We start from the raw sequence: 71,423 nt of genomic DNA, 5'->3' as shown, positions 1-71,423 counted from the left end.
CTGGTTGTTGACCCCTCTGCAAAGGGAAACAGGTCCTTCCTATCCACTCTATCCAGGCCCCTCATAATTTTACACACCTCAAAAAGGTCTCCCCTCAGCCTCCTCTGTTCCAAAGAAAACAAACCCAGCCTCTTTCCTCATAGCGAAAATTCTCCAGTCCAGGCAACATCCTCGTAAATCTACGCTGTACCACCTCTAGTGCAATCACATCTTTCCTGTCATCTGCAAACTTGGATATACGACTCTCCATTTGCTTCATCCGAGTCACTGATGTATGTGGTGCAAAGCTGAGGTCCCAGTGCAGATCCCTGGGGAGCACCACTAGCCACAGCCCTCGCCCCAAGATTTGCTCCATCTGCCGTCCTCCCAAAAACAGCGGACAGCTGTTCCTTGGAAACATAACAGCTCTCGGTCCGTAGCCCTGTAGGTTATGGCACTTCAAGTGCACAGCCAAGTATTTTTTTAAATGAGCTGAGGGGTTCTGCCTCTTCCACCCTTTCAGGCAGTGGGTTCCAGACCATCACCAACCTCTGGGTGAAGACATTTCCCCTCCACACAGGCAATGATCTCTCTCTCTCTCTCTCTCTCTCTCTCTTTCTTTTCCCCCCCACCCTTCCCCTCTCTCTATTTTCAATGATTTTTCTCTCTCATCCCAGAAGACAATCCTTGCCAGAGGTCCGGGGGGCAGGGGTGGGGGAGGGAGAACATTGGTTCTCAACTTTTGCTGTGCAGGAAACCACCTGAAAATACTGACACCTGCCATCGGGTGTCACATTCCTGGCGCTATTAAACAGTTCAGTCCCGACACCTCTCATGTCCCATCAGATTCACTCTCTGCCCCACTGTGCTCTACCTCCCAGCTATTCAGCCCATTTTCTGGACAGTAATACTTAGAATCAACGGCTGATGGCTAAAAAAAATGCCGACGTGTGGGTAACTTATCAATTAAGGCACAGAGGCACAGTTCTGGTCTCTTTATCTAAAGAAGGATATTCTTGCCTTGGAGGTAATACAACAGAGGTTCACTAGATTGATTCCTGGGATGAGAGGGCTGTCTTATGATGAGATTGTGTAGAATGGGCCTGTACTCTCTGGAGTTTGGAAAAATGAGAGAAGATCTCATTGAAACATACAAGATTCTGAGGGGGAATGACAGGGTAGATGCTGAGAGGTTGCTGCCCCCCCCCCCCGCCTGGCTGGAGAGTCTAGAGCCAGGGGGCAGTCTCAGGATAAGGGGTTGGTCATTTAAGACAGAGATGAGGGGGAATTTCTTCACTCAGAGGGTTGTTAATCTTTGGAATTCTTTACCCGAGGACTGTGGAAGCTGAGTCTCTGAATATATTCAAGGCTGACATAAATAGACTTTTGGAGTCTAGGGGAAATCAAGGGATACGGGGATCGGGCGACAAAGTGGAGTTATGGTCGATGATTAGCCATGATCTTTTTTTATAAACCCTCTTCTCCCTCAGGCCCAACTAATGCCGAACCACAGATGTTTCCGGACCAGAGAGTGCCAGACCAGAGAGGTCCAACCTGTATATCCTTGCGAAGGTGCGGTGCCCAGTTCCGAGAGAAGATTTGCTTGAAGCAACGCACGCTGGCCTTAGTCAAAAGGAAGAAAAGACAAGCTCTTTATGTTAGCGTGCCATGTTGGGGATTAAAGTGCATCGTAGCATTGACCACGCTCGATCAGCTCCAATGGACGGGCCACATCGCCCGCATGTCCGATACTTTCCTCCCAAAACAAGCGCTCTACTCAGAACTCCGACACAGCAAGCGAGCACCAGGTGGGCAGAGGAGATGCTTCAAGGACACCCTCAAGGCCTCCTTGGAAATAGTGTAACATCCCCACTATTACCTGGGAATCCCTGGCGCGAGATCGCTCAAAGTGGAGGAGAAGCATCCGGGAAGGCGCTGAACACCTCGTGCCTCTTCGCCGGGAGCACGTGGAAGTCAAGCGCAAACAGCGGAAGGAGCGCATGATAACCCAAGCACCCCACCCACCCGTCCCTCCAACCACCGTCTGCCCCACCTGTGACAGAGACTGTAGGTCCCGCCTTGGACTCATCAGTCACCCGAGAACTCATATCAATTATCTCGGGCCTTGGTGAGACGGCATCTGGAATATTGTGTGCAGTACCCAAGAAAGGATATACTTGCCATAGAGGGAGTACAGCAAAGGTTCACCAGACTGATTCCTGGGATGGCAGGATTGTCACATGAGGAGAGATTGGATCGACGAGGCCTGTATTCACGAGAGTTTAGAAGAATGAGAGGGGATCTCATTGAAATGTATAAAATTCTGACTGGGTTGGACAGACTGGATGCGGGGAGGATGTTTCCCCGGGGCTGGGAAGTCTAGAACAAGGGGTCACATTCTCAGGATACGGGGTAGGAAATTTAGGTCCGAGATGAGGAGAAATATTTTCACTCGGAGGGTGGTGAACCTGTGGAATTCTCTACCACAGAAGGCTGTGTGGAGGCCAAGTCACTGAATATATTTAAGAGGGAGATAGATAGATTTCTAGAAACAAAAGACATCAAGGGGTATGAGGAAAAAGCGGAAATATGGTGTTGAGGTAGAGGATCAGCCATGATCATATTGAATGGTGGTGCAGGTTCGAAGGGACGAATGGCCTAATCCTGCTCCTATTTTCTATGTCGCAAGTCATCCTCGATTCCGGGGGACTGACTAAGAAGAGAATACTGAGTATACTCACTGATTTTATTTATGCCCCCCTCTTCCCCGTCAGCCAGAATGATGTACTTGGTATTGAGAATCTTCAGGCCAGTCTTGCCTCCCAGAAAGGTGAGTCCGTAAATATTGGACATGGCCAGAAGATTGACCCTATCCTTGGGCAACTCGTCCGGGGAGTCAAAGACACGGATTCTCTTCATCTGTCGGAACTGGAAGTTCTGCGGAGGGAGGTTACACAGAGCAGGTTTCAAAAAATGACAGACAACAACGACTATTAAACTGCAGTTCTGGAATACAGCAACAGGGAACCATCGACACTTAATGGTGGCGTCAATACAACAACAGAACAACTCACGCAAGAAGGGAATTGGATCAATACTTAGCAGGGAGAAGGTTTGCAGGGCCTTGTTAGGGAAAGAGCAGGGGGAGTGGGATTAACTGGATCGCGCTATCAAAGAGCCGGCACAGGTACGATGGGCCAAATGGCCTCCTGCTGCGCCGTAAGATTCGATTACTCCAAGCTCTCCGTACTATAACAGACCTGTCGGAGAACCTGCTCTTCCCAATCCCTTTACTGAAACATCTTTGCAAAGCGAAAAACGATAAAATGGACACCAATCTCCAGCAGGATGATGATTAGGGGAGATCACCAACGGCAATGGTTAAAGACTTTGAGAGGGAATTAGAAAAAAATAAACTTGCATTTCTATAGCGCCTTTCACAACCTCGGGACGTCCCAAAGCGCTTTACAGCCAAAGAAGTATTTTTTTAAATGTAGTCACTGTTGTAATGTGGGAAACGCGGCAGCCAATTTATATACAGCAAGCTCCCACACACAGCAATGAGATAATGATTAGATAATCTGTTTTTTCAGTGATGTTAATTGAGAGATAAACATTGGCCCAGGACACCGGGGAGAATTCCCCCGCTCTTCTTCGAAATAGTGCGACAGGATCTTTTACATCCGTCTGAGGGGGCAGACGGGGCCTCAGTTTAATGTCTCATCTGAAAGACGACACCTCTGACAGTGCAGCAGTCCCTCAGTACTGCCTCTCTGACAGTCTGGCGCTCCCTCAGTACTGCTCCTCCGACAGTGCAGCGCTCCCTCAGTACTGCTCCTCCGACAGTGCAGCGCTCCCTCAGTACTGCCCCTCCGACAGTGCAGCACTCCCTCAGTACTGCCCCTCCGACAGTGCAGCACTCCCTCAGTACTGCCCCTCCGACAGTGCAGCACTGCCTCAGTACTGCCCCTCCGACAGTGCAGCACTCCCTCAGTACTGCCCCTCCGACAGTGCAGCGCTCCCTCAGTACTGCTCCTCCGACAGTCTGGCGCTCCCTCAGTACTGCCCCTCTGACAGTGCAGCGCTCCCTCAGTACTGCTCCTCTGACAGTGTAGCTCCTCCGACAGTGCAGCACTCCCTCAGTACTGTGCCTCCGACAGTGCAGCACTCCCTCAGTCCTGCAACTCTGACAGAGCAAGTTCCCTCAGTACTGCCCGTGTCCTAATTCGCACCAAGTCTCGCTCACCCATCACCCCTGTGCGCGTTGACCGACATTGGCGGTTAAGCAAAGCCTCAATTTCAAAATTTTCATCCTTATTTTCAAATCCCTCCACAGCCTCGCCCCTCCCTATCTCTGTAATCTCCTCCAGCCCCACAACCCCCCTAGATGTCTGCGCTCCACTAATTCTGCCCTCCTGAGCATCCCTGATTATAATCGCTCAACCATTGGCGGCCATGCCTTCTGTTGCCTGGGCCCCAAGCTCTGGAACTCCCTGCCGAAACCTCTCTCCCTCTCTTTCCTGCTTCAGGACGCTCTTTAAAACCGACCTCTTTGACCAAGCTTTTGGTCACCTGCGCCAATTTCTACTTATGCGGCTCGGTGCCAATTTTTTAAATCTCACAATACTCCTGTGAAGCACCTTGGGACATTTCACTACGTTAAAGGCGCTATATAAATACAAGTTGTTGTTGATATTGACCAGGTAATTTTAGTGGTGTTGGTTGAACTATTGGCCAGGACACTGGGGAGAACTCCCCTGCTCTTCGAATAGTGCCGCGGGATCTTTTGCGTCCACCTGAGAGGTCGGATAGGGCCTCGGTTAACCGGGGGTTATAGCCGGGGCCCTTTCCCGGTGTGTCCAGCTCAGGACGCGCAACCTGAGCCTGCGGTATTGCAGGTACACACGAGGACTGCCCCAGACACACGTGTGAGGGCACGGTTAAAATGAATGCGTGTTTGAGCACAATGAAGCTGAAAGACACACCCAAAGAAAATGAAACTAAAACCAGGTTAAAATGAGCAGAAAGCAAATATTCAGAACCAGGCCACAAAACACTGCATCACTGAAAACTCATCCCCTGCAAATCAGTGGCTGGGGTTTTACACACCGTCTATTTTTAAATTCGGAGTTCTTTTCCTTTTGCATTGTGTTCAATTCTGGGCACCTTGCTTTAGGAAAAATGACAAGGCCTTGGAGAGGGTGCAGAGGAAATTTACTTTAATGGTACCAGGGACTTCAGTTACATCAGAAATAGGAGATTAGGAAAAGGGGAAGTGCAACCAGACCTGGGTGTCATGGTACATCAGTCATTGAAGGTTGGCATGCAGGTACAGCAGGCGGTTAAGAAAGCAAATGGCATGTTGGCCTTCATAGCGAGGGGATTTGAGTATAGGGGCAGGGAGGTCTTACTGCAGTTGTACAGGGCCTTGGTGAGGCCTCACCTGGAATATTGTGTTCAGTTTTGGTCTCCTAATCTTTGGAAGGACGTTCTTGCTATTGAGGGAGTGCAGCGAAGGTTCACCAGACTGATTCCTGGGATGGAGGGACTGACCTATGGGGAGAGACTGGATCGACTGGGCCTGTATTTACTGGAGTTTAGAAGGATGAGAGGGGATCTCATAGAAACATATAAAATTCTGACTGGATTGGACAGGTTAGATGCGGGAAGAATGTTCCCGATGTTGGGGAAGTCCAGAACCAGGGGACACAGTCTCAGGATAAGGGGCAGACCATTTAGGACTGAGATGAGGAGAAACTTCTTCACCCAGAGAGTTGTTAACCTGTGGAATTCCCTACCGCAGAGAGTTGTTGATGCCAGTTCATTGGATATATTCAAGAGGGAGTTAGATATGGCCCTTACGGCTAAAGGGATCAAGGGGTATGGAGAGAAAGCAGGAAAGGGGTAGTGATGATCAGCCATGATCTTATTGAATGGTGGTGCAGGCTCGAAGGGCCGAATGGCCTACTCCTTCACCTATTTTCTATGTTTCTATGATTCGCAAATTACCCAAGAACTATTTACTATTGCAAACTAGCTTGGTCCCGAGGATCTACAGGAGCTGTGGACACACAAAACCTTCAGTTCCAGTGCAGCGATTCCACAATCAGTGTTTATAAAATGCCTCTTGTCCCTCCTCCCCCAACACAACTCCCAGCTCACAGCCTCCGCTCCAATCCTGGCCCGCTCTCCACACCCACACACACCCCCACCCCACACACACCCCCACCCCACACACACCCCCCCACCCCACACACACCCCCCCACCCCACACACACCCCCCCCCACACACACACACACACCCCCACACACACACACACACACCCCACACACACACACACACCCCCCACACACACCCCCTCCACACACACCCCCCCCACACACACCCCCCCCACACACACACACACACACCCCCCCCCACACACACACACACACACCCCCCCCCCACACACACACACCCCACACACACACACACACCCCACACACACACACACACCCCTCCCACACACACACACCCCTCCCACACACACACCCCCACACACACACCCCCCCACACACACACCCCCCCACACACACACCCCCCCACACACACACCCCCCCACACACACACACACCCCCCCCCACCCCACACACCCCCCCCCACCCCACACACCCCCCCCACCCCCACACACACCCCCCCCACCCCCACACACACCCCCCCCACCCCCACACACACCCCCCCCACCCCCACACACACCCCCCCCACCCCCACACACACCCCCCCACACACACACACCACACACACACACCACACACACACACACCCCCCCCACACACACACACACTCCCCCACACACACACCCCCCCACACACACACACACACACCCCCCCACACACACACACACACACACCCCCACACACACACACACCCCCCCACACACACACCCCCCCACACACACACACACACACCCCCCACACACACACACACACCCCCCCACACACACACCCACACCCCCCCACACACACACCCCCCCCCCACACACACACCCCCCCACACACACACACCCCCCCACACACACACCCCCCACACACACACACACACACCCCCCCACACCCCCACACACACACACCCCCACACACACACACACACACCCCCACCCCCACACACACACCCCCCCACACACACACCCCCACACACACACCCCCCCACACCCCCCCCACACACACACCCCCCCCCACACACACACCCCCCCCCCACACACACCACACCCACCCCCCCCCACACCCACCACACCCACACACCCCCCCCCACACCCACCACACCCCCCCCCCACACCCACCACACCCACACCCCCCCCACACACACACCCCCACCCCCACACACACCCCCCCACACACACACCCCCCCACACACACACCCCCCACACACACACCCCCCCCCCCACACCCACCACACCCACACCCCCCCCACACACACACCCCCACCCCCACACACACCACACACACACCCACCACACACACACACACCCCCACACACACACACATCCACACACCCACACACACCCCCCCACACACACACCCCCCACACACACACCCCCCCCACACACACCTCCCCCCACACACACACCCCCCCCCACACACACACCCCTCACACCCACACACACACCCCCCACACACACACCTCCCCCCACACACACCCCCCCCCCCACACACACCCCCCCCCACACACACACCCCCCACACACACACACCCCCAGACCCATCACCCGCCATTATCCCCCAACTCCTGCCCCGTGACCCACACCCTCCCCCTCCCTCACCTTCTCTTCCCGCTCAGGGACGCCATTCTGATCGTCCGCCATCGCCGTTCAAACCGTCGTACTTCCGGCGCCGACTTTGCGCGTCACAAACGGCGCCGCGGGGGCGCTGTCGGGGGCGGGACCTCTGATTTGGGCGGGGCCTATGTCAGGGGGCGGGGTCTCGGGGAAGTGCGTGGCCTCTGTCGGGGCGGGGTCTCGGGGAAAGGCAGGTCTCTGTTGGGGGCGGAACCTCGGCGGGCTCTGGTCCTGCAGCGCTCCCTGTGGCGGATCCTGGCCCTGCAGCGCTCCCTGTGGCGGGCCCTGGTCCTGCAGCGCTCCCTGTGGCGGGCTCTGGTCCTGCAGCGCCCCCTGTGGCGGGCCCTGGCCCTGCAGCGCTCCCTGTGGCGGGCTCTGGTCCTGCAGCGCCCCCTGTGGCGGATCCTGGCCCTGCAGCGCCCCCTGTGGCGGGCCCTGGCTCTGCAGCGCTCCCTGTGGCGGATCCTGGCCCTGCAGCGCCCCCTGTGGCGGATCCTGGCCCTACAGCGCCCCCTGTGGCGGGCCCTGGCGCTGCAGCGCCTCCTGTGGCGGATCCTGGCACTGCAGCGCCCCCTGTGGCGGATCCTGGCCCTGCAGCGCCCCCTGTGGCGGGCCCTGGCGCTGCAGCGCCTCCTGTGGCGGATCCTGGCACTGCAGCGCCCCCTGAGGCAGATCCTGACCCTACAGCGCCCCCTGTGGCGGGCCCTGGCCCTGCAGCGCCCCCTGTGGCGGGCCCTGGCCCTGCAGCGCCTCCTGTGGCGGATCCTGGCCCTGCAGCGCTCCCTGTGGCGGGCCCTGGCTCTGCAGGGTTGCTGATCCTAACCAATGATGAGCCCAGCAAAGGGCCCACAGCACACACCCGGCACCTCAATCTTTTACACTGAGGAGCAATGGAAGAGCTTGCATTCAGAATCATTGCAATTTACAGCACGGAAAGAGGCGATTCAGCACATTGTGTCCACACTGGCCGACGAAGATCTATCCAGCCCAATCCCACTCTCCAGCTCTTGGTCCACAGCAAGTGCACATCCAAGTACTTTTTAAATGCTGTGAGAGTTTCTGCTTCTACCACCCTTTCAGGCAGGGAGGTCCAGACACTCTCTGGGTGAAGACATTTCCCCTCTAAACCTCCCCCAATTACTTTAAATCTATGCCCCCTGGTTGTTGATCCCTCTGCCAAGGGAAAGGTACTCCAGGGAGATGGAACTGGAGCAAAACTACAAAGCGTTTTCATACAACCTCAGGTCACCCTACAATGCTTTATAGCCCTGCTGAGGCACTGAAGTATGACGGAGAGGCACTGCTGGCGCGAATACTCAACCTCATCTCTCTCGTCTGGAGGGAGGAGAGCATGCGGGGGGATAGAAACATAGAAACATAGAAAATAGGTGCAGGAGTAGGCCATTCAGCCCTTCGAGCCTGCACCGCCATTCAATGAGTTCATGGCTGAACATTCAACTTCAGTACCCCATTCCTGCTTTCTCGCCATACCCCTTGATCCCCCTAGCAGTAAGGACCTCATCTAACTCCTTTTTGAATATATTCAGAGATGCAGTAATTGTGACCATCTTTAAAACAGGGGAAAGTCCGACTGCAGCAACGACAGAGGAATCTCCCTGCTATCAACCACTGGGAAAGTCATCGCTCGAGCTGGCGTCACAGCCAAGGGGGCAAGTGATTGGCTGGTGATTGGTGAGTAGCTTTTCTTTTTATTTTTTATATCAGTAAACTGTAACATTGTTGTTACCAATTTAAGGGTATCTAAGGGTTAAGGCATGGCAGGAGAGCTCGGTCACGTGATATGCTCCTCCTGTACCATGTGGGAACTCGGGGACACTTCCGGTGTCCCTGACGACTACGTGTGCGGGAAGTGTATCCGCCTCCAGCTCCTGACGGTCCGCGTTGCGGAATTGGAGCTGAGGGTGGATTCACTCTGGAGCATCCACGATGCTGAGAATGACATAAGTGGCACGTTTAGTGAGTTGGTCTTACCGCATGAGAAGGATCCACAGCCAACTAGGGAATGGAAGACCAGCAGGAAGAGTAGTACAAAGAAGGTAGTGCAGGGGTCCCATCTGGTCATCCCCCTGCAAAACAGATACACTGTTTTGAGTGCTGTTGAGGGAGGTAACTCATCAGGGGAGAGCAGCAGCAGCCAAGTTCATGGCACCGTGGCTGGCTCTGTTGTACAGGAGGGCATGAAAAAGAGTGGGAGAGTGATAATGATCGGGATTCAATCATAAGGGGAATAGATAGGCATTTCTGCGGCCGCAACCGAGACTCCAGGATGGTATGTTGCCTCCCTGGTGCAAGGGTCAAGGATGTCTCGGTGCGGGTGCAGGACATTCTAAAAAGGGAGGGTGAAGAGCCAGTTGTCGTGGTGCACATTGGTACCAACGACATAGGTAAAAAAAGAGATGAGGTCCTACGAGACGAATTTAAGGAGCTAGGAGCTAAATTAAAAAGTAGGACCTCAAAAGTAGTAATCTCGGGATTGCTACCAGTGCCACGTGCTAGTCAGAGTAGGAATCACAGGATAGCACAGATGAATACGTGGCTTGAGCAGTGGTGCAACAGGGAGGGATTCAAATTCGTGGGGCATTGGAACAGGTTCTGGGGGAGGTGGGGCCAGTACAAACTGGACGGTCTGCACTTGGGCAGGACCGGAACCAATGTCCTAGGAGGAGTGTTTGCTAGTGCTGTTGGGGAGGAGTTAAACTAATATGGCAGGGGGATGGGAACCAATACAGGGAGACAGAGGGAAACAAAAAGGAGACAAAAACAAAAGACAGAAAAGAGATGAGTAAAAGTGGAGGGCAGAGAAACCAAAGGCAAGAAACAAAAAGGGCCACTGAATATATAAGGGCTGCAGGAGGGGTCAAAACTAAAAATCATGGTTTAAAAACTAGGATGAAAACACTCTACCTAAATGGACGCAGCATTCGAAATAAAGTAAATGAGTTGACGGCACAAATCATTACCAATGGGTATGATTTGGTGGCCATTACAGAAACATGGTTGCAAGGTGGCCAAGACTGGGAATTAAACATACAGGGGTATCTGACGATTCAGAAAGATAGGCAAGAAGGGAAAGGAGGTGGGGTAGCTCTGTTAATAAAAGATGATATCAGGGCAGTTGTGAGAGATGATATTGGCTCCAATGAACAAAATGTTGAATCATTGTGGGTGGAGATTAGAGATAGTAAGGGGAAAAAGTCACTGGTCGGCATAGTTTATAGGCCCCCAAATAATAACTTCACGGTGGGGCGGGCAATAATCAAGGGAATAATAGAGGCATGTGAAAAAGGAACGGCAGTAGTCATGGGGGATTTTAACCTACATATCGATTGGTCAAATCAAATCGCACGGGGTAGCCTGGAGGAGGAATTCATAGAATGCATACGGGATTGTTTCTTAGAACAGTATGTTACAGAACCTACAAGGGAGCAAGCTATCTTAGCTCTGGTCCTGTATAATGAGACAGGAAAAATAAACGATCTCCTAGTAAAAGATCCTCTCGGAATGAGTGATCACAATATGGTTGAATTTGTAATACAGATTGAGGATCAGGAAGTTGTGTCAGAAACGAGCGTACTATGCTTAAACAAAGGGGACTACAGTGGGATGAGGGCAGAGTTGGCTAAAGTAGACTGGAAACAAGGACTAAACGGTGGCACAATTGAGGAACAGTGGAGGATTTTTAAGGAGCTCTTTCATAGTGCTCAACAAAAATATATTCCAGTGAAAAAGAAGGGTGGCAAGAGAAGGGATAACCAGCCGTGGATAACCAAGGAAATAAAGGAAAGTATCAAATCAAAGACCAATGCGTATAAGGTGGCCAAGGTTAGTGGGAAACTAGAGGATTGGGAAAATTTTAAGCAACAGCAAAGAATGACTAAAAAAGCAATAAAGAAAGGGAGGGAAGATAGATTACGAAGGTAAACTTGCACAAAACATAAAAACAGATAGTAAAAGCTTTTACAGATATATAAAACGGAAAAGAGTGACTAAAGTAAATGTTGGTCCCTTAGAAGATGAAAAGGGGGATTTAATAATGGGAAATGTGGAAATGGCTGAGACCTTAAACAATTATTTTGCTTCGGTCTACACAGTGGAAGACACAAAAACAATGCCAAAATTTGCAGGCCACAGGAATGTGGGAAGGGAGGACCTTGAGACAATCACTATCACTAGGGGGGTAGTGCTGGACAGGCTAATGGGACTCAAGGTAGACAAGTCCCCTGGTCCTGATGAAATGCATCCCAGGGTATTAAAAGAGATGGCGGAAGTTATAGCAGATGCATTCGTTATAATCTACCAAAATTCTCTGGACTCTGGGGAGGTACCAGCGGATTGGAAAGCAGCTAATGTAACGCCTCTGTTTAAAAAAGGGGGCAGACAAAAGACAGGTAACTATAGGCCGGTTAGTTTAACATCTGTAGTGGGGGAAAATGCTTGAAACTATCATTAAGGAAGAAATAGCGGGACATCGAGATAGGAATAGTGCAATCAAGCAGACGCAGCATGGATTCATGAAAGGGAAACCATGTTTAACTAATTTACTGAAATTCTTTGAGGATGTAACGAGCATGGTGGATAGAGGTGTACCGATGGATGTGATGTATTTAGATTTCCAAAAGGCATTCATAGAAACATAGAAACATAGAAAATAGGTGCAGGAGTAGGCCATTCGGCCCTTCTAGCCTGCACCGCCATTCAATGAGTTCATGGCTGAACATTCAACTTCAGTACCCCATTCCTGCTTTCTCGCCATACCCCTTGATCCCCCTAGCAGTAAGGACCTCATCTAACTCCTTTTTGAATATATTTAGTGAATTGGCCTCAACAACTTTCTGTGGTAGAGAATTCCACAGGTTCACCACTCTCTGGGTGAAGAAGTTCCTCCGCATCTCGGTCCTAAATGGCTTACCCCTTATCCTTAGACTGTGACCCCTGGTTCTGGACTTCCCCAACATTGGGAACATTCTTCCTGCATCTAACCTGTCTAACCCCGTCAGAATTTTATATGTTTCTATGAGGTGCCATACAAAAGGTTACTGCAGAAGATAAAGGTACGCGGAGTCAGTGGAAATGTATTAGCATGGATAGAGAATTGGCTGGCGAACAGAAAGCAGAGAGTCGGGATAAATGGGTCCTTTTCCGGTTGGAAATCGGTGGTTAGTGGTGTGCCACAGGGATCGGTGCTGGGGCCACAACTGTTTACAATATACATAGATGACCTGGAAGAGGGGACAGAGTGTAGTGCAACTAAATTTGCAGATGACACAAAGATTAGTGGGAAAGCGGGTTGTGTAGAGGACACAGAGAGGCTGCAAAGAGATTTAGATAGGTTAAGCGAATGGGCTAAGGTTTGGCAGATGGAATACAATGTCGGAAAGTGTGAGGTCATCCACCTTGGGGAAAAAAAACAGTAAAAGGGAATATTATTTGAATGGGGAGAAATTACAACATGCTGTGGTGCAGAGGGACCTGGGGGTCCTTGTGCATGAATCCCAAAAGGTTAGTTTGCAGGTGCAGCAGGTAATCAGGAAGGCGAATGGAATGTTGGCCTTCATTGCGAGAGGGATGGAGTACAAAAGCAGGGAGGTCTTGCTGCAACTGTATAAGGTATTGGTAAGGCTGCACCTGGAGTACTGCGTGCAGTTTTGGTCACCTTACTTAAGGAAGAATATACTAGCTTTGGAAGAGACGATTCACTCGGCTGATTCCGGAGATGAGGGGGTTACCTTATGATGATAGATTGAGTAGACTGGGTCTTTACTCGTTGGAGTTCAGAAGGATGAGGGGTGATCTTATACAAACATTTAAAATCATGAAAGGGATAGACAAGATAGAGGCAGAGAGGTTGTATCCACTGGTCGGGGAGACTAGAACTAGGGGGCACAGCCTCAAAATACGGAGGAGCCAATTTAAAACCGAGTTGAGAGGGAATTTCTTCTCCCAGAGGGTTGTGAATCTGTGGAATTCTCTGCCCAAGGAAGCAGTTGAGGCTAGCTCATTGAATGTATTCAAGTCACAGATAGATAGATTTTTAACCAATAAGGGAATTAAGGGTTATGGGGAGCGGGCGGGTAAGTGGAGCTGAGTCCACGGCCAGATCAGCCATGATCTTATTGAATGGCGGAGCAGGCTCGAGGGGCTAGATGGCCTACTCCTGTTCCTAATTCTTATGTTCTTAGAGTCCTCCTCAACCCTCTTCTCCCCGTGGCCGAGGAACTCCTCCCGGAGTCGCAGTGTGGATTTCGTTCCCTACGGGGCACAACGGACATGATCTTTGCAGTGTGACAGCTACAGGAAAAATGCAGGAACAGTGCCAGCCCTTATACATGGCCGCTTTCGACCTTACAAAGGCCTTTGACACTGTCAACCGCGAGGGTCTATGGAGCGTCCTCCTCCGTTTCGGATGCCCCCAAAAGTTCGTCACCATCCTCCGCCTGCTCCACGATGACATGCAGGCCGTGATCCTTACCAACGGATCCATTGCAGACCCAATCCACGTCTGGACCGGGGTCAAACAGGGCTGCGTCATCGCCCCAACCCTCTTCTCAATCTTCCTCGCCGCCATGTTCCGCCTCACTGCCATGCTCCAAGCTCCCCTCGAGTGGAACTAAACTACAGAACCAGTGGGAACCTGTTCAACCTTCGCCGTCTCCAGGCCAGGTCCAAGACCGTCCCAACCTCTGTCGTTGAGCTACAGTACACGGACAACGCCTGCGTCTGCGCACAGACAGAGGCTGAACTCCAGGACATAGTCGACGTATTTACCGAGGTGTATGAAAGCATAAGCCTTACACTAAACATCAGTAAGACAAAGGTCCTCCACCAGCCTGTCCTCGCTGCACAGCACTGCCCCCCAGTCATCAAGATCCACGGCGCGGCCCTGGACACCGTGGACCACTTCCCATACCTCGGAAGCCTCCTATCAACAAGAGCAGGCATTGATGACGAGATCCAACACCGCCTCCAGTGCGTCAGTGCAGCCTTCGGCCGCCTGAGGAAAAGAGTGTTTGAAGACCAGGCCCTCAAAACTGTCACCAAGCTCATGGTCTACAGGGCCGTAATAATACCCGCCCTCCTGTATGGCTCAGAGACAGGAACCATGTACAGTAGACACCTCAAGTCGCTGGAGAAATATCACCAGCGATGTCTCCGCAAGATCCTACAAATTCTCTGGGAGGACAGACGCACCAACATCAGCGTCCTCATCCAGGCCAACATCCCCAGCATTGAAGCACTGACCACACTCGATCAGCTTCGTTGGGCAGGCTACATTGTCCACATGCCAGACACGAGACTCCCAAAGCAAGTGTTCTACTCGGAGCTCCTTCACGGCAAATGAGCCAAAGGTGGGCAATGGAAACAAGAACACCCTCAAAGCCTCCCTAATAAAGTGCAACATCCCCACTGACACCTGGGAGTTCCTGGCCAAAAACCGCCCTAAGTGAAGGAAGTGCATCCGGGAGGGCGCTGAGCACCTCGAGTCTCATCGCCGAGAGCATGCAGAAATCAAGCGCAGGCAGCGGAAGGAGCGTGCGGCAAACCAGTCACCACCCACCCCTCCCCTCAACAACTGCCTGTCCCACCTGTGACAGATTCTGTGGCTCTCGTATTGGACTGTTCAGCCACCAAAGAACTCACTTCAGGAGTGGAAGCAAGTCTTCCTCGATTCCGAGGGACTGCCAATGATGATGATGATTACAGCCAATGAAGTACTTTTGGAGTGTAGTCGCTGTTGTAATGTGAGAAACGCGACAGCCAATTTGTGCACAGCAAGCTCCCACAAACAGCAATGTAATAATGACCAGATAATCTGTTTTTTAGTGATGTTGATTGAGGGATAAATATTGGCCCAGGACACCGGGGATAACTCCCCTGCTCTTCTTCGATATAGTGCCGTGTGATCTTTTACTTCCACTTGAGAGAGCAGACGGGACCTCGGTTTAACGGGTCATTTGAAAGACGACACCTCCAACAGTGTAGCGTTCCCTCAGTACTGCACTGGGAGTGACAGCCTAGATTTATGTGCTCAAGTCTCTGTAATGATGTTGAACCTACAATCTTCTGACTCACAGGCGAGAGTGCTGCCCACTGAGCCACGGAAGAAGCTGTCGATCTGGAAAGGCATTAACTGTCACCGCTGGCCAGAAAACTGGTGGTGGCGGATCGGCGATTTAATTCAATGGGAAGGAACGTTGGGTTTACCACAGCCAAGATGCGTGATGGCGCAGGGGTGCTGTGACGGGCGGGGTGTGATGGCAGGGTGTGACGGGCAGGGTGTAACGGGGAGAGTGTGACGGCAGGGTGTGACGGGGCGAGTGTGACGGGCAGGGTGTGACGGGGAGAGTGTGACGGGCAGGGTGTGACGGGGAGAATGTGACGGGCAGGGTGTGACGGGGAGAGTGTGACGGGCAGGGTGTGACGGGGAGAGTGTGACGGGCAGGGTGTAATTGGGAGAGTGTGACGGGCAGGGTGTGACGGGGAGAGTGTGACGGGCGGGGTGTGATGGGGAGAGTGTGATGGGCGGGGTGTGACGGGGAGAGTGTGACGGGGAGAGTGTGACGGGGAGGGTGTGACGGGGAGAGTGTGACGGGCAGGGTGTGACGGGGAGAGTGTGACGGGCGGGGTGTGACGGGGAGAGTGTGACGGGGAGAGTGTGACGGGGAGGGTGTGACGGGGAGAGTGTGACGGGGAGAGTGTGATGGGCGGGGTGTGACGGGCGGGGTGTGACGGGGAGAGTGTGACGGGGAGAGTGTGACGGGCAGGGTGTGACAGGCAGGGTGTGACGGGCGGGGTGTGACGGGCAGGGTGTGATGGGGAGAGTGTGACGGGGAGAGTGTGACGGGGAGAGTGTGACGGGCAGGGTGTGACGGGGAGAGTGTGACGGGCAGGGTGTGACGGGGAGAGTGTGACGGGCAGGGTGTGACGGGAGAGTGTGACGGGCGGGGTGTGACAGGTAGAGTGTGACGGGCAGGGTGTGACGGGCAGGGTATGACGGGAGAGTGTGACGGGCGGGGTGTGACGGGCAGGGTATGACGGGAGAGTGTGACGGACGGGGTGTGACGGGGAGAGTGTGACGGGCGGGGTGTGACAGGTAGAGTGTGACGGGCAGGGTGTGACGGGCAGGGTATGACGGGAGAGTGTGACGGGCGGGGTGTGACGGGCAGGGTATGACGGGAGAGTGTGACGGACGGAGTGTGACGGGGAGAGTGTGACGGGCGGGGTGTGACGGGGAGAGTGTGACGGGCAGGGTGTGACGGACGGAGTGTGACGGGGAGAGTGTGATGGGCGGGGTGTGACGGGGAGAGTGTGATGGACGGGGTGTGACGGGGAGAGTGTGATGGGCAGGGTGTGATGGGGAGAGTGTGACGGGGAGAGTGTGACGGGGAGAGTGTGATGGGCGGGGTGTGACGGGGAGAGTGTGACGGGCGGGGTGTGACAGGTAGAGTGTGACGGGCAGGGTGTGACGGGCAGGGTATGACGGGAAAGTGTGACGGGCGGGGTGTGACGGGCAGGGTATGACGGGAGAGTGTGACGGACGGAGTGTGACGGGGAGAGTGTGACGGGCGGGGTGTGACGGGGAGAGTGTGATGGGCGGGGTGTGACGGGGAGAGTGTGATGGGCAGGGTATGACGGGAGAGTTTGACGGACGGAGTGTGACGGGGAGAGTGTGATGGGCGGGGTGTGACGGGGAGAGTGTGACGGGCAGGGTGTGACGGGCAGGGTGTGACGGGCAGGGTGTGACAGGGAGAGTGTGACGGGCGGGGTGTGACAGGGAGAGTGTGACGGGCGGGGTGTGACAGGGAGAGTGTGATGGGCAGGGTGTGACAGGGAGAATGTGATGGGCGGGTGTGACGGACGGGGTGTGACGGACGGGGTGTGACAGGCGTCCAATCCTCCACCACCAGTTTTGCTCCACACCTCACAATACTCTCCCCGCCATCAATCCCTGCGCTCTCTCACCTATCAAACTCCAGGACTGGAATCACCAGGCAACAATAGCTCTCCCTATCGGCCATGCTGATGCCAGTGGGTTTCTCGGAGGTGTTCCAGCCCCCGCGTCAGTCCCCATCACTATAACCGGATTATTTATTCTGGAATCGAAATACAACAACACACAAAGGGAGTGAACTTCTGGCCAAATGTCGGTATAAACAGCACAGCTTGTTTGGTTCACACAGAGCGCGTTCCTGCCAGAATAAACATCGCTAACAATATGCGACACTTGTTATTATGTGAAATTATGTATTTGGGCCAGAGACCAACCAGAGCACTCGAGCGAATACGTAAATCTGTAGTCACACACATTCCCATTGTGAGCACTTGGAAAAATGTAGAGTCAGCACATCCACACACTCTCCTCAGTCAGGGCGGCCTCTCCCTCTTTATTCACCAAGTGCTGTGTAGTCTGTGTCTCAATTCATATTTCTTTGTGGGCAGGAGGAGCAGGAGTGTCTTCCCCGGTCCACAGGGGACTCCCTTGCCTCGGTTAATGCCGTTGATTGTCAAGGGGCGGTGGATAGACTCTCGCTTGTTGGAGATAGTCATTGCCTGGCACTTGTGAGGTGCGAATGTTACTTGCCACTTCTCAGCCCAAGCCTGAATGTTGTCCAGGCCTTGCTGCATGTGGGCATGGACTGTTCCATTATCCAAGGAGTTGTGAATGGAACTGAACACTGTGCAGTCGTCAGCGAACATCCCCACTTCTGACCTTATGATGGAGGGAAGGCCATTGATGAAGCAGCTGAAGATGTTTGGGCCTAGGACACTGCCCGGAGGAACTCCTGCAGCGATGTCCTGGGGCTGAGATGATTGGCCTCCAACAACCACAACCATCTTCCTTTGTGCTGGGTATGACTCCAGCCAGTGGAGAGTTTTCCCCCTGATTCCCATTGACTGAGGATTTATATATTTACTGTCAGAACCTGATTTAACAACAACTGGTATTTATATAACGCCTTTAGCATAGTGAAACATCCGAAGGCTCTTCACAGAAAGTATAAGATGCAAAGTTTGACACCGAGCCGCATAAGTAGAGGTAGGTTTGAAGGAACATCTTGAAAAGGAGAGAGGTAAAGAGGCAGAGAGGTTTAGGGAGGGAGTTCCAGAGCTTAGGGCCCAGGCAACAGAAGGCACGGCCACCGATGGTTGAGCGATTATAATCAGGGATACTCAAGAGGGCAGAATTAGAGGAGTGCAGACATCTCGGGGGATTGTGGGGCTGGAGATTACAGAGATAGGGAGGGGCGAGGCCACGGAGGGATTTGTGAACAAGGATGAGAATTTTGAAATCCAGACGTTGCTTAACCGGGAGCCAATGTAGGTGAGCGAGCACAGGGGGTGATGGGTGAGCGGGACTGGGTGCGAGTTAGGACACGGGGCAGCTGAGTTTTGGATCACCTCTGGTTTACGTCGGGTAGGATGTGGGAGGCCAGCCAGGAGTGCATTGGAATAGTCAAGTCGAGAGGTAACAAAGGCACGGATGAGGGCTTCGGCAGCGGATGAGCTGAGGCAGGAGCGGAGACGAGCGATGTTACAGTGGTGGAAATAGGCGGTCTTAGTTACGCTGTGGATGTGTGGTCGAAAGCTAATTTCAGGGTCAAATATGGCACCAAGGTTGGGAACAGTGTGGTTCAGCCTCTGACAGGAGTTGGGGAGAGGGATGGAGTCAGTGGCCGGGGAAACGGAGTTTGTGGCGGGGACCGAAAACAATGTCTTCGGTCGTCCCAATATTCAGTTGGAGAAAATTTCTGCTCATCCAGAACTGGATATAAATATATTAATGAGGTGTCCCCTTTCCCACGCAAACTCTCGAAACAGTGAGTGCATGGGTAGCGGGTTGGGGGGAAAATCACACTCCGCGGTGATTCATATGTAACCCTGCCTCGCCCCCCCCCCCCGCCCCTATCATGGGGGGATTAATATCGAATCCACTGTTTCCGCAGATTAGTTTGGGATTTACCCCTCTCCAAGCACAAGCCGTGTCGTCTGCTTCAACTGTTCGGGACACGGTGAGACATCTTCTCGTGGAATGGCTTCCAACACCCACCTCTCCTGCTCACAGGTTTACACAGATTGATAGCTCCCTCCTGTAACTCAACAGCTGGCAGGCGGCAACAGGGCAAAGTCCCAAAGAACAAACGTGCATTTCTGTAACGCCTTTCACAACGTCCCCAAGCGCTTTACAGCCAATGAAGTACCTTTCTACGATGCAGTCACGATTGTAATCTAGGAAACTCAGCAGTCAGGTTGTGCACAGCAAGCTCCCACAAACAGGAATATGATAATGACCCAGATAATCTGTTTTTGATTGAGGGATAAATATTGGTCCCAGGACAACGGGGAGAACTCCCCTGTTCTTCTTCAAAATAGTGGCCGTGGGATTTTTTATGTCCACCTGAGAGGGCAGACAGGGCCTCGGTTTAACGTCTCATCTGAAAGACGGCCCCTCCGACTGCGGAGCTCCCTCAGTACTGCCCCTCCGACAGTGTGGTGCACCCTCAGTACTGCCCTTCCGACATTGCGGAGCTCTCTCAGTTCTGCCCTTCCGACAGTGCGGCGCTCCCTCAGTTCTGCCCTTCCGACAGTGCGGCGCTCCCTCAGTACTGCCCCTCCGACAGTGCGGCGCTCCCTCAGTACTGCTCCTCCGACAGTGCGGTGCTCCCTCAGTACTGCCCCTCCGACAGTGCGGCGCTCCCTCAGTACCGCCCCTCCGACAGTGCGGCGCTCCCTCAGTACCGCCCCTCCGACAGTGCGGCGCTCCCTCAGTACCGCCCCTCCGACAGTGCGGTGCTCCCTCAGTACTGCCCCTCCGACAGTGCGGCGCTCCCTCAGTACTGCTCCTCCGACAGTGCGGTGCTCCCTCAGTACTGCCCCTCCGACAGTGCGGCGCTCGCTCAGTACCGCCCCTCCGACAGTGCGACGCTCCCTCAGTACCGCCCCTCCGACAGTGCGGCGCTCCCTCAGTACTGCCCCTCCATCAGTGCGGCGCTCCCTCAGTACTGCCCCTCCGACAGTGCGGCGCTCCCTCAGCACTGCCCCTCCGACAGTGCGGCGCTCCCTCAGTACTGCCCCTCCGACAGTGCGGCGCTCCCTCAGTACTGCCCCTCCGGCAGTGCAGCGCTCCCTCAGCACTGCCCCTCCGACAGTGCGGCACTCCCTCAGTACTGCCCCTCCGTCAGTGCGGCGCTCCCTCAGTACTGCCCCTCCGGCAGTGCGGCTCTCCCTCAGCACTGCCCCTCCGGCAGTGCGGCTCTCCCTCAGCACTGCCCCTCCGACAGTGCAGCGCTCCCTCAGCACTGCCCCTCCGGCAGTGCGGCGCTTCCTCAGCACTGCCCCACCGACAGTGCGGCGCTCCCTCAGTACTGCCCCTCCGACAGTGCGGCTCTCCCTCAGCACTGCCCCTCCGACAGTGCGGCGCTCCCTCAGCACTGCCCCACCGACAGTGCGGCGCTCCCTCAGCACTGCCCCTCCGGCAGTGCGGCTCTCCCTCAGCACTGCCCCTCCGGCCTGGATGTTTGTGCCCAGGTCTATGGAGTCCGACTTGAACCCGTGACCTTCTGACTCAGGCAAGTGTGCTCCCCACTGAGCTGCAGCTGAAACTTTTGATACTGAAGTCAATTTCAGCATCGATTACAGACGCACGCTAACGCTGCATTCCTGAGTCCTTCAGCGAGACAGGGAAAGCGTGAGTGTCTGCTGTTGAAACAGACACCCCGGAAATGAAGAGCGAGATGCACCTCCGTTTACACCTGGTTTATTACACATCTGAAGACGTACAAAAATCTGATTACTTTATTTTTATCCGTGAAACGAATCATCCTTCCAACCGTTCCTGGCGGCACGGAACATTGGAGCCATGAGAACAGTGTTCTCGCTCGCTGCCGTATATATATTGCAGTTAAAAAATATTTTCCTTAGCAAAAATCAATGACGTTAGAGAGCGGGAAATAGATTTCACATCGGGGGCCTGAAAGTTCGCGTGGGATAAATGGAGTGGGATTGACAACTTGCTGAACCCAACCAAATATCATAAAAAGGATATTGAGGCACTGCAACTGGACAAGGGTGATATTGTAATCCAGCTCCATCTAATGGACAACTTCTCCATCTAGTGGACTACTGTGGCAGTGCAACTACTGATGTCGATGCAATAAAAGAAGTCATGTGGCCAGGTCACATGATGACGGTTTCTGTTGGAGCCATCTTGTACAGGGTGTTTATTAGTGATGGTGTAAGAATATATCTCAGATTCCAGAACTGCGAGGTTATACCTATTGGAAAAGACTGAACAAGCTGGGGCCCTTTTCTCTCGAATTGAGAAGGCTGAGGGGCGACCTGATCGAGGTCTTTACGATTATGGAAGGGTTTGTTGTGAGAAGACGTAGAGTTGATGTTTCCACATGCGGGCGAGACCAAAACTCGGGGTCATAAATATAAGATAGTCACTAATAAATCCAATAGGGAATTCTGGAGAAACTACTTTCCCCAGAGAGTGGTGAGAATGTGGAACTCACTGCCACAGGGAGTGGTGGAGGCGAGTAGTATTTAAGGGGAAGCTGGATAAGTACACGAGGGAGAAAGGAAGAGAAGGATATGTTGATGGGGTGAGATGAAGCCGGGGTGGGAGGAGGCTGGTGTGGAACATAAACACCGGCACGGAGCTGTTGGGCCAAATGGCCTGTTCCTGCCAGGCACCATTAGCAGCAACGTATCGAGGGACAGAATATGGCGGGGACGCTGAAAGAAATGGCCACACGCCCCAAGACGCTTCGCAGGAGCCTGACACCGAGCCACACAAGGAGATATTAGGGACAGGTGACCAAAGGCTGGGTCAGAGAGGTAGGTTCTGGTGGCAGTTCAGAGACGGTTCACCAGGTCAATTCCTGAGATGAAGGGGTTGTCTCATGAAGAAAGGTTGAGCAGGTTGGGCCTGTACTCATTGGAGTTTAGAAGAATGAGGGGTGATCTTATTGAAACGTACAAGATTATGAGGGGGCTCAACAGGGTAGATGCAGAGAGGATGTTTCCCCTCGTGAGGGAATCTAGAACTAGGGAGCATAGTTTCAGAATAAGTGGTCGCCCATTTAGAACTGAGATGAGGAGGAATTTCTTCTCTCAGAGGGTGGTGAATCTTTGGAATTCTCTGCCCCAGAGAGCTGTGGAGGCTGGGTCATTGAGTATATTTAAGGCGGGGATAGACTGATTTTTGAACGGTAAAGGAGTCGAGGGTTATGGGGAGCGGGCGGGGAAGCGGAGCTGAGCCCAGGATCAGATCAGCCATGATCTATTTGAATGGATCGAGGGGCCATATGACCGACTCCTGTTCCTATTTCTTATGTTCTTATGTTTTAAGGAGCGTCTTAAAAGAGAGAGATGTGGAGAGGCGGGGGAGGTTGAGGGAGGGAATTCCAGAGCTTAGGCCCCAGGCAGCTGAGGGCACGGCCGCCAATGGTGGAGCGATTAAAATCGGGGATGCGCGAAAGACCAGAATTGGAGGGGCGCAGACATTTCGGGGGGGGGGGCGGGGGGAGAGGGTGCGGGGTTGCAAGCAGAAATGTTTTAAAATTACATTTCTATAGCGCCTTGCATGACTTCAGGACGTCCAAAAGCGCTTTACAGCCAATGAAGTACTTTTTGGAGCGCAGTCACTGTTGTAATGTGGGAAACGCGGCAGCTCAATTTACACACAGCAAGCTCCCACACACAGCACTGTGATAATGACCAGGTAATGTTTTTTTGTAGCGATGTTGATTGAGGGATAAATATTGGCCCCAGGACACCTGGGATAACTCCCCCTGCTCTTCTTCGAAATAGTGCCATGGGATCTTTTACGTCCACCTGAGAGGGCAGACGGGGCCTCGGTTTAACGTCTCATCCGAAAGACGGCACCTCCGACAGTGCAGCACTCCCTCAGCACTGCACTGGAGTGTCAGCCGAGATTTATGTGCTCAAGTCCCTGGAGTGGGACTTGAACCCGCAAGCGTCTGAGTCAGAGGTGTTCCGGTTCAGTGTACTGCAATCCCATTCCCCACCCCACCCCGCCCCGCCCCCGTACACGGGGTTGGATGAAGCATTAGACGGGCTATTTACACACCAAGGGAGAGGGGATACGCGCTCTCCCAGCTCCTTGTCCAGCGGCCCAGAGTCATGGCAGGCTGGAGATGTCCCTCTTGGCTGGAGGTCCCGTGGGTTTGGGACCATTTCCGTCACCTTTTCCTTCAAACACCATGATTCTGTAAAAAGAAAGAAGAGTTTACGCTGTAATCTTACGGTTTTTATCTGTGGTCATGGGTTTAAATAAAATGTTCAGCAGATTCTCTTGGCCCGGGACATCAGGGAGAACTCCCTGCCTCCCCCACAACCCCCACCCCGCTCCCCTTCGAAGCAGTGGCCACAGGATCTTTTACACTCAACCGAGAGAGTGGACGGGGCCTCGGTCTGACGTCTCATCTGAACGACGGCGCCTGGGATCGCCCAGTGCACTGACTACCCAGCACCCCCCAACTCCGGGATCGCCCTGTGCACCGACTACCCAGCACCCCCCAACTCCGGGATCGCTCTGTGCACCGACTATTCCCCCCCCCACTCCACCGGGATCGCTCTGTGCACTGAATCTCCATCTCTCTCTCTCTTCCCCCCTCCCCCCCCCGGGATCGCCCTGTGCACTGACTATTCCCCCCCCCTCCCCGGGATCGCCCTGTGCACTGACTATTTCCCCCCCCCCCCCCGGGATCGCCCTGTGCACCGACTATTCCCCCCCTCCCGGGATCGCCCTGTGCACTGACTATTCCCCCCCTCCCGGGATCGCCCTGTGCACTGACTATTCCCCCCCCGGGATCACCCTGTGCACTGACTATTCCCCCCCCCCCCCCGGATCGCCCTGTGCACTGACTATTCCCCCCCTCCCGGGATCGCTCTGTGCACTGACTATTCCCCCCCTCCCGGGATCGCCCTGTGCACTGACTATTCCCCCCCCGGGATCACCCTGTGCACTGACTATTCCCCCCCCCCCCCCCGGATCGCCCTGTGCACTGACTATTCCCCCCCTCCCGGGATCGCTCTGTGCACTGACTATTCCCCCCCTCCCGGGATCGCTCTGTGCACTGACTATTCCCCCCCTCCCGGGATCGCTCTGTGCACTGACGATTCCCCCCCTCCCGGGTTTGCCCTGTGCACTGACTATTCTCCCCCCCCCCCCCGGGATCACCCTGTGCACTGACTATTCCCCCCCTGGGATCGCCCTGTGCACTGACTATTCCCCCCCCCCCGGGATCGCCCTGTGCACCGACTATTCCCCCCCCCCCACCGGGATCGCTCTGTGCACCGACTATTCCCCCCCCCCCCCCCCACCGGGATCGCTCTGTGCACTGAATCTCTCTCTCTCTCCCCCCCCCCCCCCCCCCGGGATCGCCCTGTGCACTGACTATTCCCCCCCCCCCGGGATCGCCCTGTGCACTGACTATTTCCCCCCCCCCCCGGGATCGCCCTGTGCACTGACTATTCCCCCCCCGGGATCGCCCTGTGCACTGACTAGTCCCCCCCTCCCGGGATTGCCCTGTGCACTGACTATTCCCCCCCCGGATTGCCCTGTGCACTGACTATTCCCCCCCTCCTGGGATTGCCCTGTGTACTGACTATTTCCCTACCCCCCCCGGGATTGCCCTGTGCACTGACTATTTCCCTACCCCCCCCGGGATCGCCCTGTGCACTGACTATTCCCCCCCCTCCCGGGATTGCCCTGTGCACTGACTATTCCCCCCCCCTCCCGGGATTGCCCTGTGCACTGACTATTTCCCTACCCCCCGGGATTGCCCTGTGCACTGACTATTCCCCCCCTCCCGGGATCGCCCTGTGCACTGACTATTCCCCCCCCCTCCCGGGATTGCCCTGTGCACTGACTATTCCCCCCCCGCCACGGGATCGCCCTGTGCACTGACTATTCCCCCACCCCCCCGGGATTGCCCTGTGCACTGACTATTCCCCCTCCCCGCCCCCCGGGATCGCTCTATGCACTGAATCTCCCTCTCTCTCTCCACCGCCCCCCCCGGGATCGCCCTGTGCACTGATCCCTGCTCCTCCCCCCCCCCTCCCGGGATCACCCTGTGCACTGACCCCCCCCCCCCCCCCCCTCCCGGCGCTTCACAGGAGTGTTATAAGACAAAAGAGCCCAGAAGAGGCGAGGGCCCAGGGGCAGCACGGGCCCAGCCCACACTGTGCGATATGTGCGCGCACTAGGTCCGTGCAGCAGAGCTGGTCTCCAGTCGTCCTGGTTAACCCTTGCCCACTGGACCGAGACCTCGCTCTGACAAGCCCGTGTGGTGGCTGGTGTACAACGGCCACCCCGCGTTAAAAAAATCCACCCACAGGCATCTTCCACCCTTCAACTGGTGTTCAGGACCTGGAACATCCTTCATTGAAACATCTGTGAACTCTTGTGGAAGCAAGTCATCCTCGTTCGAGGGGCCGCCTATGAAGAAGAATTCGGGGCTGTAATACAACCACAGGCTCAGCCCCCTCTGTGAATGGCCCCCCCCCCCCCCAAGGCCAGCACGCGCTCTCCGTTAATGCCGCCCCCGCACAGTGAATGAATTGACAAGCAGCCTTCCGCACCAGTCCACAATCAGGCATTCATTCCCCCCCTTCTGTTCGGCAGAAATTTCATTCCTATTTAAATGCAGTGTGTGTAGGTTTAAGGTGGGCTGGCAAGAATGGAAGGGGTGATGTCACTGCCTCGGGGAGGGAGAGGCAGATAGTGCACCCTCTGTTCGGCAAACTGCCGCAACCAGCCTCTCTATTCTCCGCTCTCGCTCGCGGCTCTTTATGTTGCAAACCCCCAGGACCATCAGCAAACCTAACCGGAATTTTAAACACCTCCCGTTTGCCCGAAGCCCACTTAAAGAGCTCGGCAGCAGACTGGTGGGATTGGAGGGTTGCTTTTTACTAGTCGAAGCACACACTCGAAGTACTTTGCACAGTCCAGGCCTCCACAGTGCAAGAAAAGGATAGCGAGGCACTGGAGAAGGTGCAAAAACATGATCCCAGAACTGAAAGGTTATCGCTAACTGGAAAGGCTGAACTGGCTGAGGTCCTTTTCTCTGGGAAAGAGGGCTCCGAGGGGTGGTCTAGTAGAGATTTTTTTAAATTATGATGTGCGTTCTTTTTGAAGAGGTAACAGGGAGGGTTGATAAGGGCAATGCGGTCGACGTGGTGTACATGGATTTCCAAAACACATTTGATAAATTGCCACATAACAAGCTCGCCAGCAAAGTTGAAGCCCATGGAATAAAAGGGACAGCGTCAGCCTGGATATGAAAATGCCTGAGTGGCAGGAAACAGAGAGTAGTGATGAACGGTTGTTTTTCGGACTGGAGGAAGGTATACAGTGGTGTTCCCCAGGGGTCGGTACTAGGACCACTGCTTTTCTTGATATATATTAATGACTTGGGATGTGGGTGTACAGGGCACAATTTCAAAATGTGAAGACAATACAAACTTGGAAGTATAGTGAACAAAGACACAGGCTGGTGGAATGGACGGACACGCGGCAGGTGGAATTTAACGCAGAAAAGTGTGAAGTGATACATTTTGGTAGGAAGGACGAGGAGAGGAGATGTAAACGAAAGGGTACAATGGACCTGGGATTACCCAGGATATACGGCACAGAAACAGGCCCAACCGGTCCATGCCGGCGTTTATGCTCCACTCGAGCCTCCTCCCGTCTTTCCTCATCTAACTCTATCAGCATAACCCTCTATTCCCTTCTCCCCCATATACTTGTCCAGCCTCCCCTTAAATACATCGATACTATTCGCTTCAACCCCTCCCTGTGGCAGCGAGTTCCACATTCTCACCGCTCTCTGGGTAAAGAGGCTTCTTCTGAATTCCCTGTTGGATTTCTTGGTGACTATCTTATATTGATGGCCTCTAGTTATGCTCTTCCTCACAAGTGGAAACACTCTCTCTGTATCCACTCCATCAAAACCTTTCATCATTTTAAAGACCTCTATTACGTCACCCCTCAGCCTTCTCCTCCCCCCCCCACCCCCCGCCTCTCCCCCCCCCACCCCCCCGCCTCCCCCCCCCACCCCCCCGCCTCCCCCCCACCTCCCCCCCCCCACCTCCCCCCCCACCCCCCCGCCGCCCCAGAGAAGAGAGACCTGGGGGTATGTGTGCACAATTTGTTGAAGGTGACAGGGCAGGTCGAGAAAGCGGTTTAAAAAAAAGCATACGGGATTCTGCGCTTCACAAGTAGAGGGACAAAGTACAAAAGCAAGGAAGTTACAATGAAGCTGTATAAAACACGGGTTCAGCCTCAACTAGAGTATTGTGCCTGCACCAGCTCGAGGGGCCAAATGGCCATCTTCTGTGCTGTCATCATCACCACAGCCAGTCCCTCAAAAATCGAGGAAGACTTGCTTCCACTCTAAAAGTGAGTTCTCAGGTGACTGAACAGTCCAATATGGGAATTACAGTCTCTGTCACAGGTGGGACAGACAGTGGTTGAAGGAAAGGGTGGGTGGGGAGTCTGGTTTGCCGCACGCTCCTTCCGCTGCCTGCACTTGTTTTCTGCACGCTCTCGGCGACGAGACTCGAGGTGCTCAGCGCCCTCCCGGATGCTCTTCCTCCGCTTAGGGCGGTCTTTGGCCAGGGACTCCCAGGTGTCGGTGGGGATGTTGCATTTTATCAAAGAGGCTTTGAGGGTGTCCTTGAAACGTTTCCTCTGCCCACCTGGGGCTCACTTGCCGTGAAGGAGTTCCGAGTAGAACGCTCGCTTTGGGAGTCTTGTGTCGGGCATGTGGGCAATGTGGCCCGCACAGCGGAGCTGGTCGAGTGTGGTCAGTGCTTCGATACTGGGGATGTTGGCCTGGTCGAGAGCACTGACGTTGATGCGTCTGTCCTCCCAGGGGATGTGCAGGGTCTTGCGGAGACATCCTTGGTGGTATTTCTCCAGTGACTTGAGGTATCTACTGTATATGGTCCGCATCTCATGTGCTGTAACCATTCTCTGGTATGACAGATGTTTCCACCTGTAGGTATTTTTTTTTGGTGCGTGCTCCCTTTAAGTGGCCAATTGAAATGTCCTTTGCAGGCGCAGTTTCTCCCGTGTTGCAGCCGGAGAGCGCCCTGCACGGGACTTCTGGAACGCTGCTCACAGAGCCAGACCAAAACAAAGATAATCAGCAATAAATCCAATCGGGAATTCAGGAGAAACTTCTTTACCCAGAGCATTAATCGGAGGCTGAAACAGACTGTTCGCGACCTCGGCATCATATTTGACCCTGAAATGAACTTCCAGCCACATATCTGCAGCATAACGAAGACCGCCTATTTCCACCTCCGTAACATCGCCCATCTCCGCCCTTGCCTCAGCTCATCCGCTGCTGAAGCCCTCATCCGTGCCTTTGTTACCTCCAGACTTGACTATTCCAAACGCACTCCTGGCTGGCCTCCCACATCTTACCCTTCGAAAACTTGAGGTGATCCAAAACTTGGCTACCCGTGTCCTAACTCCCACCAAGTCCCGCTCACCCATCACCCCCGGTGTTCGCTGACCAGCTCCGCTGGGCGGGCCACATCGTCCGCATGCCTGACACGAGACTCCCAAAGCAAGCGCTCTACTCGGAACTCCGACACGGCAAGCGAGCCCCGGGTGGGCAGAGGAAACGTTTCAAGGACACCCTCAAGGCCTCTTTGATAAAATGCAACATCCCCACTGACACCTGGGAGTCCCTGGCCAAAGACCGCCCTAAGCGGAGGAAGAGCATCCGGGAGGGCGCTGAGCACCTCGAGTCTCGTCGCCGAGAGCGTGCAGAAAACAAGCGCAGGCAGCGGAAGGAGCGTGCGGCAAACCAGACTCCCCACCCACCCTTTCCTTCAACCACTGTCTGTCCCACCTGTGACAGAGACTGTAATTCCCGTATTGGACTGTTCAGTCACCTGAGAACTCACTTTTAGAGTGGGAGCAAGTCTTCCTCTCCTGGGTGGATTACAGTTGTGTTTCTTTTTTTGTGGTACATTTACATGATCATTGGATATATTCAAGAGGGAGTTAGATGTGGCCCTTACGGCTAAAGGGATCAAGGGGTATGGAGAGAAAGCAGGAAAGGGGTACTGAGGTGATGATCAGCCATGATCTTATTGAATGGTGGTGCAGGCTCGAAGGGCCGAATGGCCTACTCCTGCACCTATTTTCTATGTTTCCTCGATTTTGAGGGACTGCCTATGATGATGACATTGGCTGCCGGTTAAGCAATGTCTTGATTTCAAAATTCTCATCCTTATTTACAAATTAATCCATGGCCTCGCCCCTCCCTATCTCTGTAATCTCCTCCAGACCCACAACCCCCCGAGATGTCTGTGCTCCTCTAATTCTGCCCCCCTGAGCATCCCTGATTATAATCGTTCAACCATCGGTGGCCGTGCCTTCTGTTGCCTGGGCCCCAAGCTCTGGAACTCCCTCCCTAAACCTCTCCGCCTCTCTACCTCTCTCTTTCCTCCTTTAAGACGCTCCTTAAAACCGACCTCTCTGACCAAGCTCTTGGTCATTGGCCGCAATTTCTTCTTATGCGGCTCGGTGTCAAATTTATTTATTTTGTCTTATAACACTGTTGTGAAGCGCCTTGGGACGTTTTACTACGTTAAAGGCGCTATATAGATACAAGTTGTTGTTGTTGAATGGTGAGAATGTGGAACTCGCTGCCACAGGGAGTGGTTGAGGGGAATAGTGTAGATGCATTTAAGGGGCGTCGATATAAACACACGAGGGAGAAAGGAACAGAAGGATATGCTGATAGGGTGAGATATAAAGGGGTGGGAGGAGGCTCGTCTCGGCAGTGGCTCAGTGGGCAGCACTCTCGCCTCTGAGTCAGAAGGTTGTGGGTTTAAGTCCCACTCCAGGAACTTGAGCACATAAGTCTAGGTTGACACTCCCAGTGCAGTGCTGAGGGAGCGCTGCACTGTCGGAGGTGCCGTCTTTCAGATGAGGCGATCAACCGAGGCCCCACCTGCTCTCTCAGGTGGATGTAAAAGATCCCATGGCACTATTTTGAAGAAGATCAGGGGTGTTATCCCCGGTGTCCTGGGGCCAATATTTATCCCTCAACCAACATAACAAAAAATCAGATTATCTGGTCATTATCACATTGCTGTGTGTGGGAGCTTGCTGTGCACAAATTGGCTGCCCTGTTTCCCACATTACAACCGTGACTACACTCCAAAAGTACTTCATTGGCTGTAAAGCGCTTTGAGATGTCCAGTGGCCGTTAAAGGCGCTATATAAATGCAAGTCTTTCTTTTGTGTGGAGCATAAACCTGTTGGGCCTGTGGCCTGACTCTGAGCTGTAAATACGATGTAAACATTTAGACTATGAAGCCAACACAGATCAAACATTTAATTCGTGTCTTCTCTTGTGGCTGCAATCTCTGCTCATTGATTCTCACCGACTAATTGAGAGTGAAATTCAGCAGTCTGGGAGACGGAAGCAGAGTCTGAACTTGTGATCTCTCAACAGGTCAGGTCTTAAATCACACCGGCTGGGATGTTAACTTAATGTGCAGTGAGATAAATCACAGGAATGGAAGGAGAGATTTAGATATTTTTTTAGTTAGTTGTAAAGTGCGTAGACCTGGAGAATGAGCTCAGGTCATTGGGAGCCAGCCAGCCATGCTCAGTGACATTACTTTTATAATCAGTATAAATGGACTTGCATTTCTAAAGCGCTTTTCTCCAACTCAGGACGTCCCAAAGCACTTCACAGCCAATCAAAAGCACTTTTGAAGCGTTGTAACATGGGAATCAAGACAGCACGATCCCAGAAACAAACGTCAAGGGCCAACTCGCAATTATATAGCGCCGTTCACGTAGCGAGACGCTCCAACGCGCTTCACACAAGCGATTATCAAAGTTTGGCACTGAGCCCAGGACAGGTAGCCAAAAGCTTGGTCAAAGAGGGAGGTGCCGGCAGCATCTTGAAGGAGGAGAGAGAGGGGTAGATAGGCGGAGAGGTTTAGGGAGGGAATTCCAGACCTTCGGGCCCAGGCAACTGCCCAGGCAGCGCTGAAAATCGGGGATTCGCAAGAGGCCATTCTCTCAAGTAGATGTAAAAGATCCCACGGCACTATTTCGAAAAAGGGCAGGGGAGTTATCCCCGGTGTCCTGGGGCCAATATTTATCCCTCAATCAACATAACAAAAAAAAACAGATTATCTGGTCATTATCACATTGCTGTTTGTGGGAGCTTGCTGTGCACAAATTGGCTGCCGCATTTCCCACATTACAACAGTGACTGCAGTCCAAAAGTACTTCATTGGCTGTAAAGTGCTTTGAGACGTCCGGCGGTTGTGAAAGACGCTATAGAAATCCAAGTCTTTGTTTTTTTATTTCTTTTAGGCAGCTGAAGGCACGGCCACCGATGGTTGAGCGATTATAATCAGGGATGCTCAGGAGGGCAGAATTAGAGGAGCGCAGACATCTCAGGGGAGGTTGTGGGGCTGGAGGAGTTTACAGAGATGGGGAGGGGCGAGGCCACGGAGGGATGTGAAAATGAGGATGAGCATTTTAAAATCGAGGCGTTGCGATGTGATAAATGACAGCAGGAAGTCAGCCTCACTCTCCCTCACTGCAAAATGTTGATGCACCATCAGATAACCTGGGGCTCGTATTAAATCGCACGTCAGTTCTCCGCTTCAAGAGATTTTGAAATGTGCTTTAAGCCGCCCAGTGCAAAAAGCTGATGGCAAACAACCAAACCGGTTCGTTTGGATGCTGCCTGTCTCACTATGTACCCATCACTTCTGTAATGTCTGCCCCTCTGAGGATGGTCACAGGTTTGTCGAGCTGTTGAGGTGGGAGTGGCTTAGCCAGTCACGTGATGTTCACAAGACTCAATAAAACCCCAGCCAGTTGGGTTCGGGGCATCCACGATGAGGCAGGTGGTTGTAAGCCTGGTGGATGAACTGGTAATGTGTCGTGTGATTGTTAAACCTTTTGCTAATAAACCAACGAGTTCTTAATAGCAATGTGTTGCTATGAGTTATCGAGCAAAGATCCCATGAAGCAAATAGATTCGAGGCGGGACTTTGAACTGCCGGGCGGGCAGGGTTAAAATCTCTCCCAGGCACGATGGGCCGAATGGCCTCCGTCTCTGCTGCATTGCCTCCACAATCATCAGGTCAAGGGTCCATGACCTTTCAGTAATCCAGTTCACCTTTCCGCACGCTAACCATGGGGGGTCGGTACAGGGTCATGTGCTGCCTCGACTCGGGAATCTCCTGGGGTATTTATGTTGAGTTCTGATCTCAGGACATCGACAACACCCCCCCACCTTCCCCCCCCCCCCCCGACTTCCCATTCTACATTGTCAAAAACTCAACACAGCTGTCGGGTGAGGGAAGGGTCACCGAGAAGCAGAGTGTTAAGGGGAGGGGAGGGGGTGAAGGGTGTCCCTCCAAACATCTTTGTGCTCTCTCTTCTGTACTTGTCTGAAGTAAACAAAGTCTCGTATTTATATAGCGCCTTTCACAACTTCAGGATGTCCTAAAGCGTTTCACAGCCAATGAAGTACTTTTGGAGTGTAGTCACTGTTGTAATGTGGGAAACGCGGCAGCCAATTTGCGCACAGCAAGCTCCCACAAACAGCAATGACCAGATAATCTGTTTTTGTGATGTTGGTTGAGGGATAAATATCGGCCTCAGGACACCGGGGATAACTCCCCTGCTCTTCTTTGAAATAGAATCTTTTCTGTATGCCAGAGAGAGCAGACGGGGCCTCGGTTAAACATCTCATCCAAAAGTTCCAGATAATCAAACACCTGCCTCTGGAATTTAACCAAACCCATTTCTGAAGCGGAGTTGAATCAGCTAATTTTCAGAGGGCTGTCTGCACTTAATCTAGCTCTGTGTAAACACAGACAATCCGTGCAGTAAACAGTCTGCTAACTGGGTCAGGTTGCGCTCTTAAAAGGGCAACGTCAGTCCTGCCGGATTGTCGGAGCTGAACACAAACTTGTGTTCCTCAAAGCAAAATGCCGAGCGTGTCATGCGTGCAACCCGCTTGCAGGCGATGCTCGACCTTTAACTAACTGAGCACGACGCTCTCGTCTCAACTAATGGCGGCCCTCTCCCTTCAAACCCAGGATGACTGTGCGGGCCCCACGCAGGCAAGGCAGCCCAGACTGGCAACGAGAAAGGTTCACCGATGCCCCGACACAACAGGTCAATGCGGCGGGCACACGCACCACCATTCTCCAACGGGGAGTCAGCCTGCAAGTCGGACCCTGTGTCAGCCGCAGCTCACTGGGTGGCACTCTCTCGTCTCGGAGTCAGAAGGTCGTGGATTCCAGCCCCAGCTGCAGAGTCTTTAGCCCCATAATGCAGGCTGACAGTCCCAGTGCAGTGTTAAAGGAGCACCGCACGGTCAGAGGGGCCGTCTTCAGTTGAGTTGTTAAACTGAGGCCCCGTCTGCCCCCTCATAAGTGGACATTAAAGATCCCAGAGCAGGGGAGTTCTCCCCAGTGTTCTGACCCTATATTTATCCCTCAACTAACATCATTAAAAAAATAAGATTATCTGCTGTTTAACATCTCATCCGACAGTGCGGCGCTCCTTCAGTACTGCCCCTCTGACAGTGCGACACTCCTTCAGTACTGCCCCTCCGACAGTGCGGCACTCCCTCAGTACTGCCCCTCCGACAGTGCGGCACTCCCTCAGTACTGCCCCTCCGACAGTGCGGCACTCCTTCAGTACTGCCCCTCCGACAGTGCGGCACTCCTTTAGTACTGCCCCTCTGACAGTGCGACACTCCTTCAGTACTGCCCCTCTGACAGTGCGGCACTCCTTCAGTACTGCACTGGGAGTGTCAGCCGAGATTTATGTGCTCAAGTCTCTGGAGTGGGACTTGAACCCACAACCTCCTGACTCAGAGGCGAGGGTGCTGCCCACTGAGCCACAGCTGACAGTAAGGGGAAAGGGGTATTAATTGAATGCCACGGGTCCAATGGATCAATAGGAAGATTGGATCGAATCTCAAACTAAAAATAAAATGGAATCTTTGCAGGACAGAAGCGTAAGGGTTATCGAGAGTCACTGAGGGGGAGAGAGAGAGAGACACTGGGGGAGAGAGAGAGAGAGAGAGAGAGACTGGGTGGGACTGGGGGGGGGGGGAAGAGATAGACTGGGGGAGGGGGGAAGAGAGAGATAGAGAGAGAGAGAGAGAGAGACTTGGGGGCGGGGGAAGAGAGATAGACTGGGGGAGGGGGGAAGAGAGAGAGAGAGAGACTGGGGGGCGGGGGAAGAGAGATAGACTGGGGGAGGGGGGAAGAGAGAGATAGAGAAAGAGAGAGAGAGACTGGGGGGGGTGGGTGGAGAGAGAGAGAGATAGACTGGGGGGGCGGGGGGGAAGAGAGAGATAGGCTGGGGGAGGGGGGAAGAGAGAGATAGAGAAAGAGAGAGAGAGACTGGGGGGGGTGGGGGTAGTGGAGAGAGAGCGATAGACTGGGGGGGGGGGTGTAGAGAGAGAGAGAGAGAGCCTGGGGGGGGTGGGGGGGTGGAGAGAGTGAGAGAGACTGGGGGGGGGAGAGAGAGAGAAAGAGAGAGAGAGAGAGAGACTGGGGGGGAGAGAGAGAGAGAGAGAGACTGGGGGAGAGAGAGAGAGAGACTGGGGGGGAGAGAGAGAGAGAGAGAGAGACTGGGGGGGGTAGAGAGAGAGAGAGAGATAGACTGGGGGGGAGAGAGAGAGATAGACGGGGGGGAGAGAGAGAGAGACTGGGGGGGAGAGAGAGATAGACGGGGGGGAGAGAGAGAGAGATAGACTGGGGGGGAGAGAGAGAGATAGACGGGGGGGAGAGAGAGAGAGAGAGACTGGGGGGGAGAGAGAGAGAGACTGGGGTGGGAGAGAGAGAGAGACTGGGGGAAGAGAAGAGAGAGAGACTGGGGAGAGAGAGAGAGACACTGGGGAGAGAGATATACTGGGGAGAGAGAGAGAGAGGGACTGGGGGAGAGAGATATACTGGAGGAGAGAGAGAGACTGGAGGAGAGAGAGAGACTGGGAGGAGAGAGAGACTGGAGGAGAGAGAGAGAGAGATAGACTGGGGGGGAGAGAGAGAGATAGACGGGGGGGGGGAAGAGAGAGAGAGAGAGAGAGAGACTGGGGGGGAGAGAGAGAGAGACTGGGGGGGAGAGAGAGAGAGACTGGGGGGGAGAGAGAGAGAGAGAGAGAGAGAGAGACTGGGGGAGAGAAAGAGAGAGAGACTGGGGAGAGAGAGAGGGACTGGGGGAGAGAGATATACTGGGGGAGAGAGATATACTGGAGGAGAGAGAGAGACTGGAGGGAGAGAGAGACCAGCACTGGCGGGAGAGCGGAGAGTTCGAGGAGTGTCAATACTCACAGTCGGAGGACGGCCGAGCGCTTGCCCAGCATCATGGTTACGAAGTCGCGGTACGAGATGGTGTCGCTACTGCCGCCGGTGACCTCGGAGATCATCTTCTTCACCTCCAGGTGGGTCTTGGGAACGCCGAGCTTCTCCAGCATCTGCTTCAGGCTCATCAGGTCTGGGAGAGTGGAGGGAGGAGGGAGGAGGGAGGAGAGTGGAGGGAGGAGGGAGGAGGGAGCAGAGTGGAGGGAGGAGGGAGGAGGGAGGAGAGTGAGGGAGGAGGGAGGAGGGAGGAGAGTGGAGGGAGGAGGGAGGAGAGTGGAGGGAGGAGGAGGAGGGAGGAGAGTGGAGGGAGGAGGGAGGAGAGTGGAGGGAGGAGGGAGGAGGGAGGAGGAGGAGGGAGGAGAGTGGAGGGAGGAGGGAGGAGGGAGGAGAGTGGAGGGAGGAGGGAGGAGGGAGGAGAGTGGAGGGAGGAGGGAGGAAGGGAAGAGGGGAGAGGGAGGAGGGAGGAGAGTGGAGGGAGGGGGAGGAGGGAGGAGAGTGGAGGGAGGAGGGAGGGAGAGGGGGAGGGAGGGAGGGAGGAGGGAGGAGAGTGGAGGGAGGAGGGAGGAGGGAGGAGGGAGGAGGGAGGAGGAGGGAGGGAGAAGAGAGAGAGGAGGAGGGAGGAGGAGGGAGGAGGGAGGAGGGAGAGGAGGAGGGAGGTGCAGAGGGATAACCATTAAACAAACCCACCCAGCTCCCGCCACTGGCGAAACTCACAATGTGAGGCACCGATCGGGGGGGGGGGGGGAGGGGGGGTTCAGTCCTTCACCCCTCCCCCATCAACATCTCGGGTCACAGTCCATCCAACTGGTCCCAGGGATTTGGGGGCCGAAAATTGGGGCCTGTAGAGATGGGGCGGAGAATGCTGCGATATTGGGGACTTTGTTTCCCGGGGGAGGGCTCCCGGCGCTCTCGGGGAGGTGGGATCGGGGCGGACACTTCACTTAAAGGGGCAGCTCGCCGCGGGACCGAGTGAGGCCCCTGTGGTGTCCCCTGTGCCACCAGGGAGGGCTTCGGTCAGGCCACCCGAGAGGGGTCAGCGGTGGGCGGGACGGGAAAGACGGGAACCCGCTCTCTGGGGCGGTCGCGGATGGGTCTCAGCCTCCACCTGCCTGCCCCCCCCCCCACCACCCCCACCCACCACCCCCAGGCGGAAAGGCCTTCCCGCCCCCACGACCCCTTCCATGAGCTGGCAACAGGCCTTCAACAAAAAATGGGCAATTTCAGCCCCGTTGTCTCCTCTCCTGAACCGAAGACCATTCCACGTATTGATCTCCCTTTGGGGTCTGTTTTAACTCTGGGCGTGCGGGTGGGGGTTGCAGTCAGGGAAGGCGGACGGGGGAGGGGTCCGCAGGTGGGGGTCGGACCAGGGTCATTTACGTGGGCCCCGGAGGCTGACCGTTATCCGGGGCCTCTTCCGGTTCAGTCACCGGTCGCCCGTGGGGCTGCCCGCGGTTTGTGTCATCGGACCCCGCGAAACGGGCAGGAGCTCTGGACGCCCGAGGGGAGGCACCCGTCACCGTGGCGACGGGCGCGTCGCCGGGGGTTACACAGTGTGCTCAGCTTCGGCCCCTCGGGCCTGTTGCAGGCTGACACTGTCAGCGAGGCAGTGAGCAAGAGCAGTGCTGGCAGGAGGGACTGTCACATTACACTCCGCTTCACCTCAATCTCCGATAACGAGCTTATCGGGCCGCCGTGTGCATTCTATATCCCGGGACTCACCAATGTCACCTTGGTCGTTGAGATCAAATTCCACGTACTTCTCTGCAAGGAGAGAGAGAGAGAGATAAATAAGATTAGGGAAATCTCGAGGCCTCTACCTTTCTGTGTAAGCTCGGAACTCAGAACGGAATGTGTCATTGAAATAATCATTAAACTACAACATGCATTTATACACAGCACCATTATCATAGTAAAACTTCCCAAGCCACTTCACAGGAGCGATTACCAAACAAAATTTGACACCAAGCCACACAAGGAGACATTAGAGCAGAGAGGTAGGTTTTAAGGAGGAAGGAGGAGAGAGGTGTAGAGAGGCGGAGAGGTTTAGGGAGGGAGTTCCAGAGCTTGGGGCCCAGGCAACAGAAGGCACGGCCACCAATGGTTGAGCGATTATAATCAGGGATGCTCAAGAGGGCAGAATTAGAGGAGTGCAGACATCTCGGGGGGGTTGTGGGGCTGGAGGAGATTACAGCGATAGGGAGGGGCGAGGCCATGGAGGGATTTGTAAACAAGGATGAGAATTTTGCAATCGAGGCGTTGCCTAACCGGAAGCCAATGTAGGTCAGCGAGCACAGGGGGCGATGGGTGAGCGGGACTTGGTGCGTGTTCGGACACAGGCAGCCGAGTTTTGGATCACCTTTAGTTTACGGAGGGGAGAATGTGGGAGGCCAGCCAGGAGTGCGTTGGAATAGTCAAGTCTAGAGGTAACAAAGGCACGGATGAGGGCTTCAGTTGTGGATTAGGGAGATGGGCGATGTTACGGAGGTGGAAATAGGCGATCTTGGTTATGAAGAATTCGCCACACGGACTGCAGCGGTCCAAGGAGAAGCCTCAACACCACCTTCTTGAGGGCCACAGGGGGTGGGCAATAAATGCCAGCCTTGCCAGGGATGCCCACATCGCAGAGCGTACCGAGATTGGCACCTTGTCCAAACAGCGTAACAGTGGGCTGAGGGACACGGGAATGGATCCCACCCCTACACTGGGGGAGGGGCTCGGGAATGGATTCCACCCCTACACTGGGGGAGGGGCCCGGGAATGGATCCCACCCCTACACTGGGGGAGGGGCTCGGGACCCCCACTCTGGGTACACAGAGTCACTGTCAGCGACACTGGGGGAGGGGCTCAGGACCCCCACTCTAGGTACACAGAGTCACTGTCAGGGACACTGGGGGAGGGGCTCGGGACCCCCACTCTGGGTACACAGAGTCATAAGAACATAAGAATTAGGAACAGGAGTAGGCCATCTAGCCCCTCGAGTCTGCTCCGCCATTCAATAAGATCATGGTTGATCTGGCCGTGGACTCAGCTCCACTTACCCGCCCGCTCCCCGTAACCCTTAATTCCCGTATTGGTGAAAAATCTATCTATCTGTGATTTGAATACATTCAATGAGCTAGCCTCAACTGCTTCCTTGGGCAGAGAATTCCACAGATTCACAACCCTCTGGGAGAAGAAATTCCTTCTCAACTCGGTTTTAAATTGGCTCCCCCGTATTTTGAGGCTGTGCCCCCTAGTTCTAGTCTCCCCGACCAGTGGAAACAACCTCCCTGCCTCCATCTTGTCTATCCCTTTCATGATTTTAAACGTTTCTATAAGATCACCCCTCATCCTTCTGAACTCCAACGAGTAAAGACCCAGTCTACTCAATCTATCATCATAAGGTAACCCCCTCATCTCCGGAATCAGCCGAGTGAATCGTCTCTGTACCCCCTCCAAAGCCAGTATATCCTTCCTTAAGTAAGGTGACCAAAACTGCACGCAGTACTCCAGGTGCGGCCTCACCAATATCCTGTACAGCTGCAGCAGGACCTCCCAGCTTTTGTACTCCATCCCTCTCGCAATGAAGGCCAACATTCCATTCGCCTTCCTGATTACCTGCTGCACCTGCAAACTAACTTTTTGGGATTCATGCACAAGGACCCCCAGGTCCCTCTGCACCGCAGCATGTTGTAATTTCTCCCCATTCAAATAATATTCCCTTTTACTGTTTTTTTTTCCCCCCAAGGTGGATGACCTCACACTTTCCGACATTGTATTCCATCTGCCAAACCTTAGCCCATTCGCTTAACCTATCCAAATCTCTTTGCAGCCTCTCTGTGTCCTCTACACAACCCGCTTTCCCACTAATCTTTGTGTCATCTGCAAATTTTGTTACACTACACTCTGTCCCCTCTTCCAGGTCATCTATGTATATTGTAAACAGTTGTGGTCCCAGCACCGATCCCTGTGGCACACCACTAACCACCGATTTCCAACCCGAAAAGGACCCATTTATCCCGATTCTCTGCTTTCTGTTCGCCAGCCAATTCTCTATCCATGCGAATACATTTCCTCTGACTCCGCGTACCTCTATCTTCTGCGGTAACCTTTTGTGTGGCACCTTATCGAATGCCTTTTGGAAATCTAAATACACCACATCCATCGGTACACCTCTATCCACCATGCTCGTTATATCCTCAAAGAATTCCAGTAAATTAGTTAAACATGATTTCACCTTCATGAATCCATGTTGCGTCTGCTTGATTGCACTATTCCTATCTAGATGTCCCGCTATTTCTTCCTTAATGATAGTTTCAAGCATTTTCCCCACTACAGATGTTAAACTAACCGGCCTATAGTTACCTGCCTTTTGTCTGCCCCCTTTTTTAAAGGCGTTACATTAGCTGCTTTCCAATCCGCTGGTACCTCCTCAGAGTCCAGAGAATTTTGGTAGATTATAACGAATGCATCTGCTATAACTTCCGCCATCTCTTTTAATACCCTGGGATGCATTTCATCAGGACCAGGGGACTTGTCTGCCTTGAGTCCCATTAGCCTGTCCAGCACTACCCCCCGAGTGATAGTGATTGTCTCAAGGTCCTCCCTTCCCACATTCCTGTGACCAGCAATTTTTGGCATAGTTTTTGTGTCTTCCACTGTGAAGACCGAAGCAAAATAATTGTTTAAGGTCTCAGCCATTTCCACATTTCCCATTATTAAATCCCCCTTCTCATCTTCTAAGGGACCAACATTGTCAGGGACACTGGGGGAGGGGCTCAGGACCCCCATTCTGGGTACACAGAGTCACTGTCAGGGACACTGGGGGAGGGGCGAACCAGGGATCTGTCACACAAGCAAAATACTGCGGATTCTGGAATCTGGAATAAAAACAGACAATGCTGGAAATCTCAGCGGGTCAGGCAGCATCTGTGGAGAGAGAGCGAGAAACACAGAGTTAACGTTTCGGGTTGCTGACCTTATGCCAGATCTGACGGAGGGTCGTTGACCTGAAAGGTTAACTCGGCTCTCGCTCCACAGATGCTGCCTGACCCACTGAGATTTGCAGAGGGGTCTTTCATATCGACAAACCCTCCTTGATGCAGGCAATTGGGGAGTCACGCACACGTTGGCAGACCATGGTAAACAAGAGCGAAGGACGTGTCTCACTCTGAGAGTCGGGACAGGAATCGCAGTCACCGGGCAAATTCCACAATCAATTCACAAACAGCCACGCCTCCGCCAGTTCCTCGCCCGACACGGGTAACCAGCCCACTCCGTGCGTGGATCACAGACATTACCTTTCTAAACTCCTTCAGACCAAGCACCCCCTCACACCTTCTCCCTCCGTTAAACACCTCCCACACACCGCTCACTGACCTGCTCACCGTGGCATCTCCTGCTTATGGGTTCGGAACACGGCCTGTGAGTTGCGTGTGAGACCGCGAGCGCCTGTGCGACCGCACGCGCGCGTCTGTGTGCGCGCATGTCTGAGTGCGCACACGTGTCTGTGCGCATTTGCGTGCGTGAGTCTCTCTGTGAGTGAGGGCAAGAGAAAGCGAGAGGGAGGGAGGAGGGAAAAAAAAACCAGCCAGATACTTTGGATGTAGGAGAGTGAGCTCATTGTGTCGGTGAATTGCAGGCCTAAGCTGTTTTTTTAAAATCATGCAAACACTCGGGCTGCTGAATCAAAGGGCTTTCACCACTGGGCTGGAACTTTTGATGTCCATTCTGGTTCACTTTGCTCCCCGGCAGCGAATACAGGAAATTGTCTCATGTCAATTAGTGTAAAACCCCAAGGACTCTGTAAATATCGGCTTCAGTCCTGACCCTGCTCATCCCAGTCACATTTATAACTGGATCCCCATAGGGCATTTACATATCCAAGGACCCAAACAGGAGGAGGCCCATTCAGTCCCTCGAGCCTGTTACACAGGAACAGGAGGAGGCCCATTCAGCCCCTCGAGCCTGTTACACAGGAACAGGAGGAGGCCCATTCAGTCCCTCGAGCCTGTTACACAGGAACAGGAGGAGGCCCATTCAGTCCCTCGAGCCTGTTACACAGGAACAGGAGGAGGCCCATTCAGCCCCTCGAGCCTGTTACACAGGAACAGGAGGAGGCCCATTCAGTCCCTCGAGCCTGTTACACAGGAACAGGAGGAGGCCCATTCAGTCCCTCGAGCCTGTTACACAGGGACAGGAGGAGGCCCATTCAGTCCCTCGAGCCTGTTACACAGGAACAGGAGGAGGCCCATTCAGCCCCTCGAGCCTGTTACACAGGGACAGGAGGAGGCCCATTCAGCCCCTCGAGCCTGTTACACAGGAACAGGAGGAGGCCCATTCAGTCCCTCGAGCCTGTTACACAGGAACAGGAGGAGGCCCATTCAGTCCCTCGAGCCTGTTACACAGGAACAGGAGGAGGCCCATTCAGTCCCTCGAGCCTGTTACACAGGGACAGGAGGAGGCCCATTCAGCCCCTCGAGCCTGTTACACAGGAACAGGAGTAGGCCATTCAGTCCCTCGAGCCTGTTACACAGGGACAGGAGGAGGCAGATTCAGCCCCTCGAGCCTGTTACACAGGGACAGAAGTAGGCCATTCAGCCCCTCGAGCCTGTTACACAGGGACAGGAGGAGGCAGATTCAGCCCCTCGAGCCTGTTACACAGGGACAGGAGGAGGCAGATTCAGCCCCTCGAGCCTGTTACACAGGAACAGGAGTAGGCCATTCAGTCCCTCGAGCCTGTTACACAGGGACAGGAGGAGGCAGATTCAGTCCCTCGAGCCTGTTACACAGGAACAGGAGGAGGCCATTCAGCCCCTCGAGCCTGTTCCGCCATTCAATCAGATCATGGCTGATCTGTAACTCAACTCCATTTACCCGGCTTGGCCCAATATCCTTTAATATCTTTATCAAGCAAAAATCTATCAATCTCAGATTTAAAATGATGAATTGAGCGAGCATCGACTGCTTGCTGTGGGAGAGAGTTCCACACATCTACCGCCCTTTGTGTGAAGAAGTGTGTCCCTAACTTCTCCCCCGAGCGGCCTGGCTCTGATTTTAAGGTTTGTGTCCCCTTGTCCTAGATTCCCCCACCAGTTTCAGAACAAGTTTCTCTCTATCGACCCGAGCAATTCCTTTCAAAATCATAAAAACTTCAATCAAATCGCCCCTTAACCTTTGATATCCCAGGGAATACACGCCTAGATTATGCATTCTCTTCTCATAATCGAATCCCTGGTAATATTTTGGCGAGTCTCTGTGGGACTCCTTCCAAGGCCAGTATACCCTTTCCAAGATGCAGTGCCTAGAACTGCACACAGTGCTCCAGCTCCCAGACTTGAGCACAAAGATCTCGGCTGATACTCCCAGTTCAGTACTGAGGGAACGTCGCACTGTCGGAGGGGCAGTACTGAGGGAGTGCTGCACTGTCAGAGGGGCAGTACTGAGGGAACGTCACACTGTCGGAGGGGCAGTACTGAGGGAACGTCGCACTGTCGGAGTGGCAGTACTGAGGGAGCGCTGCACTGTCGGAGGGGCAGTACTGAGGGAGTGCCGCACTGTCGGAGGGGCAGTACTGAGGGAACGTCGCACTGTCGGAGGGGCAGTACTGAGGGAGCGCCGCACTGTCGGAGGGGCAGTACTGAGGGAGTGCCGCACTGTCGGAGGGGCAGTACTGAGGGAACGTCGCACTGTCGGAGGGGCAGTACTGAGGGAGTGCCGCACTGTCAGAGGGGCAGTACTGAGGGAACGTCACACTGTCGGAGGGGCAGTACTGAGGGAACGTCGCACTGTCGGAGGGGCAGTACTGAGGGAACGTCGCACTGTCGGAGGGGCAGTACTGAGGGAGTGCCGCACTGTCGGAGGGGCAGTACTGAGGGAGTGCTGCACTGTCGGATGGGCAGTACTGAGAGAGCGTCGCACTGTCGGAGGGGCAGTACTGAGGGAGCGCCGCACTGTCGGAGGGGCAGTACTGAGGGAGCGTCGCACTGTCGGAGGGGCAGTACTGAGGGAGCGTCGCACTGTCGGAGGGGCAGTACTGAGGGAACGTCGCACGGTCGGAGGGGCAGTACTGAGGGAACGTTGCACTGTCGGAGGGGCAGTACTGAGGGAACGTCGCAATGTCGGAGGGGCAGTACTGAGGGAGTGCCGCACTGTCAGAGGGGCAGTACTGAGGGAGCGTCGCACTGTCAGAGGGGCAGTACTGAGGGAGCGCCGCACTGTCGGAGGGGCAGTACTGACGGAGAGCTGCACTGTCGGAGGGGCAGTACTGACGGAGAGCTGCACTGTCGGAGGGGCAGTACTGACGGAGATGCTGTCTTTCGGATGAGACTTTAAACTGGGGCCCCGTCTGCTCTCTCAGGTGGACACAAAAGATCCCACGGCACTATTTTGAATATTGAGAAGGGGAATTATTCCCGGTGTCCTGGCCAATATTTATCCCTCAAACTAACACTGCTGAAACTGCGCTGTGTGTAGCTGTGAAAGGATTTTACCAACAGAATGTCAGCAGGCCCGTTAGTGTAACAAGCAATGTACAAACCCCGTACAGATCACAATCCAACCTGGCACCAAGGGGCACCCAGCACCCACAGGGCCACCCAGCTCAGGGGCACCCAACACCCACAGGGCCACCCAGCTCAGGGGCACCCAACACCTACAGGGCCACGCAGCCCAGGGGCACCCAGCACCCACAGGGCCACCCAACACCCACAGGGCCACGCAGCCCAGGGGCACCCAACACCCACAGGGCCACCCAGCCCAGGGGCACACAACACCCACAGGGCCACCCAGCACCCACAGGGCCACCCAGCATCCACAGGGCCACCCAGCTCAGGGGCACCCAGCACCCACAGGGCCACCCAGCACCCACAGGACCACCCAGCTCAGGGGCATCCAGCACCCACAGGGGCACCCAACACCCACAGGTGCACCCAGCACCCACCACAGCACCCAGCATGGAGAGATATTCAGCACCAACAGTGACCATTGCACGGTGAGAGTAACTATGGCTGGCCGGGATAATCAGCACCGACGGCAATATTCTGTAACTTACTTTTGAACGACTCCAGATTTTCTGCCAGGTTTTCTTCATCTTTATATTTCTGATCTTCCAGGAACTCCTGGAAGAGAGAGTTTCTGAGTGTAAAATGATAACACACTAATAAGCAGTCACCACTGTACACGGGCTGTCAATCACACGCTTCCCGCACAACGCCTGTCTGCTTCATTCTGGAACTGACGATAGAATGATCTTACATTTTTGCAATGAAGGTACATAAGAACTTAAGAATTAGGAGCAGGAGTAGGCCATTTGGCCCCTCGAGCCTGCTCCACCATTCAATAAGATCATGGCTGATCTTCTACCTCAACTCCACTTGCCCGCATTATCCCCATATCCCTTGATTCCCTTAATATCCAAAAATCTATCGATCTCTGTTTTGAATATACTCAGCGACTGAACCTCCACAGCCCTCTGGGGCAGAGAATTCCAAAGATTCATTACCCTCTGAGTGAAGAAGTTTCTCCTCATCTCAGTCCTAAATGGCCGACCTCTTATCCTGAGACTGTGTCCCCTGGTTCTCGACTCCCCCACCCAGAGGAAACATCCTCCCTGCATCTACCCTATCAAGCCCTGTAAGAATTGTATGGTAGTATAGTGGTTTTGTTACTGGACTAGTAATCCAGGAGCCTGGACTGATAATCTGGAGATGTGAGTTCAAATCCCACCACGGCACTGCGGGATTTAAATATATTTAATGAAATAAATCTGTTTTTTTTTATAAACAACGGTGACCATGAAACTACCGGATTGTCATAAAAACCCATCTGGTTCACTAATGTCCTTTAGGGAAGGAAAGCTGCTACCCTTACCCAGCCTATAAGTGAACGTGGTTGACTTGTAACTGCCCTCTGAAATGGCCTAACAGGCAACTCAGTTAAGTCAGCACAGTGTGGGAGCACCTTCACCACACAGACTGCAGCGGTTCAAGGCGGCGGCTCACCACCACCTTCTCAAGGGCAATTAGGGATGGGCAATAAATGCCGGCATTTCCAGCAACGCCCTCATCCCCTAAACGAATAAACAAAATAATTTCCATAGCGCCTTTCACAACCTCAGGGCGTCTCAAAGCGCTTTACAGCCAATGAAGTACTTTTTGGAGTGTAGTCACTGTTGTAATGTGGGAAACGTGTCAGCCAATTTTCGCACAGCAAGCTCCCACTTGCAAACAGTAATGTCTCTGGAGTGGGACTTGAACCCACGACCTTCTGACTCAGAGCCAAGAGTGTTGCCCACTGAGCCCCAGCCGACTCTGCGGAGAAAGTGAAGGGGAGATTGGTTAGAGTTGTTCAAAGTCCTGAAGGGTTTTTGACAGAGTGAATAAGGAGGATCAGTAACCAGAGGAGACACAGATTGAAGGTAATTGGCAAAAGCACCAGAGAGGCGCACGGCGAGTTGTTGTGATCGGGAACGCGATGCCTGAAAGGACTGTGGGAGCAGATTCAATAGTGACTTTCAAAAGGGAATTGGATACACATGTAAAAGGAAAACATTTGCAGGGCAGTGGGAAAAGAGCAGGGGAATGGAACCAATAGGATCGCTCTGTCAAAGAGCCGGCACAGGCACGATGGGCCGAATGGCCTCCTGCTGTGCTGTGAAATTCCTCGATAAAGTGTCTTATTCAGGAGTCCCAAGGTGATACTTCAAGCAATGCAACACCTGGCCTTTCACAGGATCCACTCAATCGCAGTCATCGTCCCATCGTCCCATGCTGGGCTACCACGGCCCGATCAGCCCGATCGGCATCTAACTTTGAGCGCCGGAGATCAAAGGTCGTGGGTTCAAGTCCCACTCCAGGGACTTGAGCACAAAGTTCTCAGCTGACACTCCCAGTGGATTGCTGAGGGAGTGCTGCATTGTCGGAGGTGCTGTCTTTCGGATGAGACGTTAAACCGAGGCCCCGTCTTCTCTCTCAGGTGAATGTAAAAGATCCCGTGGTCACTATTTCGAAGAAGAGCAGGGGGAGTTATCCCCGGTGTCCTGGGGCCAATATTTATCCTTCAATCAACGTAACAAAAACAGATTATCTGGTCATTATCACATTGCTGTGTGTGGGAGCTTGCTGTGCGCAAAGTGGCTGCCGTGTTTCCCACATTACAACAGTGACTGCACAAGGAGGAGGCCGTTCAGCCCCTCGAGCTGGTTCAATGAGATCCTGGCTGACCTGTGACCTAACTCCATCTACCTGCCTTTGGCCCATATCCCTTAATGCCTTTGGTTAACAGAAAGCTATCAATCTCAGATTTAAAATTAACAATTAACCGAGCATCAATTGCCGTTTTGCGGAAGAGAGTTCCAAACTTCTATCACCCTTTGTGTGTAGAAGTGTTTCCTAATTTCACTCCTGAAAGGTTTTGCTCTAATATTTAGACAATGCTCTCCTAGTCCTAGACTCCCCAACCAGCGGAAATAGCTTTTCTCTATCTACCCCATCTGCTCTACTTAATATCCTGAAAACTTTGGATCAGATCACCATTTAGCCTTCTAAATTCCAGGAAACACAACCCTAGTTTATGCAATCTCTCCTCGTAACTTAACCCCTGATGTTCCAATATCAATCTGGTAAACTTACGCTGCACCCTCTCCAAGGCCAATGTATCCTTCCTACGGTGTGGTGCTCAGAACTGCTCAAAGTACTCCAGGTGTGGTCTAATCAGGGCTTTGTACAGCTGCAGCATAACTTCTACCCCCTTGTTCTCTATGTATCGCTTGACTCCGAATGTATCGCACAATACATGTGACCACACTCCTCACAAAACTGCCAGAAGTTTGGGTGCTGTGTTCAAACTCTAGTTGTTTGCTGCACGAACTCTCACTAGACAGGCATTAGGACCCTGCGGGAGCGATTCACAGTTGTTGTAAACATTCTGGTTCATGCTGGTTTTGGGACAGCATTTTGGGAGTTGCTATATAGGACACAGTTAGTTACATTACTCCTGTTTCAGTAAGAAACATAGAAACATAGAAACTAGGTGCAGGAGTAGGCCATTCGGCCCTTCTAGCCTGCACCGCCATTCAATGAGTTCATGGCTGAACATGCAACTTCAGTACCCCATTCCTGCTTTCTCGCCATACCCCTTGATCCCCCTAGTAGTAAGGACTTCATCTAACTCCCTTTTGAGTATATTTAGTGAATTGGCCTCAACAACTTTCTGTGGTAGAGAATTCCACAGGTTCACCACTCTCTGGGTGAAGAAGTTTCTCCTCATCTCGGTCCTAAATGGCTTACCCCTTATCCTTAGACTGTGACCCCTGGTTCTAGACTTCCCCAACATTGGGAACATTCTTCCTGCATCTAACCTGTCTAAACCCGTCAGAATTTTAAACGTTTCTATGAGGTTCTCTCTCATTCTTCTGAACTCCAGTGAATACAAGCCCAGTTGATCCAGTCTTTCTTGATAGGTCAGTCCCACCATCCCAGGAATCAGTCTGGTGAACCTTCGCTGCACTCCCTCAATAGCAAGAATGTCCTTCCTCAAGTTAGGAGACCAAAACTGTACACAATACTCCAGGTGTGGCCTCACCAAGCCCTGTACAACTGTAGCAACACCTCCCTGCCCCTCGCTATGAAGGCCAACATGCCATTTGCTTTCTTAACTGCCTGCTGTACCTGCATACCAACCTTCAATGACTGATGTACCATGACACCCAGGTCTCGTTGCACCTCCCCTTTTCCTAATCTGTCACCATTCAGATAATAGTCTGTCTCTCTGTTTTTACCACCAAAGTGGATAACCTCACATTTATCCACATTATACTTCATCTACCATGCATTTTCCCACTCACCTAACCTATCCAAGTCGCTCTGCAGCCTCATAGCATCCTCCTCGCAGCTCACACTGCCACCCAACTTAGTGTCATCCGCAAATTTAGAGATACTACATTTAATCCCCTCGTCTAAATCATTAATGTACAATGTCAACAGCTGGGGCCCCAGCACAGAACCTTGCGGTACCCCACTAGTCACTGCCTGCCATTCTGAAAAGTCCCCATTTACTCCTACTCTTTGCTTCCAGTCTGACAACCAGTTCTCAATCCATGTCAGCACACTACCCCCAATCCCATGTGCTTTAACTTTGCACATTAATCTCTTGTGTGGGACCTTGTCGAAAGCCTTCTAAAGTCCAAATATACCACATCAACTGGTCCACTCTACTGGAAACATCCTCAAAAAATCCAGAAGATTTGTCAAGCATGATTTCCCTTTCACAAATCCATGCTGACTTGGACCTATCATGTCACCTCTTTCCAAATGCGCTGCTATGACATCCTTAATAATTGATTCCATCATTTTACCCACGACCGATGTCAGGCTGACCGGTCTATAATTCCCTGTTTTCTCTCTCCCTCCTTTTTTAAAAAGTGGGGTCTATTCATTTACGTACACAACATTTTTGGAAGGTGAGTTACTTACCCTCTCTGCTGCAGGTGGTCCCAAGCCTCGACTTTCCCCAAAGGGAGCTTGCGCTGGGGCATGGCTGCCTCAGAGTGACCCTGCCTTGGAGAGGGGTGCCTCGAGCAGGTATGATAAGGGCCCCTTATGTCTTTGTGCCCAATGCTTGCATCAGGCGTGGGTAAAGGACACCTCGCTTGTCCTCATCCAATATGGCGGACAACGCAGCTCCGACCGGAAATGTGAGTGTGCTCCCTGCACGCCATATTGAGGCCTCAGTGGTCCAAGTAGTGCCCGAAATACATAAGAACATAAGAAATAGGAGCAGGAGTCGGCCATCCGGCCCCTTGAGCCTGCTCCGCCATTCAATAAGATCATGGCTGATCCGATCTTGGCCTCAACTCCACTTCACTGCCCGTTCCCCATAACCCTCGACTCTCTTATCGATCAAAAATCTGTCTATCTCCACCTTAAATATATTCAATGACCCAGCCTCCACAGCTCTCTGAGGCAGGGAATTCCAAAGATTCACAACCCTCTGAGAGAAGAAATTCCTTTTCATCTCTGTTTTAAATGGGTGACCCCCTTATTCTGAAACTATGCCCCCTAGTTCTAGACCCCCCCACGAGGGGAAACTGCATCGACCCTGTCAAGCCCCCTCAGAACCTTAAGCCTTTCGATGCTTATTCAATGCTCAACCTTTCTTAAGACAACCCCTTCATCTCAGGAATCAACCTCGTGAACCTTCTCTGAACAGTCTCCAATGCAAATATAATCCCTCCTTAAATAAGGAGACCAAAACTGTACGCAGTACTCCAGGTGTGGTCTCACCAATACCCTATACAGTTGTAGCAGGACTTCCCTACTTTTATACTCTATCCCCCCCCTTGCAATAAAGGTCAATATATGGGCGAGGTGTGATCTGATTGCTGGGTCCTTATCTACAAATGGTTTTCCTGCAAATGCTCTTTTGAAAGAGTCCAGAGGAGTTTTACCCGGAGGTTACCAGGGCTGAGGGGCTTCAGTTACAAGGTGAGTTTGGAAAAGTTAGGTCTGTTCTCCTTGGAACAGAGAAGGTTAAGAGGTGACCTAATCGAGGTTTTCAAGATGATGAGAGGTTGGAGTAGATGGAGAAAGGCTGGCGAGTGGGTCAATAATCAGAGGTTGTTGATTTAAAAACTAGAAAAGAACGGCTTCATAGAACCATAGAAAGTTACAACCACGGAAGGAGGCCATTTCGGCCCATCGTGTCTGTGCCGGCCGACCAAGAGCTATCCATAAGAACATAAAAACATAAGAATTAGGAACAGGAGTAGGCCATCTAGCCCCTCGAGCCTGCTCCGCCATTCAATAAGATCATGGCTGATCTGGCCGTGGACTCAGCTCCACTTACCCGCCCTCTTCCCGTAACCCTTAATTCCCTTATTGGTTAAAAATCTATCTATCTTTGACTTGAAAACATTCAATGAGCTAGCCTCAACTGCTTCCTTGGGCAGAGAATTCCACAGATTCACAACCCTCTGGGAGAAGAAATTCCTTCTCAACTCGGTTTTAAATTGGCTCCTCCGTATTTTGAGGCTGTGCCCCCTAGTTCTAGTCTCCCCCACCAATGGAAACAACCTCTCTACCTCTATCTTGTCTATCCCTTTCATGATTTTAAATGTTTCTATAAGATCACCCCTCATCCTTCTGAACTCCAACGAGTAAAGACCCAGTCTACTCAATCTATCATCATAAGGTAACCCCCACATCTCCGGAATCAGCCTAGTGAATCGTCTCTGTACCCCCTCCAAAGCTAGTATATCCTTCCTTAAGTAAGGTGACCAAAACTGCACGCAGTACTCCAGGTGTGGCCTCACCAATACCCTGTACAGTTGCAGCAGGACCTCCCTGCTTTTGTACTCCATCCCTCTCGCAATGAAGGCCAACATTCCATTCGCCTTCCTGATTATCTGCTGCACCTGCAAACTAACTTTTTGGGATTCATGCACAAGGAGAGGGGTGCGCCAGGGATGCCCCATGTCCGGCCAGTTATATGCCATCTGCGTGGAGCCTTTCCTGCGCCTCCTGCGGACGAGGTTGACGGGACTGGCTCTGCAAGGGCCAGGCGTGGAGGTCATCCTCTCGGCTTACGCCGATGACGTGGTCCTCGCGGTAGAGGATCCCGCTGACCTGCGGAGGATGCGTGAGTGCCAGGAGATTTACTCGGCCGCGTCCTCCGCCAGGATCAACTGGGAGAAATGTTCCGGACTCCTGGTGGGTCAGTGGCGGGTGGACTCCCTGCCGGAGGAGCTCAGGCCTTTTGCCTGGAGCACGACCCATCTCCTCTATCTGGGAGTCTACCTTAGCCCCGACGAGGAAGCCTGGCCGGCGAACTGGCAGGAGCTGGAGGCCAAGGTCGCCGCTCGCCTAGGGCGCTGGACAGGACTGCTCCAAGTGCTGTCCTACAGGGGTTGAGCGCTAGTCATAAACCAGCTGGTGGCCGCAATGTTGTGGTACCGGCTGGTCACTTTGACCCCTCCCCCTGCGTTTGTCGCCAAGATACAGAAGAAGCTGGTGAACTTCTTCTGGAACAACAGGAAGCACTGGGTCTCTGCCGCGGTCTTGAGTCTCCCGCTTGAGGAGGGCGGTCAGTCGTTGGTGTGCGTCAGCGCCCAGCTCGCGACTTTCCGTCTTCAGACTCCTGCAGAGATACCTTTACGTCGAGCCCCCTCCTAGGTGGTGTGCTCTGGCGACGTATTTCTTCTGCCAGCAGCGCGACCTCAATTACGACACGCAGCTCCTGTTTGTGAACTTGGGGGGTGTCAGGACCGCCCTCCGGGAGCTGCCTGTCTTTTACAAGGAACTCATCAGGGTCTGGAACAAAGTCTCCACCAAGCGCAGCTCTCCGCCGGCTGGAGTGGCGGCTGTCCTGCAGGAGCCGCTGCTCGGGAATCCGTACCTCCACGACCGAAGTTTTAGGTGGCGGTCGGACGAGAGGGCTGTGGCTGGTGAGGTGCCCAGGGTCAGGGACCTGCTCGATGGCGGAGGAGCGGGCTGGATGGCGCCAGACACGCTGGCGCGGTGCCTAAATTCAGCTGACGTCCGCCGCGCGGCCGAAGCCATCGAGTCGCTAAAAACAGCTTTGGGCCCTGACTCTGTTAGGTGCATCGAGGAGGCTCAAGCACGTGGGGAGATCCTGTCCGAACTGACCCCCGTCCGGACGGAATTCCTCATCGGCGCCAAACCCCGGAACCTTCCTCGGGGGCCGGCGCCTCACAACTTGAGCCGCCTCGGGGAAATCCCCTCCGTGCCTTTCAGTTCCGCGCGGAGGGGTTTCCTGTACGGGCTGCTCCTGCACACTCTCAACTTTGCCATCCTCGCCGGCCGTCCGGACACACCATGGCGTACCATCCTGCCGTCCGGAGGAGGCGGGGGTCCCCGATGGAGGGCACTCTATGCGGGAGTCCTCCCACTATTCATCGGGGACTTAGCCTGGAGTGTGGTGCACGGAGCAGTGCCGTGCAACAAATTTTTAAGCCGGTTCACGGACTCCCAGGCCGCCTGCAATTTCTGCGGTCTGGAGGAGTCCGTGTTCCATGTTTTTATTGAGTGCACGAGGTTGCAGCCCCTGTTCCATTATTTGAAGGGGCTGCTCCTGAAATTCTGGCTGCACTTCAGTCCCACTCTCCTGATCTTTGGGCACCCTGTGCGGAGGGGAGCGGGTAGGCCCGAGGGCCTCCTCGTAGGACTGCTCGTGGGCACGGCCAAGGGTGCCATCAGCCGGTCCAGGCAGCGGGCGGTCGAGGGGGTCGTTCAACCTGACCGGATGGTCCAGGGTGTCCTTGGAGATGGAGCACGCGGTGTCCACCGGTACGCTCGCGGCCTTCCGCGAGAGGTGGGCACCGGAGGGACTGGAGCGCATCATCACGCCCGGCAACCAAATTTTAATTTGATTTTACGTTTTAAAGTTTAATTTGTTTTAATTGCCGGTGCTTTTAGTGTCCCCCTCCCCTTTTATAGGGGGCACTGGGAAAAAAAAGTGATTTAGTGCCCAAAAAAAAACCAAAAAAAGAAAAAAAAAAGAGGGCCTTGTAAATGTCTGGTGTGTCATCCAGGGCGGGTGGCACCGATTAATGTTTTTGTTTTGCAGATAAACTCCAAAAAGAGTTTCATGCACAAGGACCCCCAGGTCCCTCTGCACCTCAGCATGTTGCAATTTCTCCCCATTCAAATAATATTCCCTTTTACTGTTTTTTTTCCCAAGGTGGATGACCTCACACTTTCCGACATTGTATTCCATCTGCCAAACCTTAGCCCATTCGCTTAACCTATCTAAATCTCTTTGCAGCCTCTCTGTGTCCTCTACACAACCCGCTTTCCCACTAATCTTAGTGTCATCTGCAAATTTTGTTACACTACACTCTGTCCCCTCTTCCAGGTCATCTATGTATATTGTAAATCCAGCCTAATCTCACTTTCCAGCTCCTGGTCCAAAGCCCTGTAGGTTACGGCACTGAGCACGACTGCTCTTTCAAAGAGCCGGCATTGACACAATGGGCCGAATGGCCTCCTTCTGTGCCGTAAGTTTCTGAGACTCTGTGACTTGACCGGAGCTGCCGTAAGGGCACAAGTTGGTCGGGGTTTTGGAGTATGACGAGGTTAAGCTGCCACAACTACACAATATGGTTTTTGTGAAAGATTTTGGATGAAGGGGCTTGTTTACTGGAGCCTTACATCGCAGTGCGGAGGACAGATCGGAGCTGGGACACAAGCCCCAATACCTGGCTCTCTCCCAGCTTATCTGCATTGCTCAGTGCCTGTGCCACACAGCACGCACTTAACCCCAGCTGGTACGGCAGCTCTCCAGGCCAGCTCGAGTGATGTGCACACTGACAAACCCATTGAGGAATCACATGCCAGCAACAAAGAATAAAGAACTTGCATTTATATAGCGCCCTTCACAACCTCGGGACGTGCCAAAGCTCCCAACAGACAATCAGGTACTTTTGAGATGCAGACACTGTTGTAATGTAAGAAGCGCCCCTCCCCAGACCATTCCTTCCCCCTCCCCCCGGCCATTCCTTCCCCCTCCCCCCAGCCATTCCTTCCCCCTCCCCCAGACCATTCCTTCCCCCTCCCCCCGGCCATTCCTTCCCCCTCCCCCCGGCCATTCCTTCCCCCTCCCCCAGACCATTCCTTCCCCCTCCCCCCGGCCATTCCTTCCCCCTCCCCCCGGCCATTCCTTTCCCCTCCCCCCGGCCATTCCTTCCCCCTACCCCCGACCATTCCTTCCCCTTCCCCACCCCCACCATTCCTTCCCCCTCCCCCCGACCATTCCTTCCCCCTCCCCCCACCATTCCTCCCCCCTCCCCCGACCATTCCTTCCCCCTCCCACCTCCCCCCCGACCATTCCTTCCCCTCCCCCCCGACCATTCCTTCCCCCTCCCCCGACCATTCCTTCCCCTCCCCCCTCCCCCCGACCATTCCTTCCCCTCCCCCTCCCCGACCATTCCTTCCCCCTCCCCCCGACCATTCCTTCCCCTCCCCCCGACCATTCCTTCCCCTCCCCCCGACCATTCCTTCCCCTCCCCCCTCCCCCGACCATTCCTTCCCCTCCCCCCTCCCCCGACCATTCCTTCCCCCTCCCCCGTCCATTCCTTCCCCTCCCCCCTCCCCCGACCATTCCTTCCCCTCCCCCCTCCCCCGACCATTCCTTCCCCCTCCCCCCTCCCCCGACCATTCCTTCCCCCTCCCACCTCTCCCCGACCATTCCTTCCCCTCCCCCCCCACGACCATTCCTTCCCCTCCCCCCCGACCATTCCTTCCCCCCACCCCTGACCATTCCTTCCCCTCCCCCCCCCGACCATTCCTTCCCCTCCCCCCTCCCCCCGACCATTCCTTCCCCTCCCCCCTCCCCCGACCATTCCTTCCCCCTCCCCCCGACCATTCCTTCCCCTCCCCCCTCCCCCGACCATTCCTTCCCCCTCCCACCTGCCCCCCGACCATTCCTTCCCCTCCCCCCCGACCATTCCTTCCCCCTCCCCCTGACCATTCCTTCCCCCTCCCACCTCCCCCCCGACCATTCCTTCCCCCTCCCCCCGACCATTCCTTCCCCTCCCCCCTCCCCCCAACCATTCCTTCCCCTCCCCCCTCCCCCGACCATTCCTTCCCCTCCCCCCCCACGACCATTCCTTCCCCTCCCCCCGACCATTCCTTCCCCTCCCCCACGACCATTCCTTCCCCCCCCCCCGACCATTCCTTCCCCTCCCCCCCACGACCATTCCTTCCCCCTCCCACCTCCCCCCGACCATTCCTCCCCCTCCCCCCCCATGACCATTCCTTCCCCCTCCCCCCCGACCATTCCTTCCCCCCACCCCTGACCATTCCTTCCCCTCCCCCCCCCGACCATTCCTTCCACCCCACTCCGACCATTCCTTCCCTTCCCCCCCGACCATTCCTTTCCCCCCACCCCTGACCATTCCTTTCCCCCCACCCCCGACCATTCCTTTCCCCCCACCCCCGACCATTACTTCCCCTCCCCCCTCCCCCGACCATTCCTTCCCTTCCCCCCCCAACCATTCCTTCCCTTCCCCTCCCCGACCATTCCTTCCCCTCCCCCCCCCCGGACCATTCCTTCCCTTCCCCCCCCAACCATTCCTTCCCTTCCCTTCCCCGACCATTCCTTCCCTCCCCGACCATTCCTTCCCCTCCCCCCCGACCATTCCTTCCCCCTCCCCCCCACCGACCATTCCTTCCCCCTCCACCCCCCCGACCATTCCTTCCCTTCCCCTCCCCGACCATTCCTTCCCTCCCCGACCATTCCTTCCCTCCCCCCCGACCATTCCTTCCCCCTCCCCCCCACCGACCATTCCTTCCCCCTCCGCCCCCCCGACCATTCCTTCCCTTCCCCTCCCCGACCATTCCTTCCCTCCCCCCTCGACCATTCCTTCCCTCCCCCCCGACCATTCCTTCCCCCACCCCCCCACCGACCATTCCTTCCCCCTCCGCCCCCCCGACCATTCCTTCCCTTCCCCTCCCAGACCATTCCTTCCCTCCCCCCCGACCATTCCTTCCCCTCCCCGACCATTCCTTCCCTCCCCCCTCGACCATTCCTTCCCCTCCCCCCCACCATTCCTTCCCCCTCCCCTTGCCCCCTCCCAACTTCCCGCTACCCCTTGCCCTCTCACCCTACACCTTCCCCTCACACATTGCCCCATGCCAAGTAAAGAAAGACTTGCATTTATATTGTGCCTTTCACGATCACCGGACATCCCGAAGCGCTTTACAGCCAATTAAGTACTTTTTGGAGTGTAGTCACTGTTGCATTGTGGAAACACGGCAGCTCAATTTGCGCACAGAAAGCTCCCACAAACAGCAATGTGATAATGAGCAGATAATCTGTTTTTGTTATGTTGATTGAGGGATAAATATTGGCCCCAGGACACCGGGGAGAACTCCCCTGCTCTTCTTCGAAATAGTGCCAGGGGATTTTTTACATCCACCTGAGAGAGCAGATGGGGCCTCGGTTTAACGTCTCATCCGAAAGATGGTACCTCCGACAGTGCAGCGCTCCCTCAGCACTGCACTGGGAGTGTCAGCCTAGATTTTTGTGCTCAAGTCCCTGGAGTGGGACTTGAACCCACGACCTCAGAGGCGAGTGCGCTGCCCACTGAGCCACGGCTGACACTGTAGTCATGTCGATCTCTGCAACCAGTTGCTGTCTGACCCAAGGGCACTGTGCAAACTTGTGGGGCAAGGAGCCTAGCACCAGTGGCACAGGGGCAGTGCCAGGTACAGGGGCCCCACACGTACCTGAGGCCTGTGTTGTGGTGAGGTTCCGTGCACACAGTGAGCTCACAGAGACAGCCTTGCCCTTCAGAATCCAGCCCCAGTCCGGTGAAAGTGGGACATGGTTGCTGTTCTGGGTTGTACCCTCACTGGAGTTTAATTTCGCGAAAACAATTAGACAGAACGAAATTAAGGCAAATTGACGTTCAGAACAAACACTGGGTGTGGCACAACTTCAGAAAAAGTCGCCAAGATCTGACGGGTGTGTTTCACACTGACAGATCGAGCTCCGAAATCTACAGTGGTGTTTTACACATGTTAATTAGAGAGAGCTGGAGGCGGGAAGGACAGAGAGAGAGAGAATCATAGAATGGTTACAACTATTTTAGTGTAAAACCAGAAATCAAGTGCCACTAAAACCGACAATTAAACTAATTAATGTTTTACCAGAACTTAAATCAAATTAAAATTTGGTTGCCGGGGGTGATGATGCATTCCAGTCCCTCCGGTGCCCATCTGCCGCGGAAGGCTGCGAGCATACCAGTAGACACCGCGTGCTCCATCTCCAGGGACACACAGAATGGTTACAGCACAGGAGGCCATTCGGCCAGTCGAGCCCGTGCTGACTCTCTGCCAGTCCCGCTCCCCCGCCCTTTCCCCGTAGCCCTGTAAACTTTTTTCCTTCAGATACTTATCCAACTGCCTTATTCAACGATAAGATTGAGTCTGCCTCCACCAGCCTCTCAGGCCGTGCATTCCAGATCCTAACCACTCGCTGCATAAAAGAGTTTTTTTCTTACGTTGCCTTTGGTTCTTTAAATCTGTGTCCGCTGGTTCTTGGCCCTTCCGCCAATGGGAGCAGTTTCTCTCGATCTACTCTGTCCAGACCCCTCTATGAGTTTGAACACCACGATCAAATCTCCTCTCAACCTTCCCTGCTCCAAGGAAAACAACCCCAACCTCTCCAGTCTATCCACGGAACTGAAGTCCCTCATTCCTGGAACCATTAGCATAACTCTTTCCTGCACCCTCTCTAAAGCCTTCACATCCTTCCTAAAGTGTGGTGCCCGGAACTGGACACAATACTCCAGTTGAGGCCGAACCAGTGTTTTATAAAGGTTCATTATAATTTCCACACTTTTGGACTCTATGCCTTTATTTATGAAGCCCAGGATCTCATAAGCCTTTTTAACCGCTTTCTCAACCTGCCCTGCCACCTTCAATAATTTGTGCACGTATACCCCCTGGTCTCTCTGTTCATGCACCCGCTTTAGGATTGTACCCTTTAGTTTATATCTCCTCTCCTCGTTCTTTCTCCCAAAATTAATCACTTCACACTTTTCTGCGTTAAATTTCATCTGCCGCGTGTCAGCCCATTCCACCAGCCTGTCTATGTTCCTGAAGTCTATCACTATCCTCCTCACTGTTCGTCCAAGTTTTGTGTCATCTGCAAGTTTTGAAATTGTGCCCTGTACACCCATGTCCAAGTCATTAATGTGTGTCAAGAAAAGCAGTGGGCCGAGGACCGATCCCTGGGAACACCACCGTGTCCCTTCCTCCAGAGTCAAAGTAAGAGAGGCAGAGAGAGCGAAAGAGAAAGAAAGAAAGAGACAGAAAGGGAAGAGAGAGTATAAGAAAAATAGACAAAGCGAGAGCGTGAAAGAGAAAGTATAAACCAAAGACAGCGCGAGAGAGTAAAATAGAGAGAGTCACACACACAGGAACAGACAGCCACACATAGACAGGGACCGAGACACACAGGGGGCAAAGGGGAGAGAGAGTCCTGGGGTCACTCACCCAGGCCACACTGACCCTGTTCTCACTCTCTCTCTCACCTGGTTCTCTCTCTTTCTCACACTCACTCTCTCTCCCTCTCACACACTCCCTCTCTCACATCCCTCACTCTCTCTCTCTCTCCCTCCTCCTCTCACCCACTCTCAGTCAGTCTCTCACACACTCTCTCTCTCCCACTCCCTCTCACACACACTCTCTCCTTCCCTCTCCCTCCCACACTCCCTCTCTCACCTGGTTCTCACACTCACTCACTCACATCCCTCACTCTCTCTCTCTCGCTCCCTCCTCTCTCTCTCACCTGGTTCTCACTCACTCACTCTCTCCCTCTCACTCACTCTCCCTCTCACCTGGTTCTCACTCACTCACTCTCTCCCTCTCTCTCTCTCTCTCTCACTCTCTCACCTGGTTTACTCCCTGGAGCCGCTCCTCCTGCTCCGCTCTCAGGAACCCGAACATCTTCCCTCCTGAAAGTGTGAATGGGAGAAAGAGGATTGAGAACCGGAGCTGCCAAGAGCCGGTGCCGGACCAGACCTCCCTCCCCGGGGGCCTGCTTACCCTGAGCCTGCTGTCCGGAGGGCATGTTGTGCGGCGGGTGTCCCGGTCCGGTCCCGGGCTCGGTGTGCCAGGAGCCGCGGCTCTCCCTGGGCTTGGTCCCGGGACTCACGCCCGCTGCGGGAAGGGAGAGAAACTGCAACTGGTATCGGGCACACCCCCAGCACAGGACCCACCCTAACCCCAGGGCAGGACCCACCCTAACCCCAGGGCAGGACCCACCCCCTAACCCAAACCTTAACCCCAGCACAGGACCCACCCCCCCGGGACAGGACCCAACCCTAACCCAAATCCTAACCCCAGCTCAGGACCCACCCCCTAACTCCAGGACAAGACCCACCCTAACCCCAGGACAAGACCCACCCTAACCCCAGGACAAGACCCACCCTAACCCCAGGACAAGACCCACCCTAACCCCAGGACAAGACCCACCCTAACCCCAGGACAAGACCCACCCTAACCCCAGGGCAGGACCCACCCTAACCCCAGGACAAGACCCACCCTAACCCCAGGGCAGGACCCACCCTAACCCCAGGGCAGGACCCACCCTAACCCCAGGACAAGACCCACCCTAACCCCAGGACAAGACCCACCCTAACTCCACCCTAACCCCAGGACAAGACCCACCCTAACTCCACCCTAATCCCAGGACAAGACCCACCCTAACCCCAGGACAAGACCCACCCTAACTCCACCCTAACCCCAGGGCAAGACCCACCCTAATCCCAGGACAAGACCCACCCTAACTCCACCCTAACCCCAGGACAAGACCCACCCTAACTCCACCCTAATCCCAGGACAAGACCCACCCTAACCCCAGGGCAGGACCCACCCTAACCCCAGCACAGGACCCACCCTAACCCCAGGACAAGACCCACCCTAACCCCACCCTAACCCCAGTGCAGAACCCACCCCCTAACCCAACTCTAACCCTAACCCCAGGGCAAGACCCACCCCTAACCCAACCCCAAACCCTAACCCCAGTGCAAGACCCACCCCTAACCTAACCCAACCCTAACCCCAGGGCAGGACCCAGCCCTAACCCCAGGGCAGGACCCAACCCTAACCCAAACCTTAACCCCAGCACAGGACCCACCCCCCGGGGCAGGACCCAACCCTAACCCAAATCCTAACCCCAGCTCAGGACCCACCCCCCGGGGCAGGACCCAACCCTAACCCAAATCCTAACCCCAGCTCAGGACCCACCCCCCGGGGCAGGATCCAACCCTAACCCAAATCCTAACCCCAGCTCAGGACCCACCCCCCGGGGCAGGACCCAACCCTAACCCAAATCCTAACCCCAGCTCAGGACCCACCCCCTAACTCAACTCAACTCAACTCAACACCTGCACAGAACCCTAACCCCAGCACAGGACTCTAACCCCAGCCCCAAACTCAACCCCAGCCCCAAACCCATCCTCAGCCCAGAACGCAACTCAATGACACTCAGGCTTGGGCTGATAAAATCTAGGCTGACACTCCAGTGCAGTACTGAGGGAGTACTGTACTGTCGGAGGTGCCGTCTTTTGGATGAGATGTTAAACCGAGGCCCCATCTGCTCTCTCAGGTGGACGTAAAAGATCCCACAGCACTATTTTGAAGAAGAGCAGGGGGAGTTATCCCCGGTGTTCTGGTCAATATTTATCCCTCAATCAACATCACTAAAAACAGATTATCTGGTCATTATCACATTGCTGTTTATGGGAGCTTGCTGTGTGCAAATTGGCTGCCGCGTTTCCCACATTACAACAGTGACTACACTCCAAAAGTACTTCATTGGCTGTAAAGTGCTTTGAGACGTCCGGTGGTTGTGCAAGGCGCTATATAAATGATAATCTTTCTTTTCTTAGCTTTAATGATTTGCTTTGACACACGAGCATAAAGACAGCCTCAAGCAACACATACAACCTTCAAACCCAAGGATCTGTGCACCAAGGCAGCAGAGTGATCGGGTCCCTCGTGGCTCTTGATGTTTCTCCTCCTTGTTCTTGGGCGTCCTTGCTTTCGGCAAAGCTGCTGGAAGATCCTCCGACTGGGCTGAGAAAGCTGCCATAAAGTCCGCCTCTCATGGTGTTTCTCCCAGTTGAGGCGCAAATAAAGAAAGACTTGCATTTATATAGCGCCTTTCATGACCACCAGACGTCTCAAAGCACTTTACAGCCAATGAAGTACTTTTGGAGTGCAGTCACTGTTGTAATGTAGGAAACGCGGCAGCCAACTTGCGTAAAGCAAGCTCCCACAAACAGCAATGTGATAATGACCAGATAATCTGTTTTTGTTATGTTGATTGAGGGATAAATATTGGCCCAGGACACCGGGGATAACTCCCCCTGCTCTTCTTCGAAATGATGCCATGGGATCTTTTAAATCCACCTCAGAGAGCAGAGGGCCTCGGTTTAACATCTCATCCGAAAGACGGCCGTCCGACAGTGCGGCACTTCTTCAGTACTGCCCCGCCGATAGTGCGGCGTTCCCTCAGTACTGCCCCTTCGACAGTGCGGCGTTCCCTCAGTACTGCCCCTCCAACAGTGCAGCGCTCCCTCAGTACCGCCCCTCCGACACTGCGGCGCACCCTCAGTATTGCCCCTCCGACAGTGCAGCGCTCCCTCAGTACTGCCCCTCCAACAGTGCAGCGCTCTCTCAGTACTGCCCCTCCGACAATGCAACACTCCCTTAGTACTGCCCCTCCGACAGTGCGGCACTCCCTCTGTACTGCCCCCTCCGACAGTGCAACGCTCCCCTCAGTACTGCCCCTCTGACAGTGCGGCGATCTCTCAGTACTGCCCCTCCGACAGTGCGGCGATCTCTCAGTACTGCCCCTCCGACAGTGCGGCGCTCCCTCAGTACTGCCCCTCCGACAGTGCGGCGCTCCCTCAGTACTGCCCCTCCGACAGTGCGGCGCTCCCTCAGTACTGCCCCTCCGACAGTGCGGCGCTCCCTCAGTACTGCCCCTCCGACAGTGCGGCGCTCCCTCAGTACTGCCCCTCCGACAGTGCGGCGCTCCCTCAGTACTGCCCCTCCGACAGTGCGGCGCTCCCTCAGTACTGCCCCTCCGACAGTGCGGCGCTCCCTCAGTACTGCCCCTCCGACAGTGCGGCGCTCCCTCAGTACTGCCCCTCCGACAGTGCGGCGCTCCCTCAGTACTGCCCCTCCGACAGTGCGGCGCTCCCTCAGTACTGCCCCTCCGACAGTGCGGCGCTCCCTCAGTACTGCCCCTCCGACAGTGCGGCGCTCCCTCAGTACTGCCCCTCCGACAGTGCGGCGCTCCCTCAGTACTGCCCCTCCGACAGTGCGGCGCTCCCTCAGTACTGCCCCTCCGATAGTGCGGCACTCCCTCAGTACTGCACTGAGAGTGTCAGCCGAGATTTTTGTGCTCAACTCCCTGGAGTGGGACTTGAACCCACAACCTTCTGACTCAGAGGCGAGAGTGCTGCCCACTGAGCCACGGCTGGGACTGTAAACTTCAGGGGAAGATGCTTTTCGCCCAATCACACACCGGTGCTGGGCATTAATGATGGACGTGTGACTGTTTGGTGCCCCTCTACTGGCCCCGAGGTTAAACCAGGTGTCCCCCTCCACCCACAGCCTGTCCTTCCAGCTCACATGCCCTACACTCAGATGCGTAGTCTGCTCTATCAGTGTCCAAACCTTCTCGCAGTCTTGCTTCCTACAGGCGGGTCTCGTCCTTCACAACAATTTATTATTCAGGGATTGTTTAAGTTTACTCATTTCATTCTTATCAGTTCTATATTTGGGCTTTGGCAGCAATTTCTGCACAGGCCGCTTTTTCATCTTAAATGCTGAGCCTATACTCATTGGAGTTTAGAAGAATGAGAGGTGATATTGAAACATAAGATTCTGAGGGGGCTTGACAGGGTGGATGCACAGAGGATGTTTCCCCATCAAGGAGGGGTTCGAGAACTAGAGGGCATAATCTCAGAATAAGGGGTCGCCCATTTAAAACTGAGATGAGGAGGAATTTCTTCTCCCAGAGGGTCAGAAATCTGTGGAATTCTCTACCCCAGAGAGCTGTGGAGGCTGGGTCATTGTCATTGAATATATTTAAGGTGGAGATAGACAGATTTTTGAATGAGGAGCGGGATGATTGAGGCCCCCATAAAACTAATATGGCAGGGGGATGGGAACCAATGTCCTCGGGGGAGTGTTTGCTAGTGCTGTTGGGGAGGAGTTAAACTAATATGGCAGGGGGATGGGAACCAATGCAGGGAGACAGAGGGAAACAAAATGGAGACAGAAGCAAAAGACAGAAAGGAGATGAGTAAAAGTGGAGGGCAGAGAAACCCATGGCAAAAAACAAAAAGGGCCAATGTACAGCAAAATTCTAAAGGGTCAAAGTGTAATAAAAAAGCAATCGTGAAAGCTCGGTGCCTCAATGCGAGGAGTATTCGGAACCCAGGAGAAGGCTCTGAGCTAGTTAGAGTGGGTGAGAGCTCAGATGAACAGGACCCCAAGAAAGAATGCAAAAGGCAGGAGGCAACAAAGCAGAGTAGCACTGGGGTAAGTGTAAAGCACAAGGTGATAGGAAGGGACAACGTGTATGAATATAAAGGGGCTGCAGGAGGGGTCAAAACTAAAAATCATGGTTTAAAAATTAGTATTAAAACACTCTACCTAAACACACGCAGCATTCGAAATAAAGTAAATGAGTTGACGGCACAAATCATTACAAATGGGTATGATTTGGTGGCCATTACAGAAACGTGGTTGCAGGGAGGCCAAGACTGGGAATTAAACATACAGGGGTATCTGACGATTCGGAAGGATAGACAAGAAGGGAAAGGAGGTGGGGTAGCTCTGTTAATAAAGGATGATATCAGGGCAGTTGTGAGAGATGATATTGGCTCCAATGAACAAAATGTTGAATCATTGTGGGTGGAGATTAGAGATAGTAAGGGGAAAAAGTCACTGGTGGGCGTAGTTTATAGGCCCCCCAAATAATAACTTCACGGTGGGGCGGACAATAATCAAGGGAATAATAGAGGCATGTGAAAAAGGAATGGCAGTAGTCATGGGGGATTTCAACCTACATATCGATTGGTCAAATCAAATTGCACGGGGTAGCCTGGAGGAGGAATTCATAGAATGCATACGGGATTGTTTCTTAGAACAGTATGTTACAGAACCTACAAGGGAGCAAGCTATCTTAGATCTGGTCCTGTGTAATGAGACAGGAATAATAAACGATCTCCGAGTAAAAGATCCTCTCGGAATGAGTGATCACAGTATGGTTGAATTTGTAATACAGATTGAGGGTGAGGAAGTCTCAAACGAGCATACTATGCTTAAACAAAGGGGACTACAGTGGGATGAGGGCAGAGTTGGCTAAAGTAGACTGGAAACACAGACTAAACGGTGGCACAATTGAGGAACAGTGGAGGACGTTTAAGGAGCTCTTTCATAATGCTCAACAAAAATATATTCCAGTGAAAAAGAAGGGCGGTAAGAGAAGGGATAACCAGCCGTGGATAACCAAGGAAATAAAGGAGAGTATCAAATTAAAAACCAATGCGTATAAGGTGGCCAAGGTTAGTGGGAAACGAGAAGATTGGGAAAATTTTAAACGACAGCAAAGAATGACGAAGAAAGCAATAAAGAAAGGAAAGATAGATTACGAAAGTAAACTTGCGCAAAACATAAAAAGAGATAGTAAAAGCTTTTACCGATACATAAAACGGAAGAGAGTGACTAAAGTAAATGTTGTTCCCTTAGAAGATGAGAAGGGGGATTTAATAATGGGAAATGTGGAAATGGCTGAGACCTTAAACAATTACTTTGCTTCGGTCTTCACAGTGGAAGACACAAAAGCCATGCCAAAAATTGCTGGTCACAGGAATGTGGGAAGGGAGGACCTTGAGACAATCACTATCACTAGGGAGGTAGTGCTGGACAGGCTAATGGGACTCAAGGTAGACAAGTCCCCTGGTCCTGATGAAATGCATCCCAGGGTATTAAAAGAGATGGTGGAAGTTATAGCAGATGCATTCGTTATAATCTACCAAAATTCTCTGGACTCTGGGGAGGTACCAGCGGATTGGAAAGCAGCTAATGTAACGCCTCTGTTTGAAAAAGGGGGCAGACAAAAGGCAGGTAACTATTAGTTTAACATCTGTAGTGGGGAAAATGCTTGAAGCTATCATTAAGAAATAGCGGGACATCTAGATAGGAATAGTGCAATCAAGCAGACGCAACATGGATTCATGAAGGGGAAATCATGTTTAACTAATTTACTGGAAGTCTTTGAGGATATAACGAGCATGGTGGATAGAGGTGTACCGATGGATGTGGTGTATTTAGATTTCCAAAAGGCATTCGATAAGGTGCCACACAAAAGGTTACTGCAGAAGATAAAGGTACGCGGAGTCAGAGGAAATGTATTAGCATGGATCGCGAATTGGCTGGCTAACAGAAAGCAGAGAGTCGGGATAAATGGGTCCTTTTCGGGTTGGAAATCGGTGGTTAGTGGTGTGCCACAGGGATTGGTGCTGGGGCCACAACTGTTTACAATATACATAGATGACCTGGAAGAGGGGACAGAGTGTAGTGTAACAAAATTTGCAGATGACACAAAGATTAGTGGGAAAGCGGGTTGTGTAGAGGACACAGAGAGGCTGCAAAGAGATTTAGATAGGTTAAGCGAATGGGCTAAGGTTTGGCAGATGGAATACAATGTCGGAAAATGTGAGGTCATCCACCTTGGGGAAAAAAACAGTAAAAGGGAATATTATTTGAATGGGGAGAAATTACAACATGCTGCGGTGCAAAGGGACCTGGGGGTCCTTGTGCATGAATTCCAAAAAGTTAGTTTGCAGGTGCAGCAGGTAATCAGGAAGGCGAATGGAATGTTGGCCTTCATTGCGAGAGGGATGGAATACAAAAGCAGGGAGGTCCTGCTGCAACTGTACAGGGTATTGGTGAGGCCACACCTGGAGTACTGCGTGCAGTTTTGGTCACCTTACTTAAGGAAGGATATACTAGCCTTGGAGGGGGTACAGAGACGATTCACTAGGCTGATTCCGGAGATGAGGGGGTTACCTTATGATGATAGATTGAGTAGACTGGGTCTTTACTCGTTGGAGTTCAGAAGGATGAGGGGTGATCTTATAGAAACATTTAAAATAATGAAAGGGATAGACAAGATAGAGGCAGAGAGGTTGTTTCCACTGGTTGGGGAGACTAGAACTAGGGAGCACAGCCTCAAAATACGGGGGAGCCAATTTAAAACCGAGTTGAGAGGGAATTTCTTCTCCCAGAGGGTTGTGAATCTGTGGAATTCTCTGCCCAAGGAAGCAGTTGAGGCTAGCTCATTGAATGTATTCAAATCACAGATAGATAGATTTTTAACCAATAAGGGAATTAAGGGTCACGGGGAGCAGGCGGGTAAGTGGAGCTGAGTCCCCGGCCAGATCAGCCATGATCGTATTGAATGGCGGAGCAGGCTCGAGGGGCTAGATGGCCTACTCCTGTTCCTAATTCTTATGTTCTTTTGTTCTTATGTTCTTATAAAAGGGGCCCGAGATTCGGAGGAGCCACAGGAGCAGGGGCGGGAGGATCGGGAGGCCCATAAAAGGGGCCCGAGAGTCGGAGGAGCCAGTTGGTTCAGGGACAAAAAGTTTTTAAAAAAAATCAAAATCGAAGTGTGCCCTCACAGCCAAGTGGGTAAGTGATTGGCTGGTGGACTGGTGAGTATTTTTCTTTTTTCTTTCGGTCGGAAACCTTTGGCATTGTTGCCAAGTTAAGTTAATTTAAGGGTTAAATCAAGGCAGGAGAGCCCAGACCCTTGTCATGCTCCTCCTGTGCTATGCGGGAAATCAGGGACACTGGTATCCCTGACAATTATGTATGCGGGAAGTGTATCCAGCTGCAGCTCCTGTCAGACCGCATTGCGCCACTGGAGCTGCGCATGGATTCACTCTCGAGCATCCGCGATGCTGAGGATGTTGTGAATAGCATGTTTAGTGAGTTGGTCACACCGCAGGTAAAGGTTACAAAGGCAGGTAGGGAATGGGTGACCACCAGGCAGAGCAGGAGTAGGATGGTAGTGCAGGGGTCCCCTGCGGTCATCTCCCTCCAAAACAGATACACCACTTTGGATATTGTTGGGGGAGATGGCTCATCAGGGAAAGGCAGCAGCAACCAATTTCATGGCACCGTGGGTGGCTCTGCTGCACAGGAGGGCAGAAAAAAGAGTGGGAGAGCTATAGTGATAGGGGATTCCATTGTAAGGGGAATAGATAGGCGTTTCTGTGGCCGCAATCAAGACTCCAGGATGGTATGTTGCCTCCCTGGTGCAAGAGTCAAGGATGTCTCAGAGCGGCTGCAGGGCATTCTGGAGGGGAAGGGTGAACAGCCAGTTGTCGTGGTGCATATAGGTACCAACGAAATAGGTAAAAAACGGGATGAGGTCCTACAAGCTGAATTTAGGGAGCGAGGAGTTAAATTAAAAAGTAGGACCTCAAAGGTAGTAATCTCAGGATTGCTACCAGTGCCACGTGCTAGTCAGAGTAGAAATAGCAGTACAGTTAAGATGAATACGTGGCTTGAGGAATGGTGCAAGAGGGAGGGATTCAAATTCCTGGGACATTGGAACCGGTTCTGGGGGAGGTGGGACCAGTACAAATCGGACGGTCTGCCCCTGGGCAGGACCGGAACTGATGTCCTAGGGGGAGAGTTTGCTAGTGCTGTTGGGGAGGGTTTAAACTAATATGGCAGGGGGATGGGAATCTATGCAGGGAGACAGAGGGAAGTAAAATGGGGGCAGAAGCAAAAGGTAGAAAGGAGATAAGGAAAAGTGGAGGGCAGAGAAATCAAAGGCAAAAATCAAAAAGGGCCACATTGCAACATCATTCTAAAAGGACAAAGAGTGTTAAAAAAACAAGCCTGAAGGCTCTGTGTCTCAATGCGAGGATCATTCGTAATAAGGTGGATGAATTAACTGTGCAGATAGCTGTTAACGGATATGATGTAATTGAGATTACAGAGACATGACTCCAGGGTGACCAAGGCTGGGAACTCACCATCCAGGGGTATTCAATACTCAGAAAGGATAGACAGAAAGGAAAATGAGGTGGGGTAGCATTGCTGGTTAAAGAGGAGATTAACACAATAGAAAGGAAGAACATTAGCTTGGGTGATGTGAAATCTGTATGGGTAGAGCTGCAGAATAGCAAAGGGCATAAAACGCTAGCGGGAGTTACGTACAGACCACCAAACAGTAGTAGTGAGGTAGGGGATGGCATCAAACTGGAAATTAGGGATGCGTACAATAAAGGTACAGCAGTCATTATGGGTGACTTTAATCTACATATTGATTGGCCTAACCAAACTGGTAGCAATACGGTGGAGGAGGATTTCCTGGAGTGTATTAGGGATGGTTTTCTAGACCAATATGTCGAGGAATCAACTAGAGAGCTGGCCATTTTAGACTGGGTGTTGAGTAATGAGAGAGGATTAATTAGCAACCCTGTGCAAGGCCCCTTGGGGAAGAGTGACCATAATATGGTAGAATTCTTCATTAAGATGGAGAATGACACAGTTAATTCAGAGATTAGAGTTCTGAACTTAAAGAAAGGTAACTTCGATGGTATGAGACGTGAATTGGCTAGGATAGACTGGCAAATGATACTAAAAGGGTTGACGGTGGATAGGCAATGGCAGACATTTAAAGATCACATGGATGAACTTCAACAATTGTGCATCCCTGTCTGGCGTAAAAATAAAACGGGGAAGGTGGCTCAACCGTGGCTAACAAGGGAAATTAGGGATAGTGTTAAATCCAAGGAAGAGGCATATAAATTGGCCAGAAAATGCAGCAAACCTGGGGACTGGGAGAAATTCAGAATTTAGCAGAGGAGGACAATGGGTTTAATTAGGAGGGTGGAAATGGAGTATGAGAGTAAGCTTGCAGGGAACATAAAAACTGACTGCAAAAGCTTCCATAGATATGTGAAGAGAAAAAGATTAGTGAAGACAAATGTAGGTCCCTTGCAGTCAGAATCAGGTGAATTTATAATTGGAAACATAGAAATGGCAAACCAATTGAACAAATACTTTGATTCTCTCTTCATTAAGGAAGACACAAATAACCTTCCGGAAATACTAGGGGACCGAGGGTCTAGCGAGAAGGAGGAACTGAAGGAAATCCTTATTAGTCAGGAAATTATGTTAGGGAAATTGATGGAATTGAAGGCTGATAAATCCCCAGGGCCTGATAGTCTGCATCCCAGAGTACTTAAGGAAGTGGCCCTAGAAATAGTAGATGCATTGGTGGTCATTTTCCAACATTCAATTAACTCTGTATCAGTTCCTATGGATTGGAGGGTAGCTAATGTAACCCCACTTTTTAAAAAAGGAGGGAGAGAGAAAACAGGAAACAGGAAACAGACTGGTTAGCCTGACATCGGTAGTGGGGAAAATGTTGCAATCAATTATTAAAGATGTAATAGCAGCGCATTTAGAAAGCAGTGACAGGATCGGTCCAAGTCAGCATGGATTTATGAAAGGGAAATCATGCTTGACAAATCTTCTAGAATTTTTTGAGGATGTAACTAGTAGAGTGGACAAGGGAAAACCAGTGGATGTGGTGTATTTGGACTTTCAGAAGGCTTTTGACAAGGTCCCACACAAGAGATTGGTGTGCAAAATTAAAGCACATGGTATTGGGGGTAGTGTGCTGACGTGGATAGAGAACTGGTTGGCAGACAGGAAGCAAAGAGTAGGAATAAACGGATCCTTTTCAGAATGGCAGGCAGTGACTAGTGGGGTACCGCAAGGTTCAGTGCTGGGACCCCAGCTATTTACAGTATACATTAATGATTTAGACAAAGGAATTGAATGTAATATCTCCAAGTTTGCAGATGACACTAAGCTGGGTGGCGGTGTGAGCTGTGAGGAGGATGCTAAGAGGCTGCAGGGTGACTTAGACAGGTTAGGTGAGTGGGCAAATGCATGGCAGATGCAGTATAATGTGGCTAAATGTGAGGTTATCCACTTTGGTGGCAAAAACACGAAGGCAGAATATTATCTGAATCGCGGCAGATTAGGAAAAGGAGAGGTGCAACGAGACCTGGGTGCCATGGTACATCAGTCATTAAAAGTTGGCATGCAGGTACAGTAGGCGGTGAAGAAGGCAAATGGTATGTTGGCCTTCATAGCGATAGGATTGAGTATAGGAGCAGGGAGGTCTTACTGCAGTTGTACAGGGCCTTGGTGAGGCCACACCTTGAATATTGTGTACAGTTTTGGTCTCCTAATCTGAGGAAGGACGTTCTTGCTCTTGAGGGAGTGCAGCGAAGGTTCACCAGACTGATTCCCGGGATGGCAGGATTCCCGGAAGGCCAGTTAGTTAACTATATTCAAAAGGGAGTTCGATGTGGCCCTTACTGCTAAAGGGATCAAGGGGTGTGGAGAAAAAGCAGGCATGGGGTACTGAAGTTGCATGATCAGCCATGATCATATTGAATTGTGGTGCAGGCTCGAAGGGCCGAATGGCTGACTCCTGCACCTATTTTCTATGTTTCTATGTTTCTATGATAAGGGAGTCGAGGGTTCTGCGGAGCGGGCAGCGAAGTGGAGTTGAGGCCAAAATCAGATCAGCCATGATCTTATTGAGTGGCAGAGCAGGCTCGAGGGGC

The 71,423-nt window shown here is 53.1% G+C and overlaps 2 protein-coding genes across 2 annotated transcripts in view; both read right to left on the bottom strand.

Annotated features, from left to right (window-relative positions):
- Positions 1 to 7,853, bottom strand: part of LOC139233073 (nuclear pore complex protein Nup214-like) — an 8,973-nt gene extending 1,120 nt beyond the window's left edge. The window contains exons 1-2 of the mRNA XM_070863593.1: positions 7,778 to 7,853; positions 2,721 to 2,916 (exon numbers count right to left, since the gene is read on the bottom strand). Coding sequence (XP_070719694.1) covers positions 2,721 to 2,916; positions 7,778 to 7,819 — 238 coding nt within the window. The 5' untranslated portion in view covers positions 7,820 to 7,853. The remainder of the gene's footprint in view (positions 1 to 2,720; positions 2,917 to 7,777) is intronic.
- Positions 7,854 to 23,897: 16,044 nt separating this feature from the next.
- On the bottom strand, positions 23,898 to 49,739 carry LOC139233072 (allograft inflammatory factor 1-like). The gene is made up of 5 exons (XM_070863592.1): positions 49,678 to 49,739; positions 45,258 to 45,340; positions 37,946 to 37,987; positions 36,197 to 36,359; positions 23,898 to 24,045 (listed from the first exon to the last, which is right to left on the bottom strand). The coding sequence occupies exons 1-5, from the start codon at positions 49,737 to 49,739 to the stop codon at positions 23,958 to 23,960; spliced, it is 438 nt and encodes a 145-aa protein (XP_070719693.1). The 3' UTR covers positions 23,898 to 23,957.
- Between the last annotated feature and the right edge of the window lie 21,684 nt (positions 49,740 to 71,423).

The sequence above is a fragment of the Pristiophorus japonicus genome, chromosome 20 (genome assembly GCF_044704955.1).
Source record: "Pristiophorus japonicus isolate sPriJap1 chromosome 20, sPriJap1.hap1, whole genome shotgun sequence".
Classification (NCBI taxonomy): Eukaryota; Metazoa; Chordata; class Chondrichthyes; family Pristiophoridae; genus Pristiophorus; species Pristiophorus japonicus.
This window is presented reverse-complemented; position numbering and strand designations above follow the sequence as displayed.

What these genes read in the sequence shown, in the direction of transcription:
- LOC139233072 (XM_070863592.1), bottom strand. Translation starts at nt 49,739, where the DNA reads ATGCCCCAGCGCAAGCTCCCTTTGGGGAAAGTCGAGGCTTGGGACCAC. An exon ending in AAATCTGGAGTCGTTCAAAA is followed by an intron (nt 37,988 to 45,257) that starts GTAAGTTACAGA and finishes CTCTCCTTGCAG; the next exon opens with AGAAGTACGTGGAATTTGAT. An exon ending in CGCTCGGCCGTCCTCCGACT is followed by an intron (nt 24,046 to 36,196) that starts GTGAGTATTGAC and finishes TTCTTTTTACAG; the next exon opens with AATCATGGTGTTTGAAGGAA.